Source organism: Stegastes partitus, unplaced genomic scaffold (genome assembly GCF_000690725.1).
Source record: "Stegastes partitus isolate 25-593 unplaced genomic scaffold, Stegastes_partitus-1.0.2 Scaffold212, whole genome shotgun sequence".
NCBI classification, from domain to species: Eukaryota; Metazoa; Chordata; class Actinopteri; family Pomacentridae; genus Stegastes; species Stegastes partitus.
The window spans coordinates 1-72,089 of record NW_007577943.1 but is presented as its reverse complement, the minus strand read 5'-3'; the positions used below and the strand labels follow the sequence as shown (position 1 = coordinate 72,089).

Sequence of the window (72,089 nt, the reverse complement as noted above, 5' to 3'; positions counted from 1 at the left end):
AACATGAGTTAGAAGCCATAAGTGAAATAAGCAGTAAATAACATCAAAACAAAGATTCAGACTTTGACGGTTTCATATGTCACAAAGAAACCAATACTGTCAACTTGCTGGCTGGTTCTTTCTGTATCATTGTTCTTCTTCAGACTCGGTTCTAACAAGTGTGACTGAATTATTCTAATATACAGCTTGTCTTGTAGTGAAGAGTAGTGTTACAGTGTCCAAGCAGAGTCGTAGGTGAGCTGGTGTGCTCCAGCTGCACTGAGTTGCAGAGCGGTGGGTAGAGGGCGCGGCAGGGGCTTCATAGATCTGCACATTCTAGAGGAAGCAACATCTGAGCCATTTTTAGGTGAGAAGGGATCCTTCTTATAGAAAAACTTCTAAATATGTCATTTTGATACAGAGGGACTTTAAGTTCTTTTGCATTTTCAGTAAAATAAAACAAGACATTTTGTCACCTAATGTAAAAATACACTTTAAGAAAAAGAATAACAGGAAATGTCCCCATAACATTAGCTAACATTACTTACATTACCTATGCTTAATGTTTTAAAATAATGTTTTAATCCCATGCCCAGAGATTATTTGAAGAATATTTACACATTTTAAAAATAATTTTTCAACAAAGTTAACAGTTAATTGGGACAAAAAGCATTTGAACTGCAACAGACGATGTTGTTTGAATGTTCCTTGGGCCAGAGATTATGTAACATGATAAGATTAGATCATTCTTAACTTTCAAACAATGTTTTCTAGATATTATCATGACCTCAGATGACCGAACATATTTTTTTCACAATGTTTTTGTAATGTGATATATGAACAAAGAACCAAATCATTTTTCCTGCAAAATCTTGAGGATGTTGTTGAGATAGCACCACAACACAGGATGGAAATTCTATTCTTCAGTACCCATCTGGTGATCTCATTTCCAGCAGCAGGATAGTGCATATTGGATTGACTCCAAATAAATTACCATGTCACCCAGTGCAACCATGAGGGTCATTTTAGTTTGGACAACTGTGAAACTCTGTGGCACAGAGAAATAAGAAGCTCTGCATATCATACATGCTAGCAGATTAATTCATTGTTGGTTTTGCTCTGTTCATGGGACTACATCCAGCATAAACCTCTAAAGGCAACGTAAAGGAGTAATAAACATGTTCTGAGTTTGCCACCCCATGGAAAACTGTGTTAGCCATCCAGCCAAATTTAAGTTAAGGTATATGAAATTAGGTTTCAAGATTGTGGAAAAATACACTGTATTTTGTGCTATGACATGGCATGGGGGTGTCCACTGAAGGCGACTTGAAAACTTTCACAGCAGCCCAAATAAACTGTACTATCCATGCAAACAGACCAACGTTTTGACTAGTGGGCACTGTAGATATACACTAAGTCACGTAGAATACCAAACTAAGCCCACACAGCAACTTATGTACATCCCTTGGTGGGCATGTATTGCTGACAGTGGCACAGGATGTTGTCCAGACAAGAGGATGAAGGCCGAGGAGGAAGATAGTCAGTTCAGCCCCATTCACCAGTAACAGGATTATCCCTGAATCCCAGTTGTCTCAGCTGAATTTTGACTACTTTGTTTAAAATGGCCACTGCAGAGGCGGGTGTAGGTGGTGACTGTCAACTCTCCATCATTGTGGCTTGTCACAAATTCAATCCACCTCTTCTTGATCTCATCCTTCTCAACAAATTTAAACAAGGAGGGCAAGCTGTTCTGCAAACTCTGGCATCCAGAGAGGATTTCACTAGACACTTGCCGGACGAAAGCATTGCTAGTTAAAGAGTAGGCATCAGTAGGTGGAGTAACTCATGACTGAGTGGGAGAATTATTAATGCTGTTGTACTCAGTTTGAGATATGACAAGATAAAACTTTATTATTCCCCAAGGAAATTCTTTTCTTTATATGATTATAGTATTAGGAGCTGGGGTCATGTTTTATGTGAACACAAATGATGAAAAGCAGTCGAACATTCTGCCTTCATAGCTGACAGTCTTTCTCGTGTTTCCAGCGGTTATTTCCTGACATGCACAATGTGTTTAGAAACAAATCTCTAAATTTCCTTTGCACAGGCTTTAAAGGAGTTTGGAAAGCTTTATGGCACAGAGACACAAGATGTATTGAAGTGCTTACTCTCCAGTGGAACTGTTAATATGAAGAGATCAAACAATGTCTAAAATAACTCTCATTTATAACCCTTTAACTTGGCTGCATGACAGAGAGCAACAGCACTGACCCTTCTCCCTAGTTCCTACTTGTAAAGCATGCCTTTGAGCATGAAAGGCAGTGGGTGCAGAGTTCAGCCTTGGTCACATAAACACACCCACACCCACTCACACACACATGCAGGCTGTTATTACAGACTGTTATCTGGCTCTGCAGATTAGTAGTGCTGTCAGAGTCTCCGTCCTGTAGAGTGCGTTCACCCCTCAGGGAGTGAATCTTGCCGGAGATTCCTGCACTAACTCAACATTCCCACACTCATTCATTCCCTTAAATCTCTCTCCTTCCTTCTCTCCCCCCCCTCACCGTCTCTCTGAGTCCAGCTCTTCATCCTCTGCCTGCTCCCTCCTGATTGGCAGCGGAGCTTGTTGTTACCGTGTGCGAAGTGTGCCCGGGCCAGTGGAGGGTGGCTGATAGAGATCAGAAAAAAATTCCTGCCCGGGCTCCTTCATGCCTTTTAAGGTGGTGTTTTCCCTGAGGGGTACAAGTATGTGAGAACAGTACAGAACAGGACAGCTTGGGAACGCACCTCAGGACGAGGCAGTGCAGTGCGGGTTGGGATGCGAGTGTGTGGAGGTGCTGCTGGTGTGAGTCTGATTGCTGCTGCCACAGGAAGCACAAGATTTCACAATAAGAGGATTGCACACAGGACTACATAGACAGGCAGACACACTCCTCCTCCTTCCTTAGAGGGTAAACTTCAAAAGGGCAGACAGAGCTGTGTGATGTGCAGGGGGCTTCTGAAGCTGCTGTGGCATGCACTTTGACCTCAGGCTGTGAGGAAGGGGAGGCATGAGGAAGAACCACAGTGCTATTCCGCTCATCTATGTGACAGAGGTAACATTTGCACTTGTTACGTCTCTAAAATCTGTCTCCTGATTCTTGAGTTTGTTATTTGCTTGATGTGACCGATCGGGAAATTGCTTCTTCTGCTGTTTTACTCCTGCATGAGTGAGTAAAAAGCAAAAAGCAAAGTTAAGTTAAAGGCAGAGTCGCATGTAGTCAGCAGTGCATTATTGCCCTTGTGAACTCGACATTTACAGTGCATGAGTCACAGGAGAAACACCTGATGTGAGGTTGTTAATTTTCACTTTCTAGTTATGTGGTTTTCCTGAGCTTTTCCTGAAACCGGTGAAGACTTCTCGGTATAGCTTGCTCTGATTACAAAGAAAAAGGTTGATTTTGTGTCATGCTTTTCACCACAGCCGTGCAATTAAATGAGTGTTTGCCGTAAGAGGTAATCAAGGAAGTTGTTTTTTTACAGTTGAACGTTAAGTCAGACAAGTTTCACCACGTTCCCCTGAAAGCGTCTACGTGCAGTTGGCCTCAAGCAGTATGTAAGGAATGTCTATACCAAGCCTTAGATCGTGCACACCTCTTCAATTACAAAGAATGCCTTTTTGCTATCTCTTTCTTTTTTGCTTATTCTAAAACAACACGCCTAAAGTCGCTCTGTTCTGCTTCTGAGCACTCGAGCGGGAGGTCATGTTTGTGTTCCGCCTGTCTTTATCTGTCCGTCACAATCTCAGCCGCTCCATCAAAATGTCCGGTTGTTGTGGTTAAAAGGAAAGCATCCCAGAGCCAGTCCCTAGACAGTCTCTGTGCTCTGGGCTGCCCTTATTGTGCTGACGCTGTGTGTTTTGTGCGTGCATGCGTTACGTAGCTAGATGTACCGGTAAATACACAAGGAAAGACCACGAAAATAATGTTGCGTAACCCTTCCACCTCAATGAGGCTCTTCCTGTCATGCCAACAGCCTTCGTCAGTCCACAAACAAGGAAATCGTAGTGGGAAGAAGCAGCTGCTTTTTTTGTTGCTCCCCAGTGCGTTTTCACCCTCCTCAAGGTCTCAAAGTTCTGCAACAAGTCTATAATCAGCCTTGATCTGTGTTTTCACAACTTATGCAGACTTGATATGTTGTCAAATCCTCTGTGTACAGTTTTACTGCAGGGCTCAGAAATGTAGACACGCTCCAACCGTGAACTGTGGTCACTCACATCCATTTACCATGGTAACCATCGCAGTGCCTCACACACAGCAGTCAGGACCTGTACTCTGCTTTTACCTTCTTCCTGTTTTCTCTCATTGCGTTTGTACCCATTGACATAGACAATGTGATGGAGGACATGTGTCAGCGATACAGCCCTCTTACTCTCATTTGTCTTCTTGTACTTTTCTGACTTTGTTTAATGCGCTCAGGAAGAAATTATGCAGTGTGAGGACATTTTTACAGGTTCTCACCACTACATGGAGTTCACTGTAAGTCTTCTGTTCAGTGTAAATGTTTCCGTACATGTTAATAAGCTTATGCACAGATAGGATCAGACATATTTTATCTGTTGAATGTGATGAAAAACTAACTCGTAAAGTCGAGCTATTTAGAATGCCACTTCCAACGACAGAGCCAAACGGTTTTCCGAATACATTTTAAAAATGAAATTACAAACTTAGCAAACACGTTTAAATATTAAGTTTAAGACTCAGCAATAGAATATAAAATACAGATTTACTTGACAAAATAAAATATTAATGTTAAGACCCTACAATATTACATCTAAAACTTTTAAAATTAATTTATTAGTGCTATTGTATCCTCAAACACTGATTGTTTGAATCCTTTGTACTCTTGCATTACTGGTCTTTGTGGCTTCCTTTACTTGGAATGAATCTGTTTTGCACTGAAGGACAAACACAAGGTTCTTTTTGCCATATTTGGAGCCCCTTTCTCCTCTCCTTACAAAAGGTCAGAACCTTGTCGGAAACCAATAAAAATGTGTTTCTAATTAATTTGACAAAGATAAAAACAATCCCTGTTTGGAATTAGAATGTAGTTTAGGTTACATTTAAGGATTAAATGTGGCTACAAACAATAGTTCCCCAGTTCCTACATATGTTTATTTATAACAGCCACTTTGTGAGGATTAAAAACAACAAATCCCCGCAGAATTACTGATTGTTATTTATTTTTCAAGATGGTTAGAGAACACTGGTCGTTCAGAGTTTTGACATGCTGCACTAAAAACCAGTTCTACCCACTCCGGATATGAAGCCATTAAAATGAAGTGAACACACTGACTGAACCAATTTTTAATGTCATTGTCTTTTTTAAATCACGCATGTTGCCTCAGCCATTTAAAAGATGCTCTAATGACATAACATCTCGGGCATAATGGTCCAATCTTCACATTAATAGAGAGAAAGGCCAATATGATGCATTGATGATGAACAAAATAAACATCTCATCTGTTCAGGAAAACATCAGCTACTTCAAGGTTGGTCCTGATTCATTATTTGCTTTTACTGGTTGTGTTCAGTCCTGTCATTCCTCTTTTTTTTTTTTTCTGCAGTAATTAGTTTCCATTCTTTCTTCTAGACATTTTCTAAATGTCTCTGGCGTGTCTGTCTGGCCTGTTATGAACAAAAACGTAGACCGTCACTCTTGCTGTTATTGAACATTGCTCACATAATTTTCGGTGAGCCTGGAAACTGTCTGCTCTTTGGATATAAATTTATGAGAAGGCCAGTTGCACCAGGAACTACTTGCCATGTTGAACTGCCAGCGGCTGCTCACAAGTCTGTATAAGTTCAGGAACTGAGTTAATTAACCAAATATAACGTGTAGCCTCGAGGTCAGTGAGGGTCCAAGTAAATGTAGTTCAGAAAATATCTGTATTTAAGCTTGTGTGTGTTCTGGTAACTTATTTTTGATCTATGACTACATGCCTGAAAATCAAACAAAATTGTCATTAGCCTGAGGTGTACCTTTTGTTTAGCGCTAATTAGCACATGTTTGTATGCATGCTAAACGAAGATAATAAGTGGACATGTCATAGGCTAAGGAGAGGCTGTAGTAATGGTACCAATAATAACATGAAATATAATTTGTTAAATTTGAAATAAAACTGAATGAAACTCTGAGCTAGCAAACAGATTATTTGGCAGTCTCGCACGAAATTTCTTAATTTTACATCCAACACTTATAAAGCAATATTATCATTTATTAAAAGTCATGTTTGTGTCCATGTAATGAATGTAAATGTAGTATTCACTTTGTTTTCTTGCTTTGTTTTGCTTTCCACAAACTCCTGAGACAAATCTTTGGCTCTTTAGCTGCTAGATGTGTCATTGTTAGCAATGAGATCAGAGCAAGTTGTCGTTGGACGGCTGATAAAATGATGAAAATGAAAACTTACTATGAAACGTCATGTAACTGCAAGGAGCCACAGACTCAGGTGATAATTCAATCATAGTTCATAACTTTCCCCTTTGACAGTGTGGCAGTATCAACCCATAACCCCTTTAAAATAGTTTTAAAAAAATGAAAAGACTATTTATTCATTTACGAAGAGTGACTATCACATCAAACGTGTGCATTCATTTCAAAGCACCACTGTGCCCAACTACAGCCTGATGGCATGGATGTCAACACTTTGATTAAAACAGAAGAGAACAACTGATAAGAGACGCAGTTTTCCCAGAGCCGAGTGCGGTGGCTTTATATTGCTAATTTTCAATCAATATTCAAAAAATAATTTCAAGTTAAGTAATATGAAACAAAGAAGAGCAGCAAATCCTCATATTTGACAAGCTAAAGGTAAAATAAATAATTAAATAAAACTGAGCAGAATAAAATGGAATTAATTTAAGTAATTAAATCAAAAACAGTGCAGACGAGTTGAATTGAGCACATGCAAATGAAGATCGACGATAAGAAAAATTAAAACAGATACATTCACTAAAACTGATGAATAAAAAGCATTGAATTAATTATTTTACTTTTAATAATGGCTACAGTTTAGGATTACACCATTTGTTGATTAGGACAATAGTGGAATAAAGAAAACTTTATTTGTACAGCACCTTTCACACAGGTTATAAACCAATTAATAGAGTTTTTAAAATATGTATATTTTTAAAACTAGCAACTAAAAGAAAAGTGAAAATCAGATAAAGTCAATGACAAATAACATGAATGAGTGGAAAAGTCACATTTTAAAACACTAAATACAATCCTGTAAAATAAACAATGCCATGTTAGATTCACCACATTGTGACACATTTGCAGTTACACGTGTCTCACCTCTGAGCTCCTTCACGAACGTCACCAGGAACACAAACTGAACGTGGCCTCATCAAACACAGGTGTCCCCTGAGCTCCGTCACACTGATTAGACCGGAGCTGTGTCTCCTGATGACGGTGACCTTCACTGACCAACAAGTGCATTCATTCAAGCTACATCCGCTGCAGCCTCTCATACTGCAGACACACACACACACACACACACACACACACACACACACACACCCAAGCTGCTGTCATCCTATAGTCAGAATCCATTTCTCATCATGTTTGCCACGGATTCACAGCTCAATTTATCGCCATAGCAACAAGAACTGATGCCAGCAGTGTCCATTTGGCTCCAGCTGTATGACGCCTATGGATTCACATGTTTACACCTAAAGCCTCTTTGGCAGAATTAAGTCCCACTAAACTCACCTCTCATGGAGCTAAAGCATCTGTTTTGGTTACTTAAGTTTTCTTATCACCTCTTACGTCTCACAACAGTCCTCCGTTCATCTAAACACCATACCATCCAGTCAACGGTACAAACAAAAAGATTTTTAACGTCTTTTTCAATTTGTGTTTATTTATCCAAACAGCAACAAACCTTAGTCTGGAGAAAGCAAGAGCTTTTGCTCAGCATCACAATTTACTGTGGGTCTTGGTTAAAGCTCCAGAGTGGCCGAGATATTCAGTAAGATCCAACAGTTGTGATGCTGAACATGTGGGCGATAGTTCTCTCTTGAAACTGAAGTGATACCTTCCAACACATGTGTATCTGATATAGTTGGCTTTCAAAATATCTCAAGAAAATTAACAGTTAACTTAACCTGATTCTACCTTTGATTTAAATACCAACAAGAAAAAACATCTCAGCTTTTCAAAACTAATGACCTCATGCCCCTCCAGTGTTGGAAGAAGTGTTGAGATCTTTAATGTCACTAAAAATAGCAATATTATTGTGGTAAAACAGGCAGGAAAAAAGCCCGGCATTTGAAGTTTTGTTTTAATCTTTAGTAATTCACTATATTTTTTTGTAAGCTATTCTGTAAGGTAACTCATTGTTATAGCTCTCAAGTAAAATGAATGGGGAAAAAGTACAGTATTTTCCTCTGAGATATAGTAAATGTATGCTTCTACCTGTAGCTGTCAGCCTTTTAAGTCATTAATAACTACATTTACAGAGACCACAAGAATGTGTGTGCGGCACTAAAGGCTATAATTGAGACCCAGAGAAACGGCATAATGGCACATCCTTTCCACATGTTTGAACCACGTTACGTTTGATGTGATGGGATTTATTCATAATTGACTTGTCTGGTTAAATCAAATCAAACAAAGCAGCGTGTGCATTTGTTTGCAGATTGTGTATGTGCTCAGCTTCATTAACATATAACCTTGTCTTTGTCTGTAGCCTCTAGCTACCTAAACTAAAGGGGAAAAACAGGCCTTGTAGTGTAACAGAGGTGTAGTCTTTTCTCTATCATTTATTTTCTCTGTGAAGCAAGAAGAAAAACAAGTGTTCGATGCTCTTGCTTCATTACACACATCCTGAGCGTATAGACAGAAAATCCAGCTGTCATCAAGCTCATAATGTTTTGTTAGATTGAAGTTTCCACTCATGTTGGAGGCTGTTGTTGATTTGTATAACCTAATTCTGAGAGGATTATTAAATATTTCGTCAACAATATTGAGTGTCACATCAAAGCAAGGATAAGACTCAGGCTACCACAGAGCATGTAAATTGAAAGAGAGGGTAAAAACCAGTGATTTTGGGGGTTTTACATGACAAACAGATGCTAATTCATGCTCTTACGGAGAGTTGGATGAGAATATCAATATCATTCTCCGTCTGTTAAACATTAGGCTAATGGTTAGATTAGCTTAACATGAAGACAAAATGAGCACTCTGGTCCAACATTAGTCCCTCTACCAGCAGGTGTGAAGCTTTTTAATTACCACATTATGTATTGTTTGTTTAATTTGTGCAAAAACAGAAGTGTAAAAATGGCAAACTAGCTGTCTATCATTGTTTTGTCTTTATGCTAGGCTAAGCAAGCGGCTAATGGCTGCAGCTTCAATGTTTAGCAGACAGCACCTAAAGAAAAACTTAGCATTATGCTTATTCGCGGTCTGTCCTTAGAGTTAGAAGAGAACATCAATACAACTCTTGTGTCTGTGCATTTAACATGATCTGACCTTATGGGATGGCTAACATAGCTTAGCATTAAACAAGCATACTATCAAAAGCTCCCTAAATAATATGGGAACAGGTTTGATTGATGCATAGGCTGAAAGGTAAAATGTGAAAATGTAAAACGAAGCAAATTTTTGTATTTCCAGTCATTAAGTGAAGCTAAGCTATGCTAATCGGCTACTAACTTATGTTCTTATCTCTCTGTCAGCAAACAAATAAAAAACATGCCTATCTCCCATAATTTGTAATGGATATTTATAACCGTTTATCAACAACCTGATTCATTTGATATGACTTTTAGACTAATTACAGAACAGAATTTTAGACATCAGCCATTTTACAGTAGAAGGAAGTTAGTGCTTCATCTGTTGAGTTATGTGATATTTTCCCAGAACAATGACAACGTCAGTCAGCTTAAATGTCTCCTTTTATCCCTCTCTGACCTCTGGCTTTCATGTCACACCTCAGTGTCTTTCAGGTCCTCTAACTCTCTCTCTCTACGCCTACATATCACAGCAGTTGTCATTTGTTCTAGAAAAAATAATTAATTCTGCAGAGAGACCTGAAACCACTCAGAAGAAGACAAAGGGGCTGAAATGTCACAAGCTGCCGGGGTGGGGAGGGCAGTGACGTGGGCGTGTGGCGGGATGACACATGAAAGTGTGGCTGGTGCCCCACCCCACCGCCACCGCACGCTTTCAAAGCGTGACCCCTTAGATATTTATTTCAAACGGCCTCTGGTGCCCGTGTTAGCTGAGAGAGGCCACGCTGTCCTTTCTGAAAGTATTCACACATTCTGATGGTCTGATCAGGTCACATTACAGCGTGGCTGCAAGGTTTAGATCAAAACTGTACATCCAAGCTTTGCTTAGTCCACAGTGTACCCAGCTTGTGATTAAAAAGTCACGTATTTCATATTCCATCTCGTATTTTCTGTGTTTCATCACCATTTTTTTTAAGATGGATACAGTTATTCAAGTATAACTCTTTTTAGTTGATCTGTAGGTTATTTACTTGATTGATTTAGTAACTGTTTGGTTTGTAAAAGTCAAAATATGGTGAAAATTAGTGTAAAGTGATGTCTGTTTTTGGCGACTAATGGACCAAAACAAAAGTAAGCGGTACATCCTCTCATTTAGGAGGATGAAACAAGTTCTACATTTTAGTAGTTTAGTAATTTTAGAAGTAGTTGCTCTTGTTGTTTCCGGTAAATTTCCTCCAGATGGACGAATAGATCTATCAGCTGGTTGCTGCAGGTCTATACATCCTTGTTATGGTGAATTCCTTTTGTGTAGGTTTCTTCTGAATAGAATAAATGTACTTAAGCTTTTCCATGCATGACAATGAATGAGCACTTTTCCAGAACAAAGTGAAACAGGCAGCAGCTGCTTCTGGTTGAAAGCAGGGCGCTGATGAAGCAGCAGGTACCCATTTAGGAGCAAAAATAATTTTACTTTACAAGACAGGCCGCAAACTGTGAGAATAATCAGTGAGTGGTTCATGGTATTTCCTGACAATTATTCTAATTTCAAAGCTACTTCCATTGCTTTGTTAGATTTATACTCTTTAATCAAATAGCTCCTGATCTACATCAGACAACCTTTCAAACTTTAGACTTGATTTTATTGTGCAGTTTGATACTTTGTAAAGTAAAAATATTGTATATTCACAAATATAAAGGAAATGTAATGGCACCCACCAAAACAACACAGTGAAAATAAACGCACATAACACACAGTGGTTTGGCAAACTTATCAAAAAACTTCACATCGTATTTTGGGGGACTGTAGATGGTTGCAAAGGTTGTACGATGGGAGGATTTTAACTGAATGGCAACATATTCAAAAGAGTCACTCTTTCTGCATCAGACGCTTTCATTAAACTAAATGACAATTCTCCCTTGTTGTTTTAAAGCGATCTTGCTTCACTCATGAAACTAAAGCTATGAGGCGCTGACTCAATAAGAACTACTGCACTTTTATCAAGTTTCAGTTTAAAAAAGTAAAATCAAGGTTGTGCCTTTTAATACAAGTCATTGATTAGGAACAATTTGCCTGCCAAAGACTTGCTATTTAAAAGAGCTACATTTAATTTGTTGAGAACCCTATGTTCCAGGACACACTGTGCCTGACGTGGAATTCTTGTTAAATTTGACAGCGCTAAATTTTTTTGAAAGATGGAGCATTTTTTTTTTTTTTTTGCGTATCAAAAGTTGAAGCCCGCTGCTATAGCTCAACTGGTTTAGCTGGCGACCCACGTACAGGGGTGATAGTCCCCAATGCAGCAGCCATGGGTTCCAATCCTGCTCATGGCCCTTTGCTGCAATTCCTTCCCCCACTTTCCTATCTCTCTCTACAAAAAAGGTCAAAAAATTAACTTAAAAAAAAAACAACAAAAAAACTTGAATCTGGCACATCAGGCCCCAACTCATATCCACTGTATGTTGTGGTGGTTGGTTGATTTTTCTTTTAAATTTCAAGCTCAATCAAAGCATGAAGATGTAACCATTCAACCATAACTCTACATGTATTTTTAATTAAGTTGGTCAGTGGTTTTTTTGTTTGTTTGGTTTTTTTGATTAAGGATTTTGTGTTTACAGAAGTCAAAAAACTAATTGAGCTTTTCCAGTGAAGTTGCGTGAACGAAATGAAGCGATAAACACTTTACAGTATGAGACTGAGTGTTCAGTAATTATTCTTTCACTGGCCTATAACTGGTCAACTTTAAGCATGCTAGGTGGAACTTTTTAATTATAGATTGTAAACTCTCCCCCGGGCTGCTAAAGCCCCAAACTCCCAGAAAAATACAGAGGACATGACCACTGCGTACTCATTTGTCGCTGGATCCGGGCTAGTATTAATGTGGTAGCGCCTGAGGGTGTATCTTGACACCATCTCATGGTTTTCCTTCTAATAATAATAATCTTTATTTATAGAGCACTTTTCTAAACCCACATTGCGACGCGCTTCACACAAGCAACAAAACAAGCCGAGCATGAAATCAAGAGAAAGAATGACCTTAGAATACACTATAAAATAACATAGCTCACCAGAAAGGAGCATTAATAAAAAAAAAAAAAAGCGGATCATTAATAATCAAGTAAAACCAGGATATAAGTCTGTTTTAAGAAGAGATTTCAAAGGTCACTGACTCTGATGGTCTGATTTCCTCAGGCAGCTTGTTCCATCGCCCCAGGGCTCTGATTGCGAATTCTCTTTCTTTTATTCCTCTGAGTACAAATTTGCAGTATTTTCTTTATCAGATAATGAAAGCGATACCAGTTGATAGTCCTCCCCCATGTTTACCCAGTGTGTTTTAGGGGATTTATAACCCGGTTCATTTCACCTCCAGGCTACCAAAACCCCCCGTCGCTGTTCTTGCCCATTCAAGAGACCATCTGTTTCATAAGTTGCAAATTTATGCTTCACTGTATTCACGTCTTTAATAGCATCATCAGCGCCATTCACACAACTACTGTACACAATAACACTGCATCGGGGTTTGTGAAGCTGTGGCTGCAGCGATGCATCTGTCTGCTGCAGAGCTTCAACTCCAGTCAGCTTAAATTTACCGCCAGAGCTCCTTAAAACCTGTCAGCTTTTTTTTTCATTCCCAGCATGTCCATTCAAGTGCCCCATTGATTTAGTTCCCCTGCTAGGCTGGAACAAAAGGCACGGCTGGATAGCGGGGAACCTCAGTCCTCCCTGAAGAAATGCTATTATAGAGGCTGAAAAGAGCTTGAGGAGCGTAAGAAGGAAGAACTAGAAGAGGAGGAGGGAAGACTCTGCTGTTAGTTTGTTTGAAAGAGAGAGTGGCTTCGAGGTGCAGACAGCAGAGAGCAGAGAGAAGGCAATGACTGAAATGTGGCAAGTGAATTAAAGGAGCTCTGAAGCAACACCAGCAGATCATAGCTTGTTTAATAATATGTTAAAATGGGAAGATTTTAAAGTGCATTTCACAAAAACAGCACAGTATTTAATATCATAGTAAATGACCCTTTGACATTAGCAGGTTAGCGTAGCGAGATTTCTAACTCTCATTGTAATCTGCATGAATACAGACTTTAAAATAAACTATGTATATAAATAAATATGTATATCCATATTTTATAAACTGTGTTTACAAAAGATAGGCAATTAAGTTTTATATATTATTTGCTTTCTTAAGATTGCTGTTCTGGTGATGTCTTGCTTAAGCAGCTGATTGCTTTTAAATGGATGTTTCCTTCACAAATTTTACTCTTAGAGTCTGTATTCACTAAGACATAGTGATGAAAAGTGTACCCACAATTATCTTACTGGTTTTTCTTTCCAGCTTACAGCTTTACTAAGTAATAGCTGGAGAAGTTGCAAAGTCGCTGGTGAATATAATGAAGCATTTCACAGCTAAAGACTCTGATTGGTGGAGGCCAAAAACAGAACTAAAAGGAGAGTGAAAATTGGATTTATGCTCTCCAGGGAGCCAGAAACACAACTCGAGAGACCTATCAAAATTCCTGAAAGTCAGTTGAGTCAGTTGAAAGTCAGCAATGAGTTTGTCGTTCGGTGTTTTCTGCTAGTTTGGTCACTGCTGCTCCTTTTCAGGCGCTGAGAAGTTTGTCTTGTAACTTGGTTAATGTGAAAATGTGTATTTTTGCACCACCCATGATCTTTTAATAAACCTAAACTAGGAGGTTTGGTTTTTAAACCTACGAAAACAGTGAGCGAAAAGAAAGTAAAGTGAGTCAAAATGAAACCAAAGTTGCAAACTATAACACAACTAAATGAAAAAATAACGGCCCAACATTGGACACAAACGTCAGTCTCCTGGGTGGGAGCCCTGTGAGTTACACCAGCGCCTCCTCCCTGTGTTTCTACCTGCAAAACAACTCCCATCCACCTGTCAGCGTTTAATATTGATGCAGGTGGCACTGATGCCAGAAGTTGACAAAATGTCAGTTTTTCACGGCCTGGGCATCCGTATGGATTGGTCACTTGGTCCTTGGGAAGGACTTGGTGACTGTTTTATAAATAGCAGGGTGCACCGCAGACTCTCAGGTCTACATTTCGTACAAGGCTCTGGATCCTCACCAACCCTGGTGGTGGAGTGTTTTGACAATACCATGTCAGAGTGATTATTTCTGCCCGGTGATACATGTGGAAGCCCAGATTGATTAGTCACTGTCCCAAATGCCAAGTGGTAGCCACAGCAGCCGCCTCCCTCGTGCTCTGCTCTCTGTTGCAGCCTGGTTGTGTGAAAGTAAGAATCATTGTCAGTACTGCTGAGCCTAATGAGGCTTATCGGGTTCAATAGCACAGGGTGTAAGGAACATTTATGTAGTTTAAACTGGCCTTGCGGACAAATCCATCTTTTCTCACAGCGAGGTCCAGGGAGATTACACAAACTTTAGTGTTTCACGGTGAATACTTTTGAACACCTTGCTGCATACGAAATGCAAAGTTATAAAGGTACGTGAATAAGTGGAAGAAGATAGGTAGGATTGTAGGGAAGATTAAATCAAAGAGGTACCGGATGAAATTTCCCTGCATGTCTCTGAGAGGGAGACACATCGTGAAAGAAAATGTAATTGCTGGCATCGACTGATAATAAAAAAGTGAGCGGGAGGTTGACAGCTTTCATAAGAAGACAGTGTGATTTGAGGACAGGCGACATGCAAGCAGAAAGATGAAAAGGGGGTGCGATGAAAGATGGGATGAGTTTTTTTTCTTTTTCAGATGAGGCTTCTGTTGGGGTTATGTAATCTAAAAATACAACGTAACTTCACTGCTCCAATTACTTAGAGCAAAAAAAAAAAAGTGCATGTGTATAAGCGTCTCGCTCTTCAATAGATTCTGACAGAGCTTATGTTGATTCTGTCTTTGCTCTGCGTGGCACCAGGGATGAAAGATGAGTTCTGCTAACAGATGCACACAGCAGTGGGTCGCAGCTTTCCGCCTCATCTGGATATGTACACATATTCCCAACTGACAATAGCAGCAACCGAACACAAAAATTATAAACACATTAGAGCGAGTCCGTAACGGTGATCTCAGCAAGACATCTGATGATCGTCATAGCTTTAAAATATTCAAGATCTTAATGAAATTCTCTCCACATAATATCCTTTCTGCCGGAGGTCTGACAGATATATGCTATCAATTTCTTGTCATGACACTCACATATTTCTTGTCTCTATAATCAAGAAAATGAGTTCAAGATTAATTAAATATGATCTCTTCTAGGTTTAATCTCATCTTCATAGCACCCGTTAATTTGATAGTCCACGGTGTCAGTGATATCTTACAACGTACAAAGGAAATGAAAAAGCAAAGAGACGTGTCTTCCTACAGAGTCACCCTTCCTCTGTGTCTCAGATTCACAGCAATAACAGGGCTGGATTAGGACAGCTGTGAGTCAGTTAGCTCTCAGTTTCTTGTCGCACTTTCTGTCTCCGTCTGTCAGTTTCCCACACATATATTGTATGAACTTGACAGTGCGGTATGTGAACTGATATTAGCATTGACGTCAATTTTACTGGCATCGACGCAATGAACATTAACACTGGAGGTGGTTATACAGGCATCAAGTGACATACTGAGTAAGCATTGTTCGTCACCTAAGTCACCAAAGTAGGACAGTGTGTTAAAAAAACAGTGTCAAGGTAATTTCAAAATATTCAAAAACTGTGATTATATGCTACTTTCCTCATCTGTTGCTCACTGGAAATGTAATAGGTTTTGGAAAAACAATTTGACACAAAGCCATCAATTTGATAACACCACCTTCGGCCCAGAGAAAATGTGACGGGCAGTTTTCACTATTTTATTATATTTTCCAGTCTTGTTTTACGAAATCAAGCACTAAATGTGTTCACTGCAGGGCTAACTCTATTAATAACACTCACTCTGCTGCAATAATTGTAATAGTCTAACTTATCCTATATGTCAATTAGGCGGAGAGATTATCAGAAAAATCATGCAGTCCAACACAGCAAAAGAAATGTACCATAAAACTGAGCCAAGACACAAACAACAACAGCAAAACATCTCAATGAATGCACTGAATTTCAACATATGGTTATTTCTGTTTTTCTGGGTACTTAATTTGCAACAAAGTGGGTACACTGGTGGAGAGGGAGATGTGAAATTCGCTGTGCAACAAGACCAGCTATCAACCTAAGATGTCCTTTCATCTAGATCGTCTTTCATCAAGTTTTGTTTGCTCTGTTTTGATTCCTGCCACTTCTTGAATGACCTGTGTGGATTTTTTCCTGCTTAGATGCTCCACTATATTCACCAGCGTTGTACGTCAGGCGTTTGGTTTTAAGCAGGCAGCATGCATTTGGTTTATCAGAGATGTTTTGCTGCGGGAAGCAAGGTTAATGAGAGAAATTAGAGTCAATCAGAAGTTGCAGGTCATGAATAATAAGCTCAAAGATGGTGAAATGATCCACAGAATGGAGGGGAACCGCACAGTCAGGAGATACTGCAGCTTACTGTGGGCTTGTTACTATGAATAACCCTGTGGCCAATAAAAATAGTCACTTGATCCACTGTAAATATTGGTTGATGATATCTGGTGGAGTTTTAACAACAAACCAATCTATGTTTGCACACTGTGGCAAGCACAAAACTCACATTCTAGAATTTTATCAGAAGGTTCTGACCACATGAATCAAGCGTTCTAAAAATGGCCAAACACAATATGGAAAACAGGATCTTTCAATACAGGTGGGAGGCAGATTATCTGTTCATGGATATAAAGGACAGACCTCTTTGTCTTTTCTTTCAATATATATCTGGAGAGAATGGAAAACATGCACAATTTTAGTCCATTTTTTAATAAATATCGAGTCTGGCCTGTGACTTAGTCCCAGTGTTTTATTTTGGCCCACTGTGTGTTTGAGTTTGACACCCATGCTCTAGAATAATACAGGAAAATTCTGACACAGGTAATCTAAACGTTCCAGAATCCCACCTGACCAGCCTGAGCAATCCAAACATTTCAGAATTCTGACCTGAGCAGTGTAAACATTTTAGAATCAGACCAGAAAGTTCTGACACAAGTAATGTAAATATTCTAGAATCCCATCTGATAAATTGTATTTTTAAGATTCTCGCCTCAGAAATGTAAACATTCTAAAATTGCATTAGAAAGTTATGACCAGAGTAATTTAACATTCTACAATTTAATCGGAAAGTTTTGATGCCAGAAGTCCAACCATACCAGAGTTCCATCTTCACAATTTTGACCAGAGTCATTTGAACATTCTGGAATCAGACCAGAAAGTTCTGACCAGAGTGCTCTAAACATTCTAGAAACCCACCTGAAAGTTCTAACCTGAGTACAGTAGACATTGTAGCATCCCACCTTAACTCCTTGACCCCTCTTCCCAACTTAGGCATTTCAGAACCCCTACAGAATGTTCCTGTTGCCACCCTGAACATTCCATAGTGTTCTGACCTCCCTCACACATTCCAGAGCCTCACCAGAACATCCAGATCCTCACAATTTTGAGACCCACCTAGAGTAAATGCAGCAGACCGGTATCAGTGCTCCGGACGTCCCTGGAGGGACGGAGGTCAGACTGATGTCATGACTGAGATGGAGACAGGAAGCGGAGCAGGAAGTCCCTAAAGAACACAAACATTGCTGAGAACAATGGCGTCTTGTGATTAACAGTGCGAATTTTATATATACACGCAAATGCTTGGTTCCTTGACGCAAACATAAATTTGGCATCATCATATGACTATAAATTCTTTTTATACACTTTTATACACTGCACATCAAAATGATAAAACTCATGTCAGGCTTTTGAACTCTATTGCACTTATTAAAAGTCAAATGTGGTGACATTTAGATAAAGAATTACAGCTGCATGTATGTCAGACAGTGTGTCAGTGTGTGTGGTTAATTTGTAGGTTTTATTGCAGTGAGTCAAAGCAGGCCGAGACAGTAGTTTTAAAATGCGCTTCTGTTGCTGTTTTACAACCTCACAAGTGTCACACAGCGCTCTAATACCCATTAGAGATGTACTCCTAATGGTATTTACAGGCTAAAGTTGTTTTCTGAACCCACAGTCGATGCCCTCTCTGAACTAAATCAATTTAAAAGTACCTGATTGTACTTGATTAAATGTCACAATTAACTCACTGCCTGTTATCTCTCTTTCACACACATAAGTATGGATTTTATACGTCAATACTCGGGGGAAATGGACTGAAAGTGTATTAGGTTATTGAGATTGATTGCAGCAGAGAGATTTGGGATCCATCCCAGATCTGTTCCACCATTGTTCTAACGATGCCCAGGCACACTCACAGGAATGATATGACTAAATCAACTTGGATCCGATTCAGATTTCAATATCAGAGCTCTTGCCCTGCAGGCAGCCTCAGTGCCAGGTGCTCCTCGCTGCCCTGCAGGCTGAATCACTGGGCCTCAGACCGTCCAACCTGTCAGCACACACACTTGTCACAATGATTAACAGGCGGCTGACTCAACCACCATCCTCATAAAGTGGACTTCAGGTCCATGTGTGCAAAAAAGGAAAAGACAGTGCCAGTAGAGTCAGACACGGCGAGTATTTCAGCATGTGTTTTATGAGATGGCAGGTCGAGGCAGAGAAGTTATATTGTGATGAATTCTTAATGTGTGCTTCAACAGGAAACTATCAGCAGCCCAGATCATATGACAGGGCCGCTAACTATACTAATTGGTTTCTTTATCAGTTGGGCCAGAGTAGACCTGCTGTGCTTTTAAATCATTCATGACTCAATCCCCAGACCTTTGTGGAGCAATTCATCTATGCTTTCACCTGAGATAATAGTCTGTGTCATGTCTACGTATATCAGCTATCTAATTATCGAGGTGACTACGTGTTTCGGCCAGGTGTAAACACGAGCTTTTCAAAAACACACTGTGGAGCAGTGCTAAATGAAGGATCAGAACGTCTAACTTTAGAGACTTCTGTCAGCCTGAAAATACCCACCAGCTGGTCATCAAGCAACCGCCTCACACATTCATTTGAAAGCTACATCTCACTTAAGAACAACTCTACTTTATACTTTATGTACAAATGATTGTGCTTCTCACCCTACATTTTTCTCAATAATTTAGCTACTTTTCAATGAATATTTTCATCTAAAATATATGGTAAATGTTTAAAATATATATTTTTTAAATAACATGATATTAAGTTGTCTGTCTTGAGCTACAGCATTAAAGTGCATATTTATACAGTATAAGCCGATTATAAAATGATGTTCTATAATAATATAACTCTCTGAAAGGGGACATGCAACACAGTGAATGTGCTACTTTGATAGCTAAAATACATTTTGAAAAGCACATCTATGTACTGCACATATGCTGAGAGCAGACTCTCACTGATGTAAGAGACGTCTTCAAGTTAGACTTTTGAAATGAGAATATTTACATCTTCATAGACTCTGGGCTCTTCTGAGGGAGGAGGTGTAGATGTCATTTTAAGAATTTCTCACAGGGTTATTCAATCTCTATATAAAAATACCATATCAGACCCACATTGTTATTCGTACAGAGTATTTTTCTTGCCTTTGAACATGTCTAGAGGGAATCTTGGCGGGGAAATACATTTTTAATGCAGGATTTACACTTGTAAAGGAGCAATATTACCCTGTCTCAGAGCATCTTATCAGGGTCACCTGTCTAAGTCTAATGCAATCCAATGCAACAGCTCTGCCATTAATTCTACCTTTATAGAGATAATAAGGTTTGGTTTGAACTGAAACTGTCGGGGAGTTGTTAATTCACTATCCATTCCAGCACAATTACACCACCGGCTACAACCTCAGTAATAAACATGTAGTTGAATTAACACCTCTTTGACATTGTCAGTAAAAAGGAAAAAAAACTGAATATTTCAATCTGCTTAAAAGTAAAATTTGTGGCAGATCTTGTGTTTTGTTTTGCATTAAATTGGATGAGTATATTGTTGTAGTATTTTTGCTTCATTTAAGGCCCCCACCTCCCCTAAAATACGTTTTTCTTCACTGTTCTTTCCCACGACCCTAGTGAGGATTAAGCGGTGTATAGATATTGGATGGATGGATTTTATTCTTTGTTGTCTGACTGAGAGTTTAACACTAGAGGGCTGTTTTCACATTCATCAGCTGAAAGAGGGTTTTTCCGAGCTTACCTTAAATCAAATTTACAAGCATATTTGTGGCATTTTTTCCGGCAATCTCAGCCCAATAAACAACTTATGAAATTTACTTGCGTCACACATTCACATGGGGATGCAGGCGAGATCTTGTTTTGAGTATGTCTTTTTAGATTCTAGATTCTAGTCATCTAGATCATGGTAATCCTGAATTTCAGTGGAATGCATTTAGACGCCTCTTTTTGGTTCTTGAAGACATTTTACTTCTTTTCAACTTTCAAGTCCTTTTCATTGATGTAACCTCTAAAAACATATTTCTGTGTGTCAAAGTTACGTATTTACTAGCTTCCTCCAGAATGTATAGATCTACAAAGTCCCTGCCTCTCTTTTGCTCCACAACTGTGCCGCTCGCTGCAGCTTGAGCACACCAGCTCACCTACGACCTTGTTAAAACACTGTAAAACTACTGCAGGCTAACTACGTGTAACACTGGAGTAAGACATACATGTTTTAATCTGAAACAGATTCTGAAGAATAATAATAATACATAAAGTCCTACTACACAAGTGGATTGGTTCCTTAGGTTTGTGACATAAGAAACCCTGGAAGTCTAAGTCCATGTTTTTGAAACTGTCATCAGTAAATTTCAGTTGGACATGCTCAGCCGTGGTGTTTACTTCTCATTTGGCCCATGATATGCCTTTGAGCTTGTAAAAACACCATACGCAGATGCTAACGTAGCTGTAATTTTATGAAATGTTTTACCTAGGGATGCACGATATATTGGCGACCACATCGGTATCAGTCCATATTCGTGTTTTTTTTCCATGTATCGATACCGCTCCGATGAGCAGATTTAGCTGATATGAAAAACCGATGATTGTTTACCATTAGCACCTTCGTTTCCATAGAGATGCCGGCACGCATAGACGCAGTGGCCCCTTCAGGAGACAGCGAGAGAGAAAATTTTAAGTGTCTTCTTTATCCCAGATGTGCATTCTGCAACACTTACGGCCGAGAGACTTTGCTGAGCATCAGGGCAATGAACGTTGCTAAAATTGCGGCGCTCAGTTGTGATTTGGACGTACTTCACCAACATGGAGTCTGACCGGAGACTACGCTGGCAGTTACCCGAGAGAGAAAGAAGCGCAAACAGTACGAAGGTAAACAAAGGAAGAGGAAGAGAGCCGGGATCCATGCTAGGCTAAAGGCTAGGCCCTCCAGACCAGCAGTACCGTCGCTCCTACTCTACAATGGTCGCCCCCTCGACAACAAGCTGGACGACCTACGTTTGCTGAGGGAAACCTGCAGAGAGTGGAGGGACTGCTGTGAGTTTGCTTTAACAGAAACATGGCTCCATAACACCATCCCAGACGGACATACAGCTGGAGGAGATGACATTCAGGGTCCTTGCCAGGATTTTTTGTCAGCTTGTCAAAGTGGGGGTGTCTTAGCGAATACTGTTAATGGTTAGTGACGAATGCGCTCGTGAATAGCAGCGGTAGCAGCGAAGATGATGGTAGAGAAACTGCATCGGTGCTTGTTAAATATTTCCCGCTACATTCAGGAAGCAATGTAACGGGCCGTTACCCTGCTATAATGCTGGCGAGAACCATGGACATTGTTCCGGGCAGACAGACAGACAGCTAGCTCTGAACTTTTCCAGAGCTGCTGTAGGAGCAGGACACTGAACGTTGACAGGGACTCCTCACACACTCTTTGTAAACTGTTTGAACTGTGCCATCAGGCAAACATTTCCGGAGCATTAAAGGAAGAACCTCCAGAATGTTCAACAGCTTCATGTCACAAGCTGTCAGAATGCTGAACTGCTGATCCAGATATGCAAACACTTCTTTATTGAATTGCTTTTAGTTTTTGGATCCTGAAGAAACGCTCTCTCATCTTGTTTATACTGCTGTTGTATGTACAGCAAAATGACAGTAAACTTGATTTGATTCAACTCTACATTTGATATTGCTGCTATTTCATAGATGTTTTTACATAAATGTTCCTGGACTTTAACGTTAAATATCTTAAAATATGTTTAAATATGTTTTACATTTGTTATGTAATAAGAAGACTATGTGGTCTAACTTGGTATGGACTTCTATTGAATAGTTTTCACCTTCTCACAGTGCTCATTAATCCTCATTTTTCGGTGTGAACAAAAATTGAATATCGACATCGGTAATATCGGTTATTGGCGATATCAGAGATCTTAATATCGGATATCGGTATCAGCCAGAAATTTTAATATCGTGCATCACTAGTTTTATCTTATTTTTGAAAATAACTTAAACATGACGTGAAAAATACGTAAAAATATTAAGAAAACTGACATTTCATTTACATGTCTAATGTAAAATGGCATTATAAACTTGGGAATAGCCATTCAAAAGTTTCCATTTTAATATCACAGATATTTGCTTTTAATTTAATAGATGACACTGTTATATTCAAGTTCAATATCATAAATATGTTTCTAAAATCAGATACAATAGGTAACAGTTTTTACAACAGCAATGTTGAATGAATGTATGTCAACATACGGCTAGATAATTCATTTTAATTATGAACTATTGCTGTATTTTTATGAGGTACTTATTTTTTGTTATTTTACAGTATTCCTTTGGTTCCCCAGTTGCTGTTGTTTCTTTTTTGTGCAATGTAACAAATTAGATTTTCACTTAAGGGGATCTTTAAAATAAATATTTCTATACTCAGAGCTCCTACTTTTTTACAATGATTGGCGAAAGGGTTGATCAGGTTTTGAGATTTTATTTTTTGTAACTTTTTTGCGAGAAAGGAACATGAAACACACTTTATTATACAAAAATAGTACTTTCAAATGCCTGATGTGAACTGTCCCTTATCTCGATGTTTGCGTTTACCTGGACACTTGAGTAAAGAGTCAAACAGGTGGTGGACCTGAGAGCTCCACATGCTGTCGTTATGAATTAATTACTGTGGGTGTATTTGATATGCCCCGCAGCCCCTCCCTCGGTGTGAAGCACTGGGCGGGGCGTAAAGACATACACATTGTGCTTCCCTGGCTGGCGGGGTTTAGGAGGATTACCGTGGCTGGCTGGCTGGCTGGCTGGGAGAGGAACCATAGCGTAGCCGCCGTTGGTCGGGTGTCCAGCAGCGGCAGCGGCGGTGAGTGGGAGCTGTGATGGCATGTGTTCCCCGGAGGATGTCCACGGTCAGTGTAACTCTGGACGACGACGAGGCGGGAGATCCAGTTTGAGTCCGCAGATTATGTCCGGAGCTGGTCGTGCTGCTGTGGAGAAAAGTTTATCACAAGTAGGGACACAGTTCCATCAGCGGCGGTAATATGGTAAATATACATTTTCTACTCATTTGAAGTTACCTACCGTTCGCTAACTACCTCCACAACATCACCCAAGAGAGACAAACATCTAGCTGTCGGTGTTAAAATCCACCACCTCTCCATTTCTATACATTATTTTGACGTTGTGTAATTTTTGGCCACGTCGGACTGCTGTGAACTAGTTGGAAAAACGTCCAGTTTCGCAAACATGTCGAAGTTATTCTACAATACGCTCGTCTGTAAAACTAGCAAACCGTCGGGTTGTGTTATTAAAGTATAAGTGGAGTTTTTTCCTCTTTTCCAAGCAGCTTTTTGACCAACCTTGAACAGCTGTCACTCCGCTTTCTGCCGACTAGTCCCGACACGTCTGGTTTCATTGTGCGAGGAGATCATGTCAGACTTCATTTAGGAAATCCTAAATTATTCTCTGCTTGTCGGTAAACGTGCACATTGACTCAAGCACAATGTTTTACAGGCTCATCGTGAATCTTAAGGAGGCTTTCTGTAATTCGGCACACATCCTAAATCACTGCACTTTCTCAGATATTTCCCATTTTGTTGATCTCATACTATTTAAGCTGATGCAGCTCTAACTTTATGTTTGTATCTACACTTATATATAAGGCATCGTTAAACTGTCAGGTTCTGTGATGGATTTGATGGAGAAGGAGCTTCTTCCAGATCCTCAGCTGGTGAGCAGACAGTAAACTTGTCATCATGTTGTCTGTCATTCTGACACTGTGCTCAGACGACCTTTTATTATGTTGACTTCTTATGATGTAGACATCATGTGCACTGTTTGCAAAGCATTACTGTATACGCACCCACAGGCAAAGCCAGCAGTGGAGCGGGTTTATCCAGTTTGTCTGCAGGTGTTTCTTTGATTTCAGGTGAATATTTTTGCTGGTATACATATCAACATGACACAGACGTGGGCGTGAAGACAGAGCCAGAGAGATTGTTGTTTTTCCCCAGTTGTGCTGACGCTCCTATATCACAGAGCTCCTTGTCGGAGAAGGGCAAATGGTCACGCAGCCTGTGCCTTCCTGCTACATGAATGCCACACATGCTGAGGTGACATGCTTGTGTCAGTACGCTGCTTCTCCTTAAGGTTGAATAGCGTGACGTGTTATGACAGAAAAACAGATTCTTCTTTGACCCAGTTTGTGAGGCCCCGTACAGAACTATCAAGATGACTTATCGGCTACGAGTTATGTGACAGCTTTCAAAAGAGGAGTGGGTGCGCTTTGGTGCTGCCCTGCGCTTCACAGGTGTTGAGCCACTTTAGAGCTCCTGCAAAATTTCTTTAAGATCACAGTGTTCTTCTCCAGTTTCACTCAATTTGAATCTAATTGTAAAAAGAGCCATCATCCCTTCAGAGATGGAAACAAGGATTTTTTTTGCCAGCTCACACCCACATACACAACTGCGAACCATGTTTTTGCGGTAGTGTCCTGCTGTCCGCTCAGCATCCATACACTCAGGTGTACAAGAGAACACGCAGAGCCATTTTTCAGCTGATGACACCTTTTATGAGCTTTTCAGTGACCTGCTGCAGACCATTCCTCACCTTTTTAACCTTTATTGGACAGCACACAAGGGATGCTCGTGGTCGACTAAGCATCTTTCCAGCGATGCCTCTTATTCTCACCTGGGAGCGGTCCAGTACATGTTTAGTTTACTTCTGAGCAGCTCAGTTTGTGCAGGATGAAGCCTTACCCGAGGGAGCCTCAGCAGGTTATTGCAGTAGTCGTCCACTTTCCTCAACCACAGTAGCCCGAGAGTCGAGTGAGTGTAGAGGAGGGGATGGGCGGGGGCAGGATCTATTGGCTCAAGCTGGGTGAAACACTGTAGTGTGCACAAAACCATTTCCACAGAAACACCTTTCTTCCAGTCACTGTGTTATTTTGGTAACCAGTGATTCTCAGCTCATCTGGCCTGATCTTGTTGAGTCAGGCAGCAGCTCAGTTGAGGAACCAAACAAATTAGCGTGCCGAATCGGTCGATTAATGGATCAGTCGGGCCTCAGAAATGTAATCAGGAGAAGAATCTCTACTTTGTTGTGTCATGTATGATAAAAAAAAAACAAAACACTTGAATATCTTTGAGTTTTAGACTGCTTGTTAAACAAAACAAAAATAACTGGAACTTGCCAAATTAGGTTTTAGGAAATGGCTTGGAACTGCATTTTTCATATTTATATTTAAAAGACCAAAAACTGAAGAGTAATTGGCAGAATGATTGGATGAGTTTGCAGCTGCTGCAAATTATCCCAATTTTGTTTCATTGTCTGTAGGAGTCACTTCAGATGTTAAACAAGCAGCACAAATTAGATGAAATGAATCAAAATGGGTTAGCAACTATCACTTTTTAACACTGATTAAAGGCTATTATTTTGAAAAATTGAATATTTTTCTCACATTTGCTCAACCTGAATTACACAAGCAGCACGTGCAGACTCTAAACTTTGCTTTTGTTGCAACAGTGTGTTAATTATAAACAAGGGGGGAAAATACTCAGTTAAACAATGACAAAAGCAGCCACAGCTTAGACAAATAAGACTCTCTAAATGCCTCTAACAGCACCTAAAACAGTGTAATGACTAATTCTAAGGGCGTTTTCAAACCTGTGCGGCTCAACCTGCCTGATTCTGACTCACTGTGGTATCATTTGTTTGGGAAGAACATAGCACTCTTTAGGAGAAGTGGTCTTGGTCTGATAGCAAACGAAATATGGAACAGTTTGTTTGTGGAAGGAACGTGATCGAGCCTCGGTCTGTTCAGATTACAAGGTGTACTCTCCAAGTTTGTGCAAATGACTGCTGTAACTGAGCACGCCTTGCATGCTGTGATCCTGTGAATAAGCAAAATCAGCTGTTGCTTGCGAGTAGCCAGAGAATAAATTGTGGTTTGACTGGGACTACTGACAAAGTGTGTTTCCTTCAAAATATTGATATGAATAGGGCCTTATTCCTGTGTTTATTTCCCCGAAAGCATCTAACCAACAACTGTGCTTTTAAGTTTGTGTTGTGGTTCTCTTTAACTTTTTCTATGAAAGGAAGGCAAACCGATAAGAAAAGAAAACCAATTTACCAGCTCATCCACTGAACTGGAGGAGAGCAAACAGAATCTAGCTTTGAAAATGTCCTGAAAGATGCACTACAAACTGATTTAATGCTACAAACCTCCCATCGTGCAACACTCTCTGCTTTGAAAGCGTATCAGATATGTAAATGTCTAGTCCTCCATGAGATAAAACTCCTACCTTTTCGGATGTAATTTCCTGAGAACATGTTCTTGTTTGAGCCAGTGGCTTATATTTTGTGCCTTTTTCCGAGGTTGCAGCAAGGAGGGAGAAACACGATACATAATGTACACTCACGCATTTGGCATTTCCTCAGCATCTCTGCTCAGTTCAGAGGGGTCCTCTGAAGGACCCACATCAGCAGCTGCAGAGATTTGGCATATGCAGGAGATATGGAGAACTCATCTCCTCGATGATTAAAAAGAGAAAGCAACTGATATCATCGAGGAAATTGATTTGTCCAGACGGGTGGAAGGACTGCTGTTGACTTGGAAATATCAATACGGTCGGTTCTTAAAGGTCAGCTGGCTCTTGCGTGCGTTTATTTACATAAGCCTAGGCCGTGTGTGTGTGCAAGGGGTGTATAATTGGTGCATCAGGTTACCTTTCTTCTTGCTGTCACAGATCACTTTCAAAGAGGAAGATGTTGTCCTCTATGAACTGGACTTGTGTGTGTTTTTGATTCAGAGGAAAGGGATGGGGGTGTGTTTCCTCCTCTGAGCTCCTCACGGTATTCCCTCTGGGCAGCAGAGACTTTCCTTCTTGTGTCAGTGAAAAGGAGATTGTCTTTCCCAAGGTCTAGTTCCACTTTCTTGGCACAGCGCAACAGGAATTTATTTTACTATCACTAAAAATAGCACGCTTCTGCCATCAGTCACATCAGGTTCGTTAATGCTTGTCATTTGTTTTGGCTGAGAACTGCACCGTGAACACACTTTTATGAGCCCCTCAGCACCGGATTGTCAGGCTCCCAAGAAAAGAGGATAATCTGACTCTGCACTTCTCTGCTGATTTAGGATCTTTCTGTGCAAGTTTTCAACACATTTTTATACTCTCTGATTACTTTTGGTCAGAGTTACATCTTGTGGCTATTTCTTGCTATTGCTCGTTATTTATTGTAATTTATGAACAACATGTGTCTTGCATTAGGGACTGAAGTTGACAGACAGAAATCCATTTCACTCTGCAACTAGTAACTACACCTGTTAGCAATTAGTTTGGCCTACTGTTGAGCAATCTTCTGGTTTGGCTTAAAAAATGTCAGAAAATGGTTACAAATATGTACATGGTTGGTTTCCACAGTTGGGTCACATCTTTAAAGCTCCAGCTAACAGTCCAAAATCATATAAAACAAACAAAAGCAGTAACCCTTAATATCTGAGAGGCTTCCACATCAGTTTCCTGGCAAACATAGCTTTTGAAACTGATTATCAGAACTTTTGCTGATAATTTTTCAAGCAAAACTAGCAAACACTGTCCAGTTCCGTGTAGATAAGCTCCTTGTTTCTGTTTTCGGCGGCGGGGGAGTGACAGATACACTCCACCGTTATCATCCGTGTTTACTTGCGTAAACACTGAGCACGCTCGCTGCGTGTGACGTCGTCGTGTCCTGCACACGTGGGACACTTCTGGGTCGCATGAAGTTCACACAGCAGATCACATACAAGTCGCATTTAATTGGAAATGTGAACGAACTCGCAAAAAATCATATTTCACAAAAAATCCAAATTGAGCATTAAGTCCTGCAGTCTGAACGTAGCCAATCTGTCGGATTGTTCAGTCAGATAATACGCCGTTATCCTTATTTGTGACATAAAATATCATGCCAGAGTCGGAATCCAAGGCTGTCAGTATGTTAAGGCTATTTTTAATGGGATTCATTTGTTTTTACTAAAAACCTGTTGGATAGCAAGGTTTTCTGATTGTTAAGGGTCAGATAATCAAGTCACGACTGTGTTTCAGGCTAAGTAATTATTGGAATAATCAGAAAGGGGTCCACAAATGAGTCAGTTGTGAGGATATGAAACAGTCACTGTCAGCTCTGAGGTCTCAGCTCTGTAACAGACGGCTGACACAACCACAGAACAAAAGGAGGAACGACAGCACACTTCATCTTTTGAAAACTTCCAGGTGCTACCAGACACATTCGAGAAAGAATTCACATATTGGGTTAGCCCTAACAAATTGCTTTCTTATTTCTTTGTTTGAAATCATAGCAAGAGCTGTTTGACTCTGAAATCTCTTTGTGGTCGACTGTGGCCAGCGATAATCGAAAATTAAGCCGCAGACAAAGAAGCCAAACCTTTGCCGATTCCTGTTTCTCAGATGTGAGGATTTTATTCTGTTCTGTGTCATAATGGATATGAACTAAATCCTGGGGGATTTTTTGGACCGCTGGTCAGTAAAAACATTTGAAGATATCTCGTTGGTCTGGGGGACTTTGTACAGGGCACTTTCATTGTATTCCAGCATTTTATCCACACAGTGTTCATCAATTCATGAAAAATCAAAAATGCTGCAAAATTTCACTGAATTGCTGGGTTTCAAAAGTTGTCTCAGTTCCAGCGTCTCAGTTGAGAGCTTTTCTTGTTGTCTAGTGTCATAATAAACTGATTTTAGTCGGACATAACGAGCAGCATGAAGACATCAATTTTAGTTCAACTGAGAAGATCAACAGCATGATAATCAAAGAGGAAACAATCCTCAGCTGCAGCTTACGTTTCTGTTTAGAAGTAAGATGTTGCATTTTTTTAAATAATCAAAATGTTCCTCACATGAACAAGAGACACTCGATGGATAGAAAATTCATTATTCATGGACTTTGCCTGAAGCAATACAGTAGTTGATTAAATGCAACAGGTTCAGTCAGAGCGAGTTGTTTTGCTCTACTTCTGTATTATACAGGAGACCAGTTTTGCAGCAGGCCTCGTTTTATGGCCAACAAACACACACAAAGTGCCCATCAGCACCACAAATCACAGTGATGAGCTGAGCTGTGGCCTTTGTTTGGCCATTGAGAGAGAAGAAAAAAGAGGAGTAGTTGAATGGGAGCTGACTGATGGTCCTCGCCTTCGACTCGCTTCATTGGTGATTACGGCGAGGTGCGAGCCCGGCTCTACTCAATCGCGTCTGTTGTCAGGGCAACCGATGGAATCTGTTTCCCTCTCTGTGCCATATCCTGGAATAAATGACGCTTAAACTTATTAAGATGAGGGAGCATGTGAGCAAGAGAGGAGGAAGCAGTGAACAAGAGAGGCGGTCTGTGAAATGTAAATTATTGAGACATTTCACATGTAGGTACACAGAGGTACACAGGTTTATCCGCCTGCCTCTCTCTCTGTCTTCCTCTCTGTGCTTTGGATTAGGGATTGAGTGGGCTAAGCTGACAGTGAATTGACACACACCAGCAGTGATGCTGGGTGTGTGAGTAACACGGTGCGGATTAAGCAACACACAAATGCTGCGCCCATCAAAGAGATCCTGTGTTGGGCTAACACACACACACACAGCTCTTTTCCCCTGTAGTCATATCATATAAAGCTGATTCACTGCCAGTTTTTACACTCTGTGAGCACATGTTTTTAGCTAGCTGGCTAAATTTGGTTCAACCAATCTAGCATTTTATTTTCCAGCCACTCAAAATTAACAGCGTCGTTCCTACACAAGCATTACAGTCCACTCATCTGAAACCTACAGATAGACGAACACATAACGATTCATTCACTAATTCATCATTTGCTGCTTTGTCTGTTTATATCATTAGAAAAAATGTATATTTGGGTTTTTTTTTAATGCCAGCTGGATACAATTTAGGCTCTGTGAAACTGCAATGGCAAAGTATCAACTGATTTGCTAATAGTTAAAATCATTATTTGCTATAATATGTGACTCAGCTCATGTTTCTACTCTGCAACTGTGGATTATTTCACAGTGATGCCCTCAGGCTGCTGCTTAATGTGCCCCACAGGAGATCATGCTACTACTCCAAGTCCATCACTCCTTCTGCTGACAGGCTGTTTAATGCTGTCTGTCATTTTAATTGACAGTTCTGTTCATTTGAACCCTGTTATTTATTTATTTACATACGCTATTATTTATATGAACTATTGGATTATGTTTCATTAATTGCTGCTTGTTTCTCCCTCCTACTGACCCATATCTGTTGATCTCCTGCCTTTGACATACAACTATATGCCTGTAAGTCTTTAACTCTCTGTGTATGGGCTGGGTAAGCTGCAAATGAATTGCACCTCTTGGGATCAATAGTGTTCTATGGGTCTGATTCTGCTGTCAGACAAACAGCTTTATGGAAATTACTGTAGAATAACTTTGTTTGTTTTGTTGTGACCAACAGTCCCAATACCAGATATATTTATAAGTTAAGATAAGTTAGAAGTAGATTTATTTTTCTGGTATATTTGTTTAAAAAAAAAACAATTAATCCCTAGTATTGCTGCAGATTATTAATTTTTTTTCAGTGACAGGTAAAGAATCATGTCAGCTTTACATTTGAACTATTTTCTGACATTCTATTAAATAAAAGGTAGTTTTCCAGCAGTGGAAAGTTGCTGCAGGCTCATCATAACAGAGCAACATGTGAGCTTGTAACAAATTTAATAGGAAAATTAGGCAGATAAAATACCTAAAACAAGCCATAAAACATTAAAATGTGACGGAAAAACTGTGGAGTAAGATTTCTGGATCAGTTTTAGGGGTTAAAATGGCGATTGCACTTGGACTATGCGGCAAAAGATAATGAAAACAATCTGTTAGTCGCAGCTCTGCTCAAACACATGCCGTGTAATGCACTGTGTGTAAATGAAGTCATAGATGTTTCAGTGCAGTCTGATTGAATAGCGCTCAACTGGCACACCTGCCAGTCATTGTTATGTAATTCACAGGGGGGGGAGTTTGCATGTGGTTGCGTGTTAACTCGGTCAGACTGCGTGGACACATTTCAAAGTTACTATGAGTCGTAACACAATCTCCCCGGCTTGTACTAGTGCCAGCATTTCAGTGTGCTCGGATCTAGTAAGTATGCTAGTGCGTCACTGTGTGTGTGTTTTAAGTGGAGAACAGTGTTGTATTCTGAACTAGGCTTCCAGAAATGTCTCTCTTTAGAGGCGTGGAGTGCAGCTTTCCTGTTATATTTGGCGTGTAAATACAGAATGGATTGTACAGCTTGTGTGTCTGCATGAGCTCCTTATAGTGAGTCTCAGTGACCCAGATTTTCTTGAATATTAAGGAATCATGACTGGGAACATCTGGATTTCCAAGAAGTGGTTTTTAAACATCACACAATGGAAATCATACCATTGTGCTTTCTGCATGGAATTTGGCTGCCTTTGTATTCCACACATATTACGTTATGTTCTGTTATGTTTCTCCTATTATTGTTAGTAGTAGTAGTTATTTGGTGAGGAAATGTTTTTTTTCTTCAGTATTCATTGCGCTGCAGTTTGTCATCTTTTTCCAGTGGTTCAACATTTAACAAGTCTTGATGCATTCTTTGCATTTGATTCCTTACCATTACTTGCCCTAAATCCAAAACACTTTGAAACAACAGATGATCTGTTTTGAGGGACTCATTCTTTATGTTCTGTGTCAGACGTTTGATCTTTGTTTTGCCCGTCTGCTCTTTGCTGTATATCACTCTACTCTGGACTGCAGCCACAACATCTAGGAAAAATTTGCTGTGTTTACGCATGCGGTGACTCCCCAAAAGTGAAACCAAACACCTTGATCACTTCATGGTAGCTTGTTTAGGAAGCACCTGGTGAATCTTTTTTTAAAGATATGTTTTAAACATTAACATTGCACCTGATCATATTTATTTAATTGAGGAGGCCAAAATTATGATCCAGATTCATATTTGATGACTCGTGCAGCTCTGATATATTCATGTGGATGCTTTGTTGGCTGCTGCTGATCATTACAAGATTGTGCCAGTGTGACTGCCATATTGTTGTCGGGAAAAGCGTTGCCTTCCAATACATTTATGTATGTCTGGATAGGTGGTTTTTGCAAAATGAAAATACACATAACTTGCTGAAATTGCAACAGATTTTTCCAGCTTTTCTGTTTGGTAAGTTTGTATTAAAGATACAGAATACCTGGTTAAATTAAAATGCAGGTTTTCCATGTTATAATACTGAAGACTTAATGCTTTTTTTGGAATCACAAAATGACAACTCCAAAGTTCAAACAACTGTTACATCATGTCTATGAGCTACATCTATCAGCGGCCAAAAATGTTTAGCGTCTTATTTAGCCTCGGCCCATTTAATGACGAATATCTGAATATTTGGTCCGATGAGGATTTTAATAATCTAAATTGCTATCCAGATACCAGCACAATGACCGAATATTTGGATATTTGGGTCCAGCCCTAATCCTAACTTAAAATGGTAGACATAGATTTGAGTATGCTGAGTGGGGAAAGTATGCAGAACTGGAACACAGCTTTATTTTTGTTTCTTTTATCTTGCAGATGAAAAACCTTTCATGTGGTGTCACAACTTCAGAATTCAAATTCAACAAAGCTTCAACAAAAAATGATTTTCATAGCGACGTGTGTTCTAGTTAATAATGAGCTTCATCATCTCACCGAGCTGTGATGCTGCAGGGTCACTGGGAGGCAAAAACCCTGCTCTTTCATTTTCCCCCCTCTTGTTCACTTGTGTTTCACTGAAAAAGGAGACTTGAAGCTGTTCTTAAAACATAGTGGTCAGACTGAACTGTGGAGTGGCATGAAAAAATAATCAGCCCGACCGACAGTGTGCGTCACCCACTAAAACGAGTAGAGTGGCTGCCTTGCTTCTCTCTTTATGCACCGTGTGACTCAATTCTTGCCTTTGGTTGAAATATTAATTTTAAACTTGTCATGTTATTGAACAACTGAGCTGTTTGACATTTGTTTCTAGAATGATATTACTTACTGACACTTTAATAGGTCTACCAAGCTAAAACAAATGCTGCCTCAACAATTTGATGATAAATTGACTCAGCTTGATGCAACTTCATGGTCATTTTGTAGACGGTATTTTGTAGAGCTGGTGTTCATATAATGTGCCCTAATTGATATAAATGCAACACAATTGAACAGCAGCACAAACTAAAGCCTCTAAAATAGCTGCAAGTTGAATCAGCACCTCTGTAAATCTGTTTCAACAAAAACTACTGGTTATGTATAACTGGGTCACTTCCTCATCTTCAGTTGGAAAGCTGAAGAAAAGCATAAAGAGCACCTTCTTCTACTGTGACCTCCAGTTCACTTACTTGCAGTATGTCAGAAATGGGCGTTAGCTTTCTGTGACGCCTTCAGGCAGAGAGAAGAAAACAAACCTTAATGTCACTGAAGAATCTGTCTTCCCAGTCATGGGATATCTAGACATGTTGAGTCAGAGCCGAGAGGGGTAGTTCCTTCCATTCGCTGATAGAAGGAAAAGGAGGGTAAAAGCATGACATTGTAAAACATTGTAATAGATAAGAGCACAGTTATACTGCAATAGAGAGGAACTCATGTGGATGGTTTTCCAGCACAATGCTCTATTGTTTTAAGTGGTATTAAAAGTGCAACATTCAGAATTTAGTACATTTCATAGCTGGATATTCAGTTACTGTTTCATGTTTATTTTGTATTCAGATTACTTTATCTATCTATTTAAATAGAGTTGTTGAATATTTCATATAATATATTGTGAGTACTGGTTAGATGCTATTGGGTCTGCATGATAGAATTTACGGTTTGTTGGCAGTGTTGGGCAATAAAACAATAGCAATATTTACCAGTGATAGCACTTTATCACCAGCAATACGAAAATTGTTCAATTAAGTATTTGATAGCTGGCTCATAAACAGTCTATCTATTGGACTCCAGAAAGGTGTTATCAGTCACCTTGAGACTCTCGCTCTAAAACCTTAAAGTCAGGTTAGAAATCTAGGGGTAATAATGGACTCAGACCTGAGCTTTAACAGCCACATTAAGTCAGTAACATCAGCAGCTTTTTAATCATCTAAAAACATTACCAAAATCAAAGGTATAGTGTCTGAGCCAGACTTAGAGAGACGAATCCATGCATTTGTCTCCAGCAGGTTAGACTACTGTAACGGCCTGCTCGCTGGCCTCTCTAAACGAGCTGCAGTTTATCCAGAACGCTGCTCGAGTCCTGACTAGAACCAGGAAGTACGATTATATTAGTCCAGTGCTCAAGTCTCTGCACTGGCTTCCTGTTCAGAGAATTGACTTTATAACAGCTTTGCTTGTGTACAAGTCTCTTCATGTTCTAGCACCAAAGCACATCTCTGACACGTTAGTGCCATATGAACCATGTCGGACTCTGAGAACCTCAGGGACAGGTCTCCTGCTGGTGCCCAGAGTCAGGACTAGACACAGTGAGGCTATGTTCCAGTTTTATGCAGCTAAAATCTGGAACTGGATTTCAGAAGATGTGAGACAGCTTTGCTTTTAAAGTAATAATTAATAATTGCGTTTATGTTCTGTGGACTGATTTGTCTTCTTATACTTTTGTGTGAAGCACTTTGAATTACCTTGGGTACGAGTTGTGCTATACAAATAAACCTGCCTTGCCTTGGTTGCCCTCTGTGTGCCTCCAGGTTTTTCTTGCTTTCTTTATTTAATGTGTAGGATAATTATTTAATACTATGAAGTAGATTAATTGTAAATGAATCTTTTTTTCTTCTGGTCTTCAATAAAAAATAGGTCTTTAAAAATTCTAAATAATTATTGCTAGAACTGAAATCTTGATAAATGAATCAGCTACATCACCCAGCTCATGTTCCTCTATATCCCCAGGAGGGAAAGGTTTTAAGATAATTCATTCAGTATATATGTCTGTATGGTTAATCGATGTGTGGACTAGTCTGATACTAGTGACTCAGAGAGCGCTGTGAATACAGTGGACAGGCCACCTCTGTGCCTTGTACATTATGATTAAAATTTAAAATCGGGCGAATATTCCCTTAAAGGCCACAATATGAACTCTGACCTTAACTTGTGAATACTCGCTTTTGAAGCTCTAATCCGATTCTAACGATCAACCTGTGGAGTTCAAACAGTGACCTTAGCTTGTTTTAGCTGGACTTTCTCTCTTTTACACTCCCTTCTTTTCTGCCACTTTCTGTCTCCATCACTTCCTCTTCCACACCCTTTAAATCCTTTTTACTATTTCTGTCTTTTTCTCAAGATTACAACCTCACACATCTGTATCCTCACCCAGCTTTTTTTTCCTGCTCAGTATTTTAGGCCACTGTTTGACTGAGAGCAAGGCCTGCTGGGTAATCTTTGCTCTGGAAAGCAGAGATTAAAATCTCAGATTACAAGAGGAGAGGAGAGAGAAGAGGGGGGATTACAACTTTTTTTTTTTTTTTTACTGAGTCCCAAACTGTATGTGGGCATGTAAAGCAACTATACAGATTGTGCTGAGCCATTCTCACACACTGGTGAACTCCTCCTCAGACTGTGTAGTACATTGTGTTCTCAGTTTTAAACATTTGTGTGTATGTGTAGTTGCTGCATTACAAAATCATTAGTTGATGCTGAGCTGCAGTGGTCGTAAATGAAGTGCCAACAGTTCATTGAGTTTTAGCTCGATATTTATCCACAACTCTCGTTCTCACTGCGGTGCTGAGATTTATTGATTCGCTGCATTTCTAGTTTCCCTCCAGTGCTAATAGCAGAGCATTTTAGTGGTTGTAATCACCTCACGATGTGCATCACCTCCTAGTGCTGCTCTTTTCTCTGTTTGGCTGAAAATGCACATTAAAGGCCTCCTTGTTGTTCTACAAAAGTGTATTGAGTAAGACACTGCTGAGCTTAAATGATCCGTTGAATTAAGGAAATGTTCTTAATCAACTGTATGCAACATAAAGTGAACTTTAATGTTCCTCTCTAAATATAGCACATTATTATCAAACATCATTTGCACCATTCACTAAGACACATTAGCGTAATTACCACACACACATAAGACCAGATTACTGAAAAGATTGGCAGCTACACACTGCATTTAACATTGTGCACCATCCGGTCTCATTTCAAAACAAATCGTGTGCGCTGTTCTGCTTCGATAGCTTCATTTTCATGCTTTAAAATGCATAGTTTGTGTTATGAAAGACTGTTGTCGGCTCTTATCCTTCTCTTGCTGCAGGAGAGGACTGGCAGAGAGACGAGTAGCAGCATCCTCTCTGCAACAAGAACAAAAGGAGCTTTTACAAAATGTGGATTGAATGATTAGAAGCACATAATGGATTGTAAAGCCACTGTTTTTAAACAGTAGTGCAACTCTGGGGATTGCAAGGTAATTTAGCTAGCATGAGAGTGTGTGCATTTATCCACAGATTAATCTTAAGCCTAGAGGTTTGGAATTTGCTTTAGGTGTTGTTGACAAAATGTGGACGGTTTGTGGTGCATGTGGCATAAACCATGTCTGAGTTGTTGTTATTGATAAATAAGCCGATGTAGTTTGGTTGTGCTTTAGTCTTATGCTAAACAAGCACATTGTCAGATAGATAAAATGATAAAGATGCTGCTTTTCAAATAAACTCTCACACATAAGCTTCAACCTTTACAGTTTTTCCTGTTATAAGCTTGGCACAAAATTCAATACAGACATTCATGGTCTTCAGAGGAATAACTTTTCCTTTAGTGCCATTAGGTACTAGGATTCTGACCAATCAGCTACAAATCTGTACTAATCAGCAAATCTTAGCATGCTAACTAAACTGGTTATCCTGGTAAACATACATGTTAAACATCAGTGTTTATCACGTCAACTTTTCATTTAAATTCTACTCAAATTTTAACCAAATCTACAGAAATCTGCAGAAGAAAATGAAAATGAAAGTATGTTTCCGTCTACTATTCTCATGCAAATATTAGCAAATGGGCACATCAGCATACACAGTGTGTGTGGCACAAAATCTATTCAGGTGCTGTTAAATACAAAGGAGGAAGATAACGTGAGATGGTCTATTTAAAAGAGCACCAAGTTGAAGAACATAATGGAAATCTGGCATTTTGCTGCTGCTCTTTTTCATTCTGGTTAGCTGAAGCTTCAGGGGACATTGAAGTTGCGATCTTCACGTCTGTTTTCATTGCCCTTTAACACATTTAGCTCTTATCAACACCAACACCATTCCAACTTTTTTTTCCTTTTCTGGCTTTTCCATTTAGGAGCACACAATATGTTGGTGTTAACATTTAATTTGATCCCCTAATCTATGTATGAGCTTCAGTTGCAAGCATGACTGCAGACATTTTTTTCTTTATCCTGAGCATCTAGCCCCTCAAAACCATCTGTTTCTATTACTCTGTCGATGTATCAGCTGCTTACAGTACACCTACACCAGTAGTTAAGAGCCATCTTTCCCCTGGGAACATCTCCACTGATCACTGTTTGAATTTGCTGTGAGTGCAAAGGGGAATAAATGAGGAGAGGATGAGAGCAGGATGTCTCAGTCAGTCTCTGACTCAGGCAGACATGCCCTCCACCTTCTTCTCTCCATCTGTGGCTTGCTAATGAGGCTCTGGGGGCTTTTCCTACTGTAGGTCATTGCACTGCAACACTCTGACACTTGCATACTGTATGGACATCTCAGTCTGAGAAACTACTCAGAACTGCTAGAAACTGGCCTGCTTTTCAGCACACATATTGCAAAACGTTGTAAAATAAAGTGTGTAAAAGACACTGAGTAAAATGCAAATTTCAGTTATGTGATGTTTAGCATGATTCCAGTGTCTTTCATGGTTCAGAACAAGTCTTTTAGAGGTGACTGCACATTAAAGTAAACAATATTGGTGTCCGTGCAATAAGGGTAGTGAATCTGTGTTGCCTTATTGGACAGAAATCTGTGCATGTTTGTGTTCTTCTGACCATTTGAGAGCTCAGATAAGAGGCTACATAACATAAGACACAGCCTAATTATTGGTCTGCTTTTGAAACTAAACTGTGTTTTAGTTTTTCATCCTGACATTTTTTGATGCACAAGTAATTTTAAACAATCACATTTGCTGTTTTTTCACATTTAAAGTTATTTTATTCCGTAGAACTTCCTCATGTGTAAATCAAATATTCAGTCATGCTTGCTTTACATCCTAATACATGCACTCAAAAATGAGTTACTCTGTATAAGGGGATGCTTTACATTGATTCCTGGTGTAATGAATATCTGTGATTGAGTTGTCAAGTGTGTCGATTTCCATTGCAAGTAGTCAAAATGAGCTAATAATACAGTCTGGCACTCCATCAGAGTGCTCCTGAATCAAATAAAGTGGATTTAAAAGCAGAATTACATGGCACTGAAATCAGCATTGATTTCAAGAAAGTGCTGCAATGATTGAAATTACAATTTCAGTGACTGACAAAAGAAGTGAGCACAGTGTCAGAGTGAGGTATGAATAATTTTAATCAATCAAAAGCAAAGTGAGGAAAATTGTTCAAGGGCTGATCCTTCAAACAGATTGCAGCGTGATTTGATGTCATCTTTTGGACACCGGCGTTGTATGTGTCTCCCAAAGTTTGGACTCTGGACTGTGTGTGTGTGGGTGTGTGCAGAGAGTAGCCTGTTAGGATTTGAAGTTTTTTAGTCAGTGCTGCGATACAGGAATGACACATGTTGTTTACTCCCTTACCTTCCCTCAGCACCACCTTAAATCTGGCATGTGTGTGTTTGTGTTTTTGAAAGTGAAGCAAAGGTTAAGTTGTCGACGCAAAACAAAAGCAGAGCCATATGTGGAGGTGTTTTAAGTACGTGGACGTTACCCACCACCAGACCTATAATACTCAAAAAATATTAACATTTATGTACACATCATTCACCATAGCTATAATTATGATGTAATTTACAAAAAATATACAGAAATCGGTGAGAAGTAATAAGAATCATCTAGTTGACAGGAAAATGTTAAGTCAAATCTAATCAGTTGATTTGATTATGCACACATAACTATGCACATTCAAATAAATGTACAAATACACACACATACAGCATATGTATGCATGTTTACATTCATGTCAAAGTCTGAGTGCATCAGGCTTGTCTTTGCAAGCACTTTACAGTAAAGGCTCAGCAATATAGTTGAACTTACTGTTACACCTGAAAAATTCTGTGATTAATTGATCAACAGAAAATTAATCAGCAACAAATTTGATTATCGAATAAATGTTTGAGGTCAATTTCTAAGTAAAAGTACCTCTTAAATGTGGCTATTGTTTGGTTTTTGAGTTTGTTGAGATAATAAAATTCAATATATGCAAACAGATGGTGGGAGAAAACGAGCAAATTGAGTTCTTGGAGCTCTGTGACATTTTATAAACAAAGCAATTAATCAAGAAAATAATTTGCATATTCATTTATAAAGAAAATAAATGTAGTCTGATAGCAGAATGGAAAAAAAAGTAAAGTCCTTGTTTGATGCAACAAACTATGCTCCATGGTTGTGCAAAAAAAAGTTTTTATCTGTAATGTATTGATTTAGTCACTCATTTTGACTTTTAAATTTATAGTCTGATTGGAATCATTACTTTCCAACCGTTTATAATACCTCTATGACTCAAACCTCATATCAGAAGAGCAAAGATTTACTGAGAAAATGCTGCAAAAAGGGGAAAAAAAAGGTTCAATTTTCCTCTTCGGCTGTAATTCTAAATATTACCTTATCTCTTTGTGTTTGTATTCTAACCCATCTCCCATTTTCCGTCTGTTGTGTGACTGTTTTGCTTTCCACTTATTCTCTGGGTAATTCTCTGTTGAATCTCTGGAGCCCCACGGGGCGGTGTTCCTATCTGCCAGCTCCTTTTCCCCGCAGGGGGCTCCTCGCTCTGGTCACACAGTCACGGCTGACGTCCTGCAGACAGGAGGCTCTCCAGCCCAATTGAACCAAATGTCTCATTTTGCCCTAAACTGTCCTCTTTTCTGTCATAGGTGAACTGCTTTTCTATCTTTGTACGTGATTGGAATACACTCTAAAAATGGCAACGGTTGAATGAACACACCCTGAAGATTTTCTGACTCCAAAACAAACCAAACCTGTCTTGCATTAATGAGTTGCGATTTAACAGTTGGATACTAGCAAGTCAAGTATTCATTATGGTATTTCTATGATAATATTACACATTAAGTAAGTGCGCTGTGCAAAGACACTCTGAGGTTTTCCTTTTGTTGCTGGCTTTAATGGAGGGAGTTTCTCTGCTCAATTATGAAAATCAGTTTCGTTGAGGTCAACTGAGGAAATGAGAGAAGTAAACTTTGGAGATAAGAGGGGTTAGGAGCCCTCAAGTTACATCAGTGGAGATAAAAAACTAAGAAATTAGTTGAGCTGGAGCCCCATTTTTCTAAAATGATGTGAAGATAATGTGAAAATTATACAACACAGTGCTTAATAGCCCACAAGGTAATCTTAATGATGCACAGCACTGTTAAAACCCAGTGTGAGGCTATGCTTGATTTATTATTCATACGGAACAAACTACGGTTTTATAGATATTTTCTGTTTGATTTGTACCCAGAAAGGGGCTGTAGTCATTTTCCAGCGCAGATGCTGCTCTTGCTTCAAAATATTTCAGAGAAGATTGCGGGGTCACAGGTTGAATGGATTTGAATTCAGTTGCAGGTGTACTGGTTTGTGTAACCTCTACCTTATCCCGTGGCAGCATGATGCATTAGGCTTGGTGTATGAGCTTTCTGTGGAGCCCTCAGGAAGTACAGTCATAAATAACCAGGGATACTCATCTGTGTTATTTACAAGTTTGTTGAAACAGGGCAGCCTGAGCAAATCTGACAGGGGTTTCTAGATTAAACCTTTCAAAGCCTGAGTATCTAAACTGTATCTGAGTGCATTTCCATAATAGTCCAAAGAGCTGCTGTATTGTTTGGTAAAAGAGAATGTAGGAGGAGGTAAATGCGAGTGGAACAGGCAGGGCCAGAGTGGTACTGTTTCTGCTTTAAGGTCATTATTTTTATGGTCATTTTTAGAGTGTCACACATTTGTCATGGCCAAATTTCAAATACTCAGAAGAGACTGAAATATCATCACCACTCTTGATGACCTGGCTCTGAATCTCACGCAGGCATTCATAGTTCCCTGGATATTTTCCTGGTCATCCCCTGACTTCTCCTATAGGGCCACCATGTGGGTTGTTTTATTTGTTATTGAGTGAAATGTATAAAAAAATGTAAAAATGTGGCCAAACTATTCATTTGTTTAATACTTTGTTTTATCTAAAGATACCTTCAGAACTAATAAATCTTCATTAGTCTCAATTATATTTGTCCATATGTGGTGGTTAGTATGGTAGTACGCTAAACTGATATGGTGGATATGATGAGCTTTATATCAGGGTTGGGTTGTTTTGTTTTTTCTTTTTATTCTTGACAGCTTTATTTGAACACCCCTGACTTACAGTAGTGCCATTTTAATGACTATACACCAGTCAGCCACAGCCGTAACGCCACCCCTTGCAGCGCCAAAAAAGCAGCACATGGATCCTTAGGTTCCTGTGGGTTGTAGGCTGAGACCTATGTGGGTCAGATTTGTTCCAGCACATGTCATGGATACACATTTGAATTAGGATCTGGAGAGTTTAGAGGCTAGGTCAACTCCTGTAGCTTTTGGTCGTGTTCCTCAAGCGAGGGTATATTCTTCTGATGAGGGACGGCTGTTGCAGATGGAGGTAAAATAAAATTGTACACACCTAAAAAAATGTATTTCTTGTAGCAATAGTTATAGTCAACATTCTTGAGAATAACAAAAAAGTTTATACTGGGTGCAAGTTTTTGACATGGAATATAAATAATGACCAAGTTTAGTTCTTCCGATATCCATGCATAGAATACCAAACTTTCTCCAAATTTAGTAGTATAACACCACCTCCCAGATCCACAGAGTGTATGTTGGAGGATTCCTTCTGTTCCAATTCAACAGTATAAGACAGCAGGCAAACAGTGATGCAGATGCTATAGCATTACATGTCCTTAGCATTGGCATGTTGGCATTGTCACTGTGAGCATGTTAGCTCAACTGTGCCAATGCACAGCCTCAAAGAGTCTTAGTCTTGTTTAAATGATCATTCAGCATGCTAATTTCACAGTTAATGACTTTATGCTTCTCCTAATGTATCAGTGAGACTTGTTGCCATGGATACTTTACAGCTGGGTCACAGGTTGAAACTATACATGTGGTGTGAAGACTTGCTGGGTTTCTGTGTCATGAGTCCGTGTAGGAGACAATTAATTTAAACAACTTTAAAATGTTACGATTCCTGTGATTGGCTTTAAAACCCCACTTTTGAACATCTCCCCATTAAATCTCTTCATCTGGATTCTGCCAATCCCATTATTTCCTGCCCAGCACTCAAACAGACACCAGTTAAATCAGCCAGCAGTAATCTGGTGTGCTGCTTTAGACTGTGTGTGACCCCATGCTGTGCTAGAGCCGACTAATAGATGACTAATGTGGTATAATCTGTTACATTCACTGCTTTAAGCACTCATTTGTAAGAGAGAAGACCAGCACTGCCATGTGTGCCAAACTGTTGCTTTGGTTTTTACATATTCATTCTTCATTTGTTTATTTATGTATTTACTTGTTTATTTAACAATTTGATCTTTATATTGTCAGAAAATGTTGACGCCAAGGTGTCCTCCAATTGTTCATTTCATCTGATTTACATTGCAAATACAGAGGAAGAATAATATTCTTTAATTTGTCTAAAGGTGAAACAATCAAATGTTTATAAAATTATTAATCGACTCATTGTTTCTGCACATTAGAAGATCAACTGTTGTAGTCACAGTAGCATGGCTTAAGCTCCATATTGCAGCTTACCTTATTTTCTTTGCTTAATCTGCTAATTATATTTTATGTCTATAAAATGTCAGATAATAGTTTGCTTCATCATTTCCCACAGCCCAGGATAACACCTCTAAATAAGGTTTACCATAAAGTACGACAAAGAAAAGCATCAAATCTTCACAATCGACAAGCTAAAAGCACCACACGTAAACACCCTTGAGATGATTGATTAGCATTAGGGAATGATTGGTTCATTCGTCACCAGCAGACAGCTGTTGATTGGTTTTTGACAAACTGTAGAGTCTCACGTCTAGATATTGGCATTTTCAAAGTAGCACTGATTAGCTGAAAGGGGAGGATTGTGTCGTTCAGGGACGACAAGTTGATCGTTCCCATGTTTATGCTTTGTCTCCACCTCTGGCTCATGTTAGTGGAAAATAAATTGATGGGTACAAGTCGGGCATAAATAGCTTCTGCAGGGAGAAATAAAGGAAAAGGTTTCCCTTGGCAGTTTCCTGTGTATTTGTGCCGGGCCGTCGTCTCCCCATGGCAAGGTCCCTACTCACAGCTCCATCAGATGAGCTGGCTTAGTGGGAGGTGGAGTAGCACTTGCTGGCCCACTCTCTCTTTTTCAAATACACATACATACATGCACACCACAAGCTTCAACTCCAGTCACTCAACTTTCATTTTGAATACAGAAAACCAATGCAAATCAGTCACCACTGCTCAGACACCATGGCTGCCTCATGTTGTGTCCTTTCCATGTTGACTTATTAAGTCTGTAATAGTTTAGGCTTCGACTGATGGTTATTTTCATTATCAGGTAACCTTTAGATTATTCCCATTAAATTTAGAACAGACAGCCACAGTCCTCAGAGGATGAGTTCTAAAGCTCAGATTATCACCTGATTGTATCTCTTGTGTGACCATGAGTTTGGCATTTTCTGTTTTGTCTAACGTATTTCAGGAACTGTTGGGTTGCTATGAAATTTGGTGCAGATTTTCTTGTTTACTTCAAGATGAATTGCAACAGCTCAGTTGATTCCTTGACTTTTCATTTTGTGGCGTAATCGTGTTTTTCAGTTTGGCGCCTTTCATGTACTCAATAATAGGTATGTCTTGAATTTAGTTAATAGCTTATATTTCTTTAAAACAAAAACTTCTAGACCCATGTTGACTTTTTCCTCATTCAAAAGATTCCCATGTCAAAGATATTTACTTTGCAATCTTCTAATAGAAAGATGAGCAACAAACTCTCTCAGGTGAGATGCTCATTTATAGGGTGTAATGAAAGACAAACACTTCCCAGTGCTGTCATTGATTAATTTCCTCGTTATCTACAAATTAAAAGGTATTTTTGTAGCTGCTTGTGGGAGTTGTGGTATTCTGTGATATAATCAGCCTGAAAAGCAGTAGAGCATGTGACATTTCTATGTGTACATAGATAGATGGTGTTTGTATGCATCAAAGCTTCCAGAGCACATTTGAACAAAAGATGCTGCAGATGTTATGTAAATTAACCTACTCAGCCAACAGGACTTTACATTTTTGATTGGCGTCTGTGTTGTCTGCTGTGAAAAATCTAATTTAGAGCATTCTTGCAGCAGGTTTCATGGCCAGTAGGAGTTTTCTCAAAGGAAATTGGCTGGAGCCAGTGTTCCACTACTTTCACTTCCATTCATACATTTTTTATTTCAGGGAGACAGGTTGAGCAGCCCACTTTCAGACAGGTCAATATTGGTATATCCCCTTTTTATTTCCCAGTGGACAAACACCCTGGTGTGTTGTTTGTGTGTCTTGGCTCTGTGTCCACCCATCTGTATAATAATCTAAATGCCCTCATTGCAGGTCAGGGTCACAGGACGAGTCGTGTCCAGATATCTGCTCTGCAAAGCCGACACGTGTGTCCTCTCAGACATATGGTCCCTCTGTGTGTTCACATGTTAATAATTTCCCACTCTCGCCCTCAGACCCACTTTCCAGTGGATGTCCGATACGTGTGTGGACTGCTGAATGCGAGGCACAGAAAGCCATGTGTTGCTTGAATCCACTGCTGATTTATGACCAGGCTGTTTGTGTGTCAGAGGGCACGGAAGAGGGGGGGATATCTGTTTATGAACATGTAAAGAAGTGATGTCCTATATCTCGTTCACTGCTATTGGCTCACAGCAAGACCGTGTATTGATCGTTAGCTGCTTTCTGCTAGCCCAGCTGGCTTCATCAGTTTTCATCATCAATTATCTGTTGATAATTGTTCCAGCCAAAGGACGATAGCACTTTAGATACTCGTGCAATGAGAATCCTAATCAATGTGTAGTAAATGTATTTATAGATAAGGGACTTATCTGTTATTGAACAAAGGGCAAGAACTTCTCAGGAGGATGCAGCAATATGCCTGGACTTCTGAGTTCTGAGGCACAAATTATGTAGGTTGGGTTTTTAAAAGAGTGCTCCACCAGGTAGCTTTAGAGTCTGACATAACAAGGACTCATGATGGACAGATTTTAACACAAATACAGTGATTTTAATGATTAGCTGTTAGTTCATAATTGGTAGTTAATAATTTAATCAATTAAAAATATATTAATCAGTCATACACAAAACAGAAGGTATGCAGTTTAACTGTCAGAAAATATATTGTAGTTTTACTGGAGCCTCTTGTTGTTTAATGAGTTAAAGTTACAGGTGTGGTGGATGAACGCTCATAAGGGTCACATGAAACGAACCTACTTCTCTGCTGTCTGCTAACTTTGACAATTGGGTTGATGCCCTTTGCAGCAAACAGTTGTCAAAAATGTGTCTGGTAGCTGTCCGGTTTAGCTGACTAGTTAAGGCTCATGCTAACGCTAAACTAGGATTTTCAAACGCTAACACCAGCCGGGAGGTGAGTGTCTGTCAGCAGAGACACTGATCATGTTCAACACCAGCAGGACTCTGATTACATGCTTTCAACAACATTTAAACTAAAGTAATGAAGTGTTTCAGCAACAGAATGCTCTAAATGTAAATATGTTCTAGAGGTGACAGTAAATACTGACAGATTTCCTGGACTGATGAAGTTACTACAACAGTATTTGTGGACATCTGTTGCAGCTGAACAGCTGTTTCTAGCAGCTGGACAAACTTGAGATTTTTTTTTTTTCATTTCAAGTCCTGCAGTTTTTAAGACAGCTGTATTTGCTACAAACTGTAATTAAACTTTGATGTTTAAAATCAGCAGTCCACATGTTCAGATTTTTTTTTTTACACAGCATCTTGTTTTTTTGCATCTCCTTTGGACACAGATTTAAAAAATAAAAGGATTTTAGCATTTCTTCTAAAAAAAAATACAGTACAGCTGAGCAGCAAAGTACACAAATTTGATAACACAGAATAAAATATGAAAAAAGGAAGTAATCTTATAAGTTTAGAGACGTTTTTAGGGGTTGGAAATCAAACACGTGACCATCATGCCTTAAACATGTGACTTCAGTGAGGCAAGTGTCATTGACCCTCGTGTCATGGTTAAATACAGAGTAAACAAAGAAAATCTTGCATTTGAGTGGTTAATAATAGCACATACAATGCTTCTACTTAATGTCCATTGCACTGATCAGCGTTATTACAACACAGGTTTGTTCTGGCTGCATGTCTTGCCTTCTGGTTGGACCGATGCATGTGTTATGTTCTGAGGGTGTTTGCCATCTGTACTCAGGAGCAGCAAAAACATTAGCCGTGTTCGTAGGAATGAATTTACATGAATGATAATGTGAGTTACAGTTTGCTACAGTAGGACTGCTACTTACTGCGAGGGGTGATGACTGCTGACTCTCCAGGATGCATCGCAGGCTGTACGACTGCAAGCCACAGGACGCAATTAAAGTGTCATCTATTCTTCTCGTGTATGTGTAAGAGAAAGACAAAGAGAATAGAGGCATAAAAACCCGCCCTCAGGGTTTGTCAGCAGTTTGCGCGTGTGTGTGTTTTGCAGCTAAGTCTGTCCGTGTGTGCTTTGCTGCCGTGGCAACTAGAGTTACCACATACTAATATTTTAGGTTGCCTTACATAATCGTCTGCTTTTGTCAATGCAGAGAGTAGATTTTTAGAACGAGTGCTGCTGGGGGCTGTTTGTTTGGAGCCCCAGGGTCCCTACTGCTCCACTAACTGACCATTGTGCAGTCTTAGGACAGATTTACTGCCCCATCAGCTGCCTTTTCCCCTAATTTCCTCCACTGTAAACACAAGAATCCTCTCTGGAACTATGCACTCAATCCTCTTTGGAGCCTCTTATTATTCTTTTTTAGCTCTCCACTTTTATTTTCTTTCATTCTTGCCAAGACGGTAGGTGTACTTACTCAGAGACAAGACAGAGACAGAAAGAAGATAAAGGAAGCTTTTTCTTTGAGGGCGCATAAAAACACCTGCCATTTTGTATTATTGGCACAGGATTGCGCGGCAGGTTTTTTTGGTGCATAGTTTTGCCTGTAAGCCTTAACAGACTGCAGCATCTGACGTCTGTACAAAGTCTGTCTTCTGTCTACAAAATATGTGTTTGTGCAGCATCACTGGTTTTTACTGTCAGTGTACCGCTTATCTCATTCAGAACCATTTTTATATCTCTCTCTGGTGTTGTTGAATGAGGCTTTTTACAGCATCGCACCTATCGCAATGCTCAACAGTTGTGCTTCTGCCGTGGCTGTATGGATTTCAGTTTCATTAGCCTGTCAGACTGAAATATCACGACTATTACACCATTATAGAGATGTGTCGAGATGAGAGTTTGTGTCAGCGTTAGTGACGTTTTTGATAAACACAGGATACATTCTGTGATCCTGCAGCATCACCGGCAGATTAATATAAATTATTTTCGTGACATTTCTTCATTTTCCCCTCAAGAGGAGTTGTAATGACTTTAGTGAACCCTGGCATTTACATCTAGCACAATGAACAGGTCAAAACTTTAATTTGTCCGATACTTTTACTTTACTAGCAGTACTTTATATGCAGATATTAACATTGTAGTTTAAGGTGGTGAACATAGGCCCAATCCCAACCTCCACACTCATGGATGTTCCTGTTAAGTCTTACACGGTTCTGCAGATTTTCCTGAGGGACTTGCCCATTCTTTAATAGTAAAAATTGTGATGTATAAACACTGTTGTCCTGCTCTCAACAGACAAACAATTTAAGCATTGGAGGTGCAGACAGGAAATCTGTAAGAAATTTCTCCTCAAGTGTTAGCTTCAGTTTTTGTCAAAACTACCATCTTCTGTATTTTTCAAAGGAAATAAGGCCTAAATGTTCACATCATAATGTCACAGTGTGTTGCCATCTTGATATCCGCTCCGCTTGAGATGAAAGCCTGAATGCTGGATATCTAAATTATACCACATGGAGCTACCATGATTAATTGATCTGCAGAAAAGTAATCAGATTTTCTGATAATCAGTTAATCTTTTTTCATCAAGAATTTGTGGTATAATTCCAAACATTCATTGGTTCCAAGTTTTCAAACGGGAGGATTTGCTGCTTTTCTTAATTATATATCATTTTAAAGTGAACATATTGGTGAGTCAGACTGTGCAATAGATGTACTGTTTTTCTGACAGACTGTTAAAAGCATAACACACATATTAGTCAGTAATGAGTCATTAGTTGTAACCTTAATGTCACATCATTATGTCCACAGGCAGAGCGCAGCGCCTGCGATGTCAACATCCTCAGCATCCCGGTGCCCATTCGTCGTGGCGGCTCAGAGTCCAACCTGGATGTGGTTGACAGTGTTGGACATGACGGCGTGGGCCTGGACTTCACCAAGGGAGCGCTGGGGATCGACAGCCTGCAGCAGAAGATCCTCAAGGTGAGAGGAAGCATGACTCACCTCCTCTGTTGTCTCTTCGCAGATTTACTTTAAAGTGTTATGTACATATGAGACATGGGGGACTCTGAACTAACCTCACTCTGGAGCAGTGGCAGCTGGTCAATACGGGGCGCAGGGGCGCCGCCCCACTACTAATGAGCAGATAAAAAGTAGTTCTCAAACACAACGTTAAATTTGAATTAATTATAACAAAATAATAATACAATTAATAATGACGTTCACATTCTGTTGCCATATTAGCAATATTTGTATTATTAAGAGATGTAAAATTAGTCTTTACTGCGTGTTTACTAATTCTACACTTCCTGGATGCGGGCGCGGCCACATGAGTGTGTATGTAGCTCGAAAAACTTTTCGTGATCATGGGACCTTGGTCTGGGCTCTGATTGGCTGCTGCAGACTTTCTCACAGGGTGCAGCTCGGTGCGTCCCGGACCCGTCCACTTTTGCTGTAAGCCAATTAATTTTGTCTTTATTTGCTTTTGTCTTCTGTGGTTGGATATCAAAACTGTCCTTTGACGTTCTTACGACTGCACTTTCTGACAGCGTCACATGGCCTTCCCCCTCCTCTTCTACTCGATGACAGCGACTGTCATGATGGCTTAATGCATTGGCCGTGCTGTCAGTGGAGAAAAGACTGGCCACAGAAATGAGTGACTTCAACCAAAAAGTAATAGAGAAGTTTGCTGAGCAGAAAGAGAGAAGAGCCAAGTTTTTTTTTTCAAATAGCTCCAGACTGCATTTGCGACCTTTTTTTTGAGAATGTAAATTGGTGAGCATGATGATCATGAAGCTGTATTAGTGTCGCTGTAACCGACACAGGAGGCTGCTGTGTGGACCACAGTGATGGAAAGTAGAACTTTTATAACTTCAGTGTTCTGCAGTATTTACGATTAAAAATGAGGTCTTCTCATGAAAAACAGAGCTCACCTACATTCGCTGTGTTTCCGCTCATAGAAAAGACCGCGTGTAGAACACATGTAACTCGGTTTAACCCAGGACAAATTGGAACGCCCTGGTTTATTATTTTTTAAAGTCATTTTTGGTCACACACCGGTCAGAGCACACCACAGCCACCAACAGCATCTACCACAGCCTGCTATGTGGGGCGTTTAGGGAGCATCAGTAAATCATAGGGTCTATCGATAAGAAAATGTTCAGCAAATCATGTGTTCTGCCTTTGACCAGGTAGGAGATGCAACAAAATGAGAAAGTAGGTCGTACTGGTGCTACCAGTGAAACAGTAAATCTGTGGCCCTGAGCAGTGTTTTTTTCATTATTGATGTGTTTTGAGTTTGTACAGATCCTGTAAATATTGATGAAAATTTGATGAATGGTTTTGAAATTTAATTCTGGTAATTCTTGATAACGTTAAATTATATTATGATTAGAATCTCCTCCAAAGGTAGAAAATTTGCATGACTGTAAGTAGTTGTGCCTGATGTTACTCATATTCTAATTTCTGTCATTTCTGATTTAAAATAAAAGGTCATTTGCAGACTGCGCCCCCTCACCAAAAATGTTCACCAGCCGCCACTGCTCTTGAGTAAAACACAAGGTTAAATATCTCCTTAGCTTGGTGTAGTGGGACTTAGTGGAGCAATTAAAGCAGCATTTTTAAATCCAACAATAAAGTCATTTTCATTTAAATTTCATGATATGATCATGATGATACACAGATACCAACCAAAACGGCTCTTCAGATTTATTCATCACAGTCCTTCAATTAGAAGTCATAGAGTTGTTACTCAGAGGGAAGTTATCCCTTCACAGGAACTTGATCATCAGGACAACTTTGTTCACAGTAGATTTAGGAGGATTTACCTAAATTTAGTGGGAAATTAAGATAAAAATGCAGAAGAAATTACGAACAATGAATTACTACTTCTAGTCGAAGTGAAACGAGTTTGGTTCGATGACGCTTTATATGCATTGTTTCATTCATTATGACTGGACTGCTGATTTTGTATTTTACGCACACACTGACCTTATTAAAAGTGTCCTGGGGAGAATTCTTGTACACAAACTAAAATTGTGTTTGCACTCACTGTTATTCTGCAAAACTAGTGTGAAGCTTTGCTGCTGCTTTGGCGTAAAGCAATTTGAAACTGGAAACTAGTGAAGCAGTCTTCTCCTCCTTGCATTTCCTCTCCTGTAGGTCAGTGGAATAGTGGGAAACAATGCATGTACGTGCATGAAACAAACAAAACAGGAACCCACTGATAGAAAGACAGTTCCACAGCACTACTTGCAGTTCAAAACTCCACCTTAAAATGACTGAGGTGTCTGTGTAAATCTGCTGATGATTCTTTCCCACTTCTGCATATGGTACGCATTAAATGCATTTTGTGAAAGTGAGCCTTCAACCAATCACTTTTAGCTGTCAGATACAGGCTGCTAGCTACAAGTACAGGCAGAAAACTAGTACAGTAAATACAGGCATTTTCTATTTTTAGTCTGAAGGTTATTATGAAACTGTGCAGCTTTGGTCTGACGAAGAAAAGACACTCAAATGAAGTGGTTTGGTGAAGAGATGTAGAACCATTTAACACGAAGAGAAGCCTTTTACACCAGCTCTGATTACCATTTTTCAGTCTGCTTGTCAGGATGTGTCCGTGTTCTGGGATGTCTGGGTCAAGTTTTTTCCCCTTGATCTAATCCATGTCATTTAATATTTAGTATTTGCTGATACAAAGTCCCCGTCCAAAACCATTTTCCTGTAATACACACTTCAGGTACATCAAATCCCATCCTATTTACAGGGTTCCTACGCAAGTATGGAAAAGTATGGAAAAGTATGGAATTTGATTTTATACATTTCCAGGTCTGGAAAAGTATGGAAAATGGAAACTATTGTATGGAAAAATATTCATGTTTCCAAGACTATTACCACTGTTCTAAAACATAAAATTATGAATATCTAAAAAAAGAAGTGGATCGATCTGTTTTTAAGGCCCTTAGCAGCGCAGCTAAAATGTTTGTGTAAGAGCAGACAGTAGGCTACGTGTTCATATAATAGATCCATGGCTACGCGTCCCAGAAAACATTTGGGTAGATTGACAAGTTGAATGCCCGCCTTCTGCTCTTATCCTCTTCCAACCCATTGGCCCGCCCAGGTGTTGTCAAGTTTCACTGCTGCTTCGACAGACAGGTGATGTCCTCAAAGTCTGTGAGTGAGCGAGTCAAAGTTTCTTGTATGGTCGTTGGCAGAACTCATAATGGGTAAATGTAAATGCTCTGACGACTGGCTCATAAATCCCAAATATAAAGACTGGTTGGATAAGGATCCCGAACGGATAAAGAAAGCTAAATGCAGACTTTGTGTGAAATCGAGTCATATGCAGGAGAAAAACACTTTCATCTTGTCACCGCATCCTCTGCACTGAGAGTCACAGCGTTTTTGGCTAAACCCAGCATGAGACCAAGTCCGACAACATCAAGTCAACTAAGTTCACTATTTGAATTTTTTTTACCGAGAAGTCTGGAAATTAGTTTCTGGAAAAAATATGGAATTTTGAAATTTCAAATGTGTAGGAACCCTGTATTTATATAGTTGCAAAAATAAATAGCTCTGCAATGCATTAAGAAAAAAATCACATTTCTGCATGCAAGCTGTTCGTGATTGTTACACATTTGGTCACAGACTTTGTTGTAAAGCTCCAGTGGGCCACTGTCTGAAATGTAGTGGTGACAGAATGAAGTGTTACGTGGCTTCACAAGCTCCAAAAGATGGCAAAACCCTGTATTTTCTACCACAGTGATGGGCTGCTCATCTAGCACGATGAATTCAATTAGTCTCTCTTTAATCTTTTTTGGCCTTGTTACTGTCTCGCAGAAATTTCTGTCTCATTTAAAAGTATCCTGCAGTGTGTGTCGCTTCTGTGCAGCATTTGCCGAAGATACCTGAGTGAACTTAGAGTTTCAGAGAGTCTTCACTTCAAGGTGACGTATCAGATTGGTAGTGTTGAAAGCAGCTCTGTTACTACCACAGTGGATTACTTTTAAAAGTTAACTTTGGCATATTTCCACATTGCAGACATTTTGGCAGCTAGCTTGTCTTTACTGTTCAGTTAAATAAGATGCCTTGGTTGGCCTGGATCTTGCATTACGACACCTCTACTGGATTTCACAGAGCTGATGGTGCATTTGTTTCAAGGCAGCATTTTCAAAAGCCTAAAGAGCATGTTGTCGTACAAACATCTCCACTACTAGTTAGGAATCTGTCGGCTAAATTAACGAGAAATTATTTTTTGATGTTGTTCTCATTTAAATCCATTTCTGTCCCTTCATGCACCCTTTAGGTGACGGAGCAGATTAAGGTGGAGCAGACGGCTCGGGACCAGAATGTGGCTGAGTACCTGAAACTGGTGAACAGTGCCGACAAGCAGCAGGTATCACGGATACGTCAGGTGTTTGAAAAGAAGAACCAGAAGTCTGCGCACACCATCGCTCGTCTGCAGAGGAAGCTGGAGCAGTACCACCGGCGCATGAAGGACAGCGAGACCAACGGCAAGCACAGCAACAAAGATGGCAGCAGCAAGGAGTCTGGCACTCACAGTAAGGAGGGCAGCCTGCGGGACGTCAGCGCCACCGGACGACACCCGGCGCTGGATAAAGTCAAGACAATCGGACCTGGCGTGTCGCTCTCGCCGCCGTTCTTCTTCAATAAGTCGCGTGAGTTCGCCAACCTCATCAGGAACAAGTTTGGCAGCGCAGACAACATCGCCCACCTGAAGAGCTCCATGGAGTCGGGGTCGGGGCTGCAGGTGGAGGCCGGGGCGAGGGGTCTGAGCGGCAGCGCCACCACAGTAGCCAAGGCCACCAAGTACCACAGCGATGACGAGTGCTCCACGGGAACGTCTGCGTCCGCTGACTCAAACGGGAACCCGGCGGGAGGGTCGGGGGCTGGGTCCGGAGGTCCGGGAAGGTCAGACTCCAACGGGCGTCTGGTGGAGGTGCTGGACATGGTGCGGGAGATCAGGGAGGCTCAGGCACAGCTGGCAGAGGACATGGAGACCCTGAACACACAGTTCAAACGAGACTACAACTACTTCACACAGGTGATGCAGGAGGAGAGATACAGGTGAGCATCATCACAGCATATTTGTAGGAAGGAAGTTCAAGAAAGTCACAATGTTTTATCGTAGGACTAAACCATTTATTTTCTTCTGACATGTTATTGATTTTGTCCAAACACACTCCTGTTGGGCTTTGTTTTGATTTGTTGTTTTGACATATTCAGTCTCTTTTTTTTGTTTTGTTTTGCTGTAGCTGACAACACACACGTCAGGCATCTTGAACTTGAATTTCTGACAGGTCATTATTTCTATCAAGCTTCACATATGTCGCTTTTTACCAGTGTTAAGGTCAGGCTACATTTTTATGCTCAAATTTGTACTATGGAATATTCTATCTTATCTTCTATTTTAACAGGTCAAAGCTTGTATGAAATTGAAACTGACAATGACACTTAATAATGCAGTGTTTTTAACCAAGCTGACTTTAGACAGATACTCTGGGTTTTGGCCGATTTCTGTTCACTAGGCAACAGAATATATTGTGTTGTTTCCAGGAGGCTTTGCAGCGTAGCCATGTTGGGAATCTGATCCCCTACCCTGGCAATGCATGTCTCATAAACACACACACACACACACACACACACACACACATATAGTTACATGTGTGTGTTAATCAGTGTCCAGTCAGTGGTTCTATTGATCCCACCTCTTCCCATCAATAGTCAATCAGAGCTATCAGTCTTTCTTAGCATCCATTACTCCAGAGTGTCTTCTCTTTCCTGAGCCTTTACTTCCAAAATTAAAACATGGTGAACATTGTATTGGCGTTTTAGTGTTTGAGTAAAGAGAAAACAGGAAATCATTAGAAAGAGAGATGTTCACAAAAAGCCCTGAGCTGGACTAGAACCGGATTCACACAACAGTTCATGATCAGCATCTTAACTGTTCCTGAAACAAACACAACCAAGAGTTAAGAAAACATTTTAGACTGTAGTGACTCTTTTAATCAAATGCTCCTCCTCCATTAATGTTTTTAGGAAAAATCTCAAAATGTGCATGTTTTTGATGTTTTTTTGTTGCTCCTAGTGGTCTAAATATTATAGATAGATAGATAGATAGATAGATAGATAGATAGATAGATAGATAGATAGATAGATAGATAGATAGATAGATTAAAAAAAAAAAACATGTTATAAATAAGCTTGATTTGATTTAGATTTTTCTTCTTTTTAACCTTTAACTAAGCACAAACAAACTGAACTCGGCTGTAAATTTGTGAAACCCAGATGAATAAATAATGGGGAAAACTGAAGCAAAAAGGCTGACATTTCCTAACTTTTGTTCTTAGTATAACTCAGGCTCCTAAAACTGCTTCCTCTGCATCTTTGAATAAAAATGCCCCTGACTGCTTTGTGTTTCTCAGACTTGACGAAGCTCCTCCAAGTCAAACCATGTGCATTTTACATGTGCAGCCCAGTTTGCACAAACCGACCTCAAGGGCCTTATGGCACCCTCGATCAGACCTTCAAAAGCAGTATTCTCCATTACTACTAAATAGATTTTGAGTGGTAAAGTCTGGAGTGTACCCTTTTAGATATCTGTAAGTATGTATGTTAGGATCTACTTCACTGTATCCCGACTTGAAAAAAATGAAAATTAAAGCAAAAATTAAAGAGATAAGAGAAAAAGCTATTATACATGATTTGTTATATTTCTGCTAAACCAAATTATGCATATTTTTTCTTTTTCTTTTTTTTTTCTTTTTTCATGCAACATACTGGATTCTGGTGCTGCAACATGTAGTTGAGGACTTAAAACCAACTATTTTGATCATCTCTTCAGTAATTATTTTAGTATATAAGAAAATGCCTCAGCCTTGCTTCCTCGTGTTTGAAAAACTGTCAGATTTGGTGCTTTCTTTGTGAATGACAGTAAAGTGAACTGTGGGAAACCTGAATGGACATCTTTCACCATCTTCTGACACACAGGATAAATGAGTATTGATTAATTTTAGAAAACAATCAACCTATAATGACAGTAAAATTATGGCTCTGGTGAAAACTTCAACATCCTCAGGCATAAAAAGTCTTTCAAATAAAGAGTAAATATTGTTCACACGCTAGAAAGTTTGAGGCACATGATATATTTCTGACAAATATTTCATTATTTAAAAAACTAATCATATTCTGCTGCAGGTGCTTCAGTTTCCAAAACATGATTCCAGTGAAGATGAATTGTGTTTGTAGATGAGCTGTTGAACTTTAAAGAGCTTTTGACAGTTTACAGTAGGGGGCTGTTGTTATTATAGGCCTTTGTGAACTATAAATAGGTATCAGAGCTCACACACAAACCCCCAGACTGTTGCTAAGTCAACCAAGGGCAAATGTTTTCAGCAGCGTAGTTGCCGCACTACATAAACTGCTGTACTGTTATGCGCCCACACACACTCAATTATGCATTGTTTCTCTTTCTCGCTCTCTCCTTGGCGCTGTGCCTCCACCTACTCGGCATGCTGGTGGGTGTTTCTGTCTGTCAGGTATGAGCGCTTGGAGGACCAGTTAAATGACCTGACGGAGCTCCACCAGAACGAGACCAGTAACCTGAAGCAGGAACTGGCCAGTATTGAGGAGAAAGTGGCGTACCAGGCCTACGAGAGGGCCAGAGACATACAGGTGATATATGACCCTGTGTTAGGAGCTATTTTACAAATGTTATTTCCTGATCATTTCTACAAAGGCATTTGTGACTAATAACAGGTATTTTAGGTCATGCAGATTAAGTTATCATGAGTGTTTATTCATTATTCGTGTAGTTTTAGAAGCTTCAGTCTTCGTGTTTGTAATTTTTTTTGAGTGTTTACCTGACTAGCTTTGTACTGTTTTAGTTATATTACAGTTATATTAATATTCAAAATCAAATCACTTGAAACATTTAAGAAAAGTATTTGGAAAATATTCAGAAATTTACACCATAGAACTATGACAATTTATCATTTCGTTGTCAACTATCAAATGAATTGCTGACTATTTTGACAATTGATTTAATTGGTTTGTGTATTTGTTTTAAAGAAACAAATGTGAATATTTTCTGGGTTCTATAATAATGGTTAGTTGCAGCCCTACAGCAAAGTAAATGTTTACATGAGTAGTTAAGTCGTCAGTTAATTGTCATTCGTGCAAAATGTTCAGCGTCTGCAGCTTCTACTAGAAGAGAGTTTGTTGCTTTTCTGCTTGCTGTCATTGTAAATATTTTGCCATCACCTCTGACTGTAGGGAAGTTTTAATGAGCGTTTTTTTTGTATATTTGCTCTCAAGTTGTGAATGATTAGTTGATTTTTTGAAACTTTGAAACTCCAACATGACTAACCATCTTTTCTGAGTGGGGCTACATTCCTGGGCGTTGGGCCTTTTTATTTTAGGGCAGATGTGGGACTGTCATAGCTGTAATGGCATAAAGCTGTATCTCCCTGTAACAACATCACAGTGATGCCTCCAGCAGCTCCCATTCATTCCTAATGTGATACACAATCCTGTTCATTTCTAATGCAGCTGATGTCAATTCATATCTCTTCCAATTTCGCTGCCCGTCCCCCGTGAGTCACTGCTCTCAGTGTTTCCCTGATAATAACCATATTCGTGTTTGTGTCTGTGTGTGCAGGAGGTCCTGGAGTCGTGTCAGACTCGTGTGTCCAAGCTCGAGCTGCAGCAGCAGCAGCAACAGACAGTTCAGCTGGAAAACACAGACGCCAAAGTGCTGCTGGGAAAGTGCATCAACATCATGCTGGCCATCGTCACCGTCATCCTGGTGTGCGTTTCCACGGCGGCCAAGTTCACCGCGCCGCTGCTGCGTAGCCGCCTCCACCTGGCGCTCACCTGCGTGGGCGTGTCTTTGCTGGCGCTGCTGTGGAAGAACTGGGAACATTTGCAGTGCGCTTTGGAACGATTGCTCCTCTCACATTGAGACAGGAGGACGAATGAGACCAGAAAACTTTGTCCAAACCCTGGGTCACGTGTTGTCATGGCAACGCAGAAAACAGGGCGGAGTTTACATGTAGCCTTACACCAGCCCTGCTCCCAAACCATTCTGGGCTCCACGCTGACTTGATTTATGACCCCGAGCTTAACACATCTAAAGACGTTCCACGCAAATGTGTGGAGAGCTTTACCCAGAATGCACCTCCACATTAACAACGCACAGATATGAGCTGGTATCAATGAACACAACTGAACAAACAAGCCTCTCTGAAGGTGCAAACATTCAAACGTGGCACAACGCTGCCATAGCTGTGAGTCACTACACCGAGATTTGTCAGACCGATAAAAGATCAATCAGCTTGGATCAGATTCCAGGAGATTCCCAACAACACACACTAATATAAACAAGTGGTCTCATATCAGGACGTGGAGATACAATTGGTGTTTCCTATCCTTAAAGGGAAGTGTATCAGATATAGCGCCGCCTCTCACCTCTAAACACTCACTGGCTGTCATGTGGCCAGCAACGGAACACAGTTTGCCTCCTTGTACACCAGCCAGCTGTGACAAACACAACATCCACCTGAAGGTTGATTTGTACTGTCAGTACTTTACTGTGTTCTGTATTTATGTGATGTTTTTTCCTGTCAATGTCTCTTTCAGAAACACATTTTGAAGCCTAGAACACATGTTGTTTTAATATGTTTGAATGTGTAATTCTGTGTATTCATGTGCGCCTGCTTACGTGTGTCTGTACCGTGTTTCATAAAGGAGTTTGGCTTTTTGGGAAATCAACACTTTCATGTCTGCCTGCGAAATATGAAGCTAGAGTGTGGCGATGGTTAGCTTAGCTTAAACGCTAGAAGTAGGGGGAATGACTAACTTCGCACCAGAGATTACAAAACGTTACTCTAAAGCTCACTAAGGTTATACGTCACTTTGAGGGTAGCTTCTGTAACTCTGATTCAATAATTGTTTTACTGATCCTCATGGTAAAACGAGGCGTGTTCATGAAGTACACATGACTATATGTAAAGGTGGATGAACTCTCACCCATACAGTTTATATCTGTCGATCTTATCTGGACATGTGAAGCGACACATCACATACTGTTTCATATGGTTTCACTCCTTCTCTCTGCATTTCATTGGTTTAATCTGTACAAAAACAAAGCATAAAAACTACATTTTGTGGTTTTTCAGTGTTACAAGAGGGACTATTTCTACCTGTCTGACACCAACAGCCTCAATCAACCACAGCGTGTTGTTTTTGTGCTTTAGTTGTTGTGCGAATTAAACAAATGTGCAGGTTTTGAGCATTAGAGGTGGATTTTGTCATAAGGCTTCCAGTCATGAAGCTAAGCTAAGCTAACCGCCAGCTAGTTGTTTGCTTTGTGTTAAATGGACAAAAAAAGATTTCCCAAATTGTCCAACCTGCTCCTTTCCAGGAAAGCTTCTGAACTGCCTCTTGTCTTGTTAAATTTGATACTTTTGGGGGTTTTTTTTGTTGTGTGAAATCTGTTCAAGTTTTCTGCTTCTCAAAGATATTTAAGGTGAACATGTGGTTTGCAAGTCGACGTGCTTCACTCTCTTCGCTCAGCTTTAGCATCGACCAGCTAGCGTGTACGTGAACCTTGAGGAAGGAAACCGGCTGCTACCTTTGAAAGGAATAAGAGAAGCAGAGGATGTTGGAGAAAGTTTTAAATGTGAGCTTGTTTGACGTAAAGATCCTGATTTCGTTGAACTGCCTTTTAATGAGAGAACAAATTAACTTCAGCGCGAAAGCCTTTGATGTTGTGCTGCGTTCATGGCCGGTGGGAATAACAGCAGCGTTTCTTACCTGTTCAAACATACTTTAAAGCCAACAGATACCGATTACAGTCGCACCTTTTAATTGATTCACCTTTTTAATGTTTGGAAGTGACTCATTTGAGATGACGTCTGAAATGAGCTCAGAAATGTCCTGCCCTGCCGTGAGATTTGAAGCCTCATGAATTGTAATGAGATTGTTCTGTTTTGGTTGTTTTACTTGAAACAGGTGTGTCTGTTCTTGCACTAAAATACTCAAATACCTACTGCCATGTTCACAAGCAGCATTTACCCCCTTAAAGTTACCACAAGTGGTAACATCTCTATGGTAGCGGCTGTTTATCCCACGTGGCCTGAACACAGCATCACAGACTGGACCGAGGGAACTGAACAATGTAGCTCCGTGCTCCCTGACCCGGATCACTGTGACGATGAGGGGGTGAAACGGGACTGATGCCTTTTCAATGCAGCTTGTTTCTTCTCCTGTGTGACTGTGTGTCTTCAAGAAAAAACAAGCCAAATATGGAGATTTTTAAGGAAGCTTAGCTTTTTTCTTTTTTGATTTCTTACCACTATTAGTCTTTGATCTTTTCTTTTTTTTTTTTTTTCAAAATTGGCTCAAACATTACTTCTGTCAGGAGAAAGCTGTAAGTCCATATTGTATATTTTAAAATCTCTGTCTCTTTGATGTGCATTAGTTTCTGGTTATGGATTTTCCATAACCTTTTTCTTTTTTTCAAATGAAAAAATAAATCTTTGTTTTTTCTAAGAGGTGCTACCATCTCATCCATAATACACAACATGCTCCACGAGGACAGGCCTCATCTGTGGAGATCAAACCACCCTGCCAGCATCATAAGGAATTCATACATAAACTGGGTGCAAATGACTTTGACAGACAGCAGCTGTGCAGCTTGTTGCTCTGGTACAGAGAAACATTCACCAATAAATGCATTCTTTCTTGAACTTAAAAGAAAATGTCTGACATGCCTGCATTACTTTCACTTGGGACTTCTGTTTGAATGTGTGGCTGCTCCCCAGTCCACAGTTTTTATGATCTACATTTTTCATTCGGTCCACTTCTGGTATAATGTGCCATAAAAATCACATTAAGTTCACAGTAACTGCAGAAGATTGGCAGGAATCTTGAAACTTAAGATTAAAGTCAGCAGGGTCTGACTGCGCTTCATGAAGAAGACATTTTGATTTAATGGTCTGAGCGAGGCAGCCATCTGACACTCTCCCACCCAGAACCATGTCAGCTACAGTGATGGACATTTTAAATTTTCATCCACTTCTGCCGGCCTCATATTCATTATTCAGATGTTGTTTCTTTGCTCCTTTTCTTGCCTCCCTCTCTCTGCCTTGCACTGCTCTGTTACTGCCACATTTTATGTGCCTCAGGAAGACTTGGCTCGCCCCCACACACCAGGTCAGGTTCAACATCTGCATCTGCTCAGCACATGTACAGGTCTACTGTACCGCATAAAGGGCACATGGAATAAAACAGAGAGAAGAGGGACACCTAGCTGTCAGATGTGAGCAGTGCCTCCAAATTACAACCACTGTCCAATTCAAAGTAAATGTTAAGAAAATTGTCATATATATGTCATGTACCTTGTCTTCACGTATTATTTATGTACATGTAGTTTGATTAATTACACACAATCTATACATTACACACATTTATAGTATATTTTGCAAAAGATAGAAGTTGCCATGTTATTTTATTTTTCACAGATATCACTGATCCTGTTAATGTACTGATATGTGGCAATATGTACTTAGACCTTTGTGGATTATTCCTTGATAAAAAATAATCAGCAAAAAAAAACTTCATTAAAAAAAACTTGTTGACAAATATGGGCTTTTAACAGTGTAGAAATAAATGAAAGGAAATGATACTCTGCACTACCACTAAGATACTGTACAGTATTTCTCCCCTTTAAATGGTTGTAGTAGTAGTAATAATGATAATAATAATGATGATGATGATGTTGTTGTTTATTAGTAAATTGTTGGTATTTAAAGGGCAACAATACTGTACAATATGTTATTGTTACATCTTATTTTATATACCTGCTACAATAATAATAATTAGTAATATTTTCCATAAGCAACATATAGTAGAAAAATCAAGAGCGTGGTGTGAGCATATAATCGAGAGAAATTAATTTTTTTTAAAAAGACAAAGTAAGGCAACAGTATCGCAAAAATAAATAACAACAAAAATGTGATGTCAATACATATTTTTGTGTTTTTATTCATCCACATAAATTTTAAAACAGGAGATGCTAGAAAAAATAAAATGAAAAAATGAAATAAGCAATAATAAGCAGGCTTTACTGGTAATGTTGTCAAATGAATAGGCTCAAATTAGTCCATGCTATTATGATGTATTTAAAAATAAAATCTACATTCATATATATATAACTGAGGGTATCAACAGTCACTGCAGTACTCGGTAGGTGGCGGTGAGTTTCTTCCTCCTCCACAGCGGCAGGGGGCGCTGACGAGCACAAAGTGTTGTTTTGGCGCAAAGCGGAAGCCGTCATAACTGTCCACCATAAAAAAAACGACAGAGACAAGTTTAATGTGTTTGCGGAGGTTTATGGCAGGCGTTAAATTAAATCGTCTTATTACAAATATATAGCATATATAGCATTAAACTCCTAAACCAGCCTCGGACTGAGCTGCTTCAAACGTCGAGGAGCCGCGCAGGAATGTCGTTCAGCCTGTTAGCTAACGTTAGCAGCCGCAGCTAACACCACCAGAGCAGCGTTGGAGAGATAGTTTCATGAATTTACGTTGTTTTTTTAAAAACTAACGAGCACTTTCTGGATTGACTTCAATTAAATGGATGAGCACAAGGAGAACATTCAGGCCGAAGACGTCAATGTGAAGATGTCTAATGCAAGAGAAGAGGAAAAGGTTGGTGTGAGCACTTAGCTGGATTTAGCTTCTGGTTAACTTGAACCCTAAACCGCTTTGTTTACTTTTCTGACGCGTATTCTCATGAAAGTCGCTGTTTAGCGCAAAGTTCAGACAAATGTACACATAGAGATATGTGTTTTGGAATGTTGCATCTGTCTTAACATTGAAACAGGGTGGAATAGTCATATAAATATAAGAAACCACTTAGACTCCATGCTAATTTGGATGGAAGAGATTTTGCTCAGATGATTCAGTTTAGGGTTAATGAAGAAACTGTAGTCAGATGTTTGTGATTGGTTTTACTGCAAAGAAAAACAAAAGATCCACAGAAATGTCATGGAAGTGTTGTTCTGGATTCTTAACAGGCTGGTACCAGCAGCTTAACAGGACTGCCCATGTTTATATATAAACCTCATGAAATAAAATACACTTTCTTCTCCTGAAGGCTCTGAAACTTCACCGTCGTTGTGATACTCGAGTTCATTTTTTGTGAATACTTGCACTATACATGACAAATTTCTTTTGACAGCAGGCGGCAATATGTCAGAGATTACTTGAAAAGTAGTCATGTAAAGTACAGGAGTTATTGTAAATATACAGGCTGATCAGTTTCTCTTGACGTGAAGGAAGATGCTTGTTTGGTGCAGACTGCAGCTTTGTTATCTATATTAGGTCAAACTAACTGCTATGTGCTATTTACGGTACTTGTTTTGCTTTTTTTCCCTAGCCCTAGTAATAATGCAAAATATTCTTTGTTTTTTTAGTGATTCTAGTTAACGCACCAGTGGTACAATGCTTGGTGTTGTGTTCAGTTTATGTTGATAGATAGCAAATGTTGGAAATAATGAATGCAGACACTTCCACACAGAGGAGAATCAGGATGACTTATGGCCTTCATGATCAGATCTCAAAACACCTCATCAAAGCTCAGAGACACTGACTGTTGTGCAGGCCCAGATAATGTGAAGTGACACCGTGCTGGCCTTAACTGTTATCTCTCAGTAAAGAATCGTTGCTTAATGTTCTACGTGTTACGTTTTGCTAAGTGTGTGGCATCACTTCGTTCTGTGACGTATACTAACCAGCATTATTCCTCCTCAGGCTAAGCCCTGCAGCAGAATATGTCCTGCTGAAGAATCTGCTGCTCAGGAGTCCCAGTCTCAGCCCAACAGCGACTTCAGCCACCCGGTGTACAAAGAGATCGCCTTGGCCAACGGACACATCAACCGCATGTCTAAGGACGAGCTCCGGCTCAAATTAGCAGAGCTGAAGCTTGACACAAGGTGAGTGTTTGGTGGTAAATACTTTAAGCTAAAACACATCAAATTTCTGTTGGCCTTGAAATATACATATACATAATAAATAAATTGAACTACAGAGCTGCCCGCAAAAAAAAAAATGTATGTATGTATGTATGCCAAAATCTCAACTTAAGGTGATAAATGTCTTGAAAAGTGCTTTACAACTCAGAAAGTGTATTTTCTACATCTTTATCTCTTTGTACGTGAAGAGGAGTGAAGGATGTGATGAAGAAGAGGCTGAAGAGCCACTATAAGAAGCAGAAGCTGATGCAGACTGCAGCAGAGGGAGGCCCCACTGACACCTACTACGACTACATCTGTGTGGTGGACTTTGAAGCCACATGTGAAGAAGATAATCCCTCAGACTTCCTCCATGAGATCATCGAGTTCCCCATGGTCCTCATCAACACGCACAACTTAGAGATCGTGAGTGGAGTTTGGGTTTAGGGCAGCGTTTATCTTTGTTTTATAGATTTTCCCGTCTTAAATATGTTTGTCTCATTTTCTGTGCAGGTGGACTCCTTTCAGGAATATGTGAAACCAGAACTGAACCCGAAGCTTTCAGACTTCTGTGTGAAGTTAACGGGAATAACTCAGGTTAGCTGAGCTCAGCCGCCTTGATAATTTAAGTAGACTTTTTGTTTACAGGAATAACATGTTGTTTGTTGTTTTCCTGTAGAAAATGGTGGACGAAGCAGACCCATTCCCAGCAGTGATGCAGCGAGTCGTGGCGTGGCTTCAGGAGCGGGAACTTGGAACAAAATACAAATACGCCATTCTGACTGACGGGTAGGTTTTGTTCTAATACTGCTGCAGAATTTATGTGTTTCTTTTCTCATTCTCGTGACACAACTTTTTGTTGAACGCCTTCTGCAGGGCGTGGGATATGAGCAAGTTCCTCAACATCCAGTGTCGGATCAGCCGCATCAGATATCCTCAATTTGCGAAGAAGTGGATAAACATCAGGAAATCATACGGGAACTTCTACAAGGTACGTCGTCCAGCTTTGCAACTGAAGAATATCTTTAAATTTAAATGCAGAGTAACGAGTATAATCAGACCTCTGCTAAATGTAAATGTATCCTATGGGGTTTTTGACCACTATTAGTGCTGTGGGGCAGTATTTTTTTATGAATGGGTCCCTGTTTTCATTGTGTCTCGTGTGACCTGTTACTCCTGCCATTGAAGCGCAGCAATGCTGCAGCTTTAGAAGATGGATTACATTCGTTGGCCCTCAGGCGTGCAGAAAATGACTAAACAAAACCAAATTTGCCCACTAATAAGTAATATAAACATATAAACAGCTGATCCACTTCATGTAAATGACTCTGGTATAATTTCAGAGTTTGAGTAATTAATTTCCCAAATAGAGAGCAGTTCAACAGAAACTGGATGCTGATGATGACTTCTTGATTTGAGCCAAAATAAAGCAGGTTTGTGCTCAGTTTTAATACGACTAAATGCAGTATCCAGTATCCATGCTTTTTTTTTTTTTAAAGGTAGAATGCGTCTCAACATCCATTTTTCTAGGTTAGAAAAGCATCTGTGCTACTGCAGAGATGCTCCGACCTATAAACCATGTTTTCCAGACATAAGGGCCTGTTTGGTATGAACTGCAGCAGAAATCACATCTTCATGGTTGTATATGTTTAAGTGGAAAAGAAACAAACAATATATAATTTCCACTAAAATCACAACTCGTATTGCGATCACAGTATCTCTCAAAAATAACCGCAGTGTGATTTTCTTGGTTATTCCTCGGGTGTTGTTTGGCCCTGAGCACAGCAGAGTGACCACCAGTCAGAGCTTTGCTTTGATTTGCTTCCTCACAGTGTCGGCTTTAGTCTTCACAGAGAATAAAATGACTTCTTTACTTGTGTGAGCACCACAAACTCAACAAGATTCAGCATGTGTTGTGTGTTCAGAGCAAGTTGGTTCAGATCTGAGGATTTTCTGTTGTGAGCTTGGCATTAACTGCTTCAGAGTACAAACACTTTGAAACTGTCTCTTGTGTCTGCAGTGCAGCCACTGTTACTGGTTCTGGACATAAAGGGTCTCCTGTTTGATACAACAGCAAACCCCCTGTTGTTTGTCTCCTTCCTCCAGGTGCCTCGCACACAGACGAAGCTGAGCACGATGCTGGAGAAGCTCGGCCTCAAGTATGAAGGTCGTCCTCACTCCGGGCTGGACGACTCGCGCAACATTGCCAGGATAGCTCTGCGCATGCTGCAGGACGGCTGCCAGCTGCGCGTCAATGAGCGAATGCACGCCGGCCAGCTGCTCTCAGTTCCCAGCTCGGCCCCCATGGAAGGAGCTCCGCCACCTCATAACCCCCGCAGCAGAGACTAAATGCCAAAACAGAGGTTTGTATCGGCTCTAACATCTGTCGCCACTCTGTACTCTGTGAGTTACAGACTAAAAGCACCTTTACTGGAGCTTCAATCTGTACATGGGGTCTGGTTTAGATTTAAGATTGTCGGGGTCTTCGACTTCATACGTGAGGGTTCCTCTCTGATCATGTATTTTTTACACCAGATGTATAAGAACAGATCATTCCTGTGTGTTGTGGGCGTCAGGGTGTTAAACGGCCTCACTTTGCCTTATAGAGCTGCTGATATTCAACGATTTGATTTCAGTAACTTTTAGTTGCCCCATAAAGGTGAAAATTTGGTTTTTGATTCTAGTTTTGCCCCCAAGAATCCAGTTTTGAACAAGACTATAATGAACAATTGGGATTTGTTTACATTTCAAATGTAAAGAAATCTGCAGCTTTACATGAACACTGATGTTTTTAAGTTTGGCCTTTCCAGTCCCATATCTGTCCAACTACTGTGCTAATAAAAACGGAGAATGCTGCTATCGCTGTGCTGCTTGAAGTGCCACATCATGACACAGCCATCACATCACACAGTTTGCCACTTTCCCAGAGTAAGTTGAAGGTTTGGAAACAGTCCTGTGGACTTTCATTGTCTGTATTGTCTCAGATTCTGAGAACTTATAGCTCCATATAGTAATTCTAGAAATAGTGTACAGGCGGTCGTTTGACAAACCTCGTAGTGAACAGCTGCAGAATTGACATTTTGTCTGTTGTACGTGCTGTATGAGTTGAGCCTGTCTTGTAGTGTTTTCATCTTTCTATGGATGTTGACTTTTATTTCATGGAGGATGATCTATTTTAACGGGAACAGATATTCTTCTGAATGCTAAATAGCTCAAATAAAATATGTTCTCAGTTCATGTTTGCAGTTTGTCATTTTCATTCAAGCTTATTTTTTAATATGGTTTTCTTTTGTTGTGGACTTTTTGGTTGTCACTGGATTGCTGCTGGATTCAGTAGCATGGATAATACAGACAAATGTTTTAATAGGTAAGTCTTAATTTATAAGTATTAAAACAGCAGTTTCCTAGTTTGCTGCAACCAAACATGTTAGCATGGATGAATCATCAGTATGAGAAGTTTAGTCTCCAACAACAAATGTCACAAAACAAACGCACAATAAAAATTGCTATATTTAAAAAAAAAAAGCAGGATTACTATTGCAACAACACATCATCAGTAGGGTAAAACTAACCTGTCTCACGACGGTCTAATCCCAGCTCACGTTCCCTATTAGTGGGTGAACAATCCAACGCTTGGTGAATTCTGCTTCACAATGATAGAAAGAGATGACATCGAAGGATCAAAAAAGCTTTAGCAGCACGTTTTCAAACTGTGATTGCCAATTACACAAAGCCTGTGTCAAAACTACACCCCCAACTTTGTCTCTATGTGAAAAGTTAATTATATCTCTGGAGAGAAAGGAACACATGCACGATTGTGGTCAATTTTTTTAACAAATTTCTAGTCTGGCCCACTGTGTATTTGAGTTAGACTCATCATCTGGTTTAGCAGATTATGGTTTTAAGTTTATGCTTTAGCTAGCTAAAGCTATCACTAGCTAATTAGCTAAAGCTAATTTGTCCTCTTGACCCCCAGACTAATCTTTTAATTGTTTTTTGACACCCTGACATGTTTGTATCAGGTTACTCGTACGACTAAAATAACATAAAGAAACAATCTAATAATTATGGGAAAAAAACACCGCCAAAGAAATTAGTTTTGCTAAAAACTAACTAGCCGTGTAGCCTAGGCTAATGTTGCTAACTTTAGCTGGAGAGCTGTGTCTCGAAATTAGCCGTTTCCCCTTTGACTGTAATCAAAGCAACAGTTTTGACGTGTCTCAGTTTGGAGTTATTTAAATGGTAAAACGGCAAAATATAAATGAAATCTAATGTAATTTAGATTGTAATTATTTCATGAGCTTTATCAGCAATTAAAAAACATAACAGTAACTTCTCCAAAATTGTTTTTGAGTGTTATATTAAGTTTATTATATTGTATCTAAGTTCTCTTGGTGTATGTTTAAAGGAAAGTCTTTCCTGCATAAACAAATAAGAGTAAGTGACCAACAACAATGACTGTTAGACCTACAGCCACTCGCTGGAAAAGAAAAGTATTGAGACAAACAGAATGAGAGTGATGCCACTGATACCACATTAATAAATAAGGTAACTGCAAAGAATGATCATTACAGGGCAAAAATAACACCAGATAAACTTAGTAAACAGTCTAATTCTAAACAGAGATGAGAACTTTGTGCTCCATCTGTCCTCCCATCAGCAGAGACATGAGGGAGGAAGAGCAGCAACCTTGGATCTGTGAGTTCTTCAGCTTCCTTCTACCATCGTCTACCAACACTCCCAAATGATCTGGGAAAGCACACAGAGTGAAACGTGACGGAGGAATAGTTTGACTCCTCGTGGCCCAAATATGTTTTGTGTAGAAGTTGAGGTTGTACTGACCCTCTAGCAAACCAAACAGATTCCTTATAATCACATGAGAGCTGTTAAAACTTTTTACATTCAGTATTGCCTAATTTTACCCACTGAGGGAAGAAAACCAGAAAAAAAACAGCTGACATGTAACATTAATATAAATAATTCATACTGATATTTAAAAATATATTGTTTTATGCACATGTGGCTCATAAACCGTGAGGAAATGTGTCCAAACAACAACACAAACAAAAGAGACACCAGCTGAGATGCTTCAGTAACTTATTATTTTATAATAAAACTTTATTATTTGTCTGTAGCACCATTCACATGTGATATCTTTGGGCCTATTAAGTACGTATAAAACTTTAATATTTCATTCACATAAGTGCAGTCACACAATTAAACACAGATTGTAGTAACTTATGCAGATGAATTGTTCCATTTCTCCACACACTCTTGCTTTTGAGGTCACATTGGCTTCTAGTGGTTCCTTTGGGACTCATTGCTTCAATACTTTATTGGTTTTTGGCAGCTTAAAGGCTTGTTTTCATTGTTAAAAACACTTTGAGGCAGTGACAGCGTCAAATATATTACAGTGTTTTAACAGCTATAAACGGGAGCAGTGTGTTCGGACGCTTCGGAAACATTTGGCACCACTCAAGTCCCTCCAGTGAAGCTTTCATCACAGACAGGTGCTGTACAGCGTCACTTTGTGGCTGATCTCGTCCAGGATGCGGCGGGCGGTTCGCTCCAGGTCGGCCAGCTCTGCAGCTTTGGCCTCCAGGATGCGCTGGTTGGCTTCATAGGAGATCTCCAACTCTGAAAACAGACAGAAGGCAGCTTGAATGAGGGCTATTTGTTCATGTATTGTTGATGATGTGTGATGCATGTTTTATACTTTATTGTTTATACTCCTAACTGTCTGAAAGCAGAGCAGTTTCTGGGCATTTTTTTTGCTCCTGTCACACATTTTTTTTTACTGTGGACCTGTTTTATAAAGTCCTATGGAGACAAAACCATGGATACAAGCAGAGAGAACTCACACATGTTGTCTGTGCAGCATGGCATCATTATAGTGATAGAAATTATATCAAAGAAAGAAGAAAAAAAAGTTGGATTTTTTCACTGATTTATTTTACAAAAATTGAAAAAAATTGGAATAAAACGTCCAACATTCAGGTGTTACTGGAAAAAAGAGGTGACTGCATATTATAAATATTTTACCGTTTACGTTTTTAATTTGTTTCCTACTCGTCTCCTTTCTGCTCTTTGTAAACACAGCCTGCAGTTCAACCCAGTTTAGCTGACCAGGCCCTGAATTTTTGTCACAACTGTTGGTCGCAGTTGAGTCACGAATCGCTTCACTGTTGTGCTGCAGAGTGGAGACTTTTTTGTCACTTTGTTCATTTTTTTGTGGTCTAATTTTTTTTTTTAATGAGACATGTACAATGAAGTGAATTTGATCCAATATCGTGATTTTAAGCTTAGATTTTGAAAGTTTTACCAAAGGAAGTGCACACCACAGATGAGCAGTTCAAGGACTGTCGTAAAGTAGAAAACCCAATAGATCTGTCTGTTCTCACAGTTTCTGGTTCTGATAAACGGTGTCATTTTAGCGATTGTTAAAAAAGACATCATGCCTTTCAAACTAATTTGAGGGTGAATTGTCTCTATAGGAGTGGCAAAGACAAAGTTCCTGCCAAGCTGGATTATTTATTTTCTTTTTTATGACCGTCACCATATCTAGTGGTGAAGTGTGTGTGTGCTCACCAAGATTCTTGAGGGTTAAAACACTGCATTAGTCAACTTTTGGGAGCATACAAGCTCCTCTCTTTTTCCCTTTAATTCAACACCTCTTAATTTTCAGAAATGCAAGAAGGAAGTACAAAAAAAAAACTGCAATGATCAACAGTTGTCCTACATCACCGTGAAAAAAGTACGTGCATTAAAAACGGTCACCTCCGAGTCTCTGCAGCTTGCTGCTGCTCTGGGCGAGCAGCTCTTTGGCCTCCTGCTGCAGCTCATCAGCTTTCCTTCTCGCCTGCAGCACCGACTCCCCTTTATCCTCCACCTCGTCCTCCACCGCCTCGAATTTATCCTTCACCTCCCCGTCAAACTCCTGCATGACAGAAGCACAAATATCACTGATGACAGCACTGTGGAAAATGAGCCAAAATGAAAATGTCAGCTCCTTCACAAAGTTCAAGGCGAATAAGGCGACCTGCTGCGCCTCCTCTGCGTCCAGTCGGGCCTGGTCGGTGAGCCAGTCGGCCGTCTGCACCAGCCGGTTCACCTCCAGGTGGTTCTGTCTCAGCAGGCCAACCTCCCGCTCCAGCTGCACCAGGCGACCCGTGGTGTTACTGAGCTTCAGCTCCGACACGGCCGTCTCAGACTCCACCTGAACAACACAACAGCAGCATCAGTATGAAACTGGAAGCAGAACATGTATGTAACAGAAAAATGTAAGATACTGGAGGTTGTTGAACTGCAGGAGCTGGAGCCTGTTTCTACTGGGTTTGTCGACT

At 39.9% G+C, this 72,089-nt stretch overlaps 2 protein-coding genes across 2 annotated transcripts; both read left to right on the top strand.

Annotated features, from left to right (window-relative positions):
- The first annotated feature begins 23,728 nt into the window (after positions 1-23,728).
- On the top strand, positions 23,729-61,280 carry tmcc3 (transmembrane and coiled-coil domain family 3). Its single transcript, XM_008280855.1, has 5 exons — positions 23,729-23,958; positions 49,521-49,691; positions 54,013-54,794; positions 57,266-57,401; positions 58,387-61,280. Exons 1-5 carry the CDS (start codon positions 23,956-23,958, stop codon positions 58,687-58,689), a joined length of 1,395 nt encoding a protein of 464 aa, XP_008279077.1. The 5' UTR covers positions 23,729-23,955; the 3' UTR covers positions 58,690-61,280.
- Positions 61,281-63,075: 1,795 nt separating this feature from the next.
- On the top strand, positions 63,076-67,983 carry LOC103356631 (3'-5' exoribonuclease 1-like). Its single transcript, XM_008280854.1, has 7 exons — positions 63,076-63,442; positions 64,547-64,728; positions 64,956-65,172; positions 65,260-65,343; positions 65,426-65,535; positions 65,623-65,737; positions 66,853-67,983. The coding sequence occupies exons 1-7, from the start codon at positions 63,368-63,370 to the stop codon at positions 67,093-67,095; spliced, it is 1,026 nt and encodes a 341-aa protein (XP_008279076.1). The 5' UTR covers positions 63,076-63,367; the 3' UTR covers positions 67,096-67,983.
- Positions 67,984-72,089: the final 4,106 nt, after the last annotated feature.

Bases quoted from the DNA above. Each gene is read 5' to 3' on its own strand.
- tmcc3 (XM_008280855.1), top strand. The intron at 54,795-57,265 runs GTGAGCATCATC...TCTGTCTGTCAG, and splicing joins ATGCAGGAGGAGAGATACAG to GTATGAGCGCTTGGAGGACC. The intron at 57,402-58,386 runs GTGATATATGAC...CTGTGTGTGCAG, and splicing joins AGAGGGCCAGAGACATACAG to GAGGTCCTGGAGTCGTGTCA.
- LOC103356631 (XM_008280854.1), top strand. From the start codon at position 63,368: ATGGATGAGCACAAGGAGAACATTCAGGCCGAAGACGTCAATGTGAAG. The intron at 65,344-65,425 runs GTTAGCTGAGCT...GTTTTCCTGTAG, and splicing joins AGTTAACGGGAATAACTCAG to AAAATGGTGGACGAAGCAGA. The intron at 65,536-65,622 runs GTAGGTTTTGTT...CGCCTTCTGCAG, and splicing joins TACGCCATTCTGACTGACGG to GGCGTGGGATATGAGCAAGT.